The 72,089-nt window shown below is 35.1% G+C and overlaps 1 protein-coding gene across 6 annotated transcripts; it reads right to left on the bottom strand.

Annotated features, from left to right (window-relative positions):
- Window positions 1-26,610: 26,610 nt before the first annotated feature.
- Window positions 26,611-66,124, bottom strand: LOC107852992 (DNA mismatch repair protein MLH1). 6 transcript variants are annotated; one of them, XR_007055837.1, is made up of 6 exons: window positions 65,758-66,044; window positions 65,483-65,613; window positions 37,349-37,434; window positions 27,922-28,090; window positions 27,259-27,419; window positions 26,611-26,972 (listed from the first exon to the last, which is right to left on the bottom strand). XR_007055837.1 is itself a non-coding variant. In XM_016698023.2 (5 exons), exons 2-5 carry the CDS (start codon window positions 65,573-65,575, stop codon window positions 26,928-26,930), a joined length of 468 nt encoding a protein of 155 aa, XP_016553509.1. In that variant the 5' UTR covers window positions 65,576-65,613; window positions 65,758-66,124; the 3' UTR covers window positions 26,611-26,927. The 6 variants fall into 6 exon arrangements, 1 of the variants encoding a protein (XP_016553509.1); XR_007055838.1 differs by having other exon boundaries at window positions 37,373-37,434; XR_001669629.2 differs by having other exon boundaries at window positions 65,483-66,056.
- Between the last annotated feature and the right edge of the window lie 5,965 nt (window positions 66,125-72,089).

The following is a 72,089-nucleotide window of genomic DNA, read 5'->3' as shown; positions in this document are numbered from 1 at the left end:
CGTTTATGTGTATGATATCAAAGAGTACACACCTCTACAAAATTCACCAAATGAAGGTTGGGGTCTTCATAAACTTGCCCCCCAAAAAGTCCCTTTATTTGCAACATGTGCAACATGAAGCTTATGATATAAAAGACACTGTTCCCATGAGTTGGTGGGATCTGGATGGAACTTGAACAACCAATGTCATTGAGTTGCCCCTCATCATCAAGAGAGACGTCAAAAGACCCAGCTTGACTAGAATTATCATTCATGGTTCCCTATATGCAACGTAGATCACCTAATAAAAAGAAAAAACAATAACCAAAATAAATACACATCACTACGGGTATACCCTAAGTAAGAACCAACACCGCACAAATAAAAACTAAGTTTCGCTCTCTGGTAATGATGACATTTTGATTACACTCACATATACCATCTAAAGTGGTAGAGGACAGTCGTTGTAAATATCCCAACTTGCGTTAAGGTCAAATCCACAAGGAGTGGAAAATAGAGTTCTAGTTTTGTAGGTAATTAAGTCCTACTAAGATAATACCTGAAGTGTTAATAAAGTAAAAGACATAATTTAAATTTGGGGTGTTTCTTGGTCAAGGAAGAGTGTATATCGCTACTAACTTGATTTCACAAACTAAGTAACAAACTTTAGTTTAACTTTAATATTTGAAAAATCTTAGGATCATGTTTACTTAAGGGCAACTTAGGTGTGGGTGTGTGATACTTAATGCACATACTAGTAAACTTCTAATGTGGTAGGCTAGGTCTAAGGCCTTGAGGCTAATTCCTCAATAAAACATCAATGATTTCACTTGTTGACTCTTTCGAGTACCTAACAAATATGACAATCATATTCATACTGATAGCCTAAAGGATGGCTAAAACCGAAAATGGACACACAAGGAACAAAATACAGCAACTACAATAAAAGGAAAACACACAAAGAGGAAAGGAGATGAAGAAGATTTGCATAGAAATAAAAGGATAGGTAATGAGACTCTTACTCTCACTAAAGATTAGCATAAGAAAGTGTATAAAACCATCAAACACACCTCACCAATGGAAGTTCAAACCTCATTCTTAGGTGGACCAAAGGAACTCACACTCTTAATCGCACCTTTCTTGTCAAATGTTCAACACAAATGAAAATCCATTCCATTGCATTAAAACACTCAAGTTTTGATGTCTTTCCCAAGAGCTACACTAAGATGGATTTTCCAAGACCTACATTAAGGAAAGAAACTACACTAAGAATAATACTCAATTTCAATTCATCAAAGTCTATGAAAAATGGAAGCTAAAGGTCTATTTATACTATTACAAGACAATGTCTAAAATACCCTTAATGAAGGGTGCTCCTTTGGAGTGTAAAAAGGGAGTCTTAAAAGACCATAATATCCCTAATTTAAGGAGCCTTTGGGGTGTATTCAAGGCTGCCTTGGAGTGTATTCAAAGCTCTTCTTCATGTTTTAGCAAATACACTCCCTTGGTTAAAGGTATCATGCTATCATAAGCTCCCATTTACATGAACAAGGCTTGAAAAGGTTCAAAAAGGGTCTTCAATCCGAAACTTGAACCTTTGACAATACATTGTACTCTTTGTGCTCTTCATGCTTGGATCATCCTCTCCATCTTCAAAGGAATTTGTCCTTAAATTTCACACCTTGCAAAACCAAAGAGAGAAGAGCATACAATCCTCTTGGTAGGAGGTTTAGTATTAGTACCACACTCATATCATCAACCCATGGTTGGTCACACTTGAAATAAACCCACATATCCTTGGTATTCAACATGAAAAGCTTTATATAAAGGATATCAAAGAAGTGAATAGCATCAACATTACAAGAATATGAGAATGAACCGAAGCTACAACTCCCACACCCTGAATCGAAACTACAACTCCCACACCCCACAAGTACACCGGGATCAAATAAAAATAGTAGACTAGGGTCTAAACCGACAGAAGCCATTCCTTTCACTAGTCTATCAATCCAAGGGGGTACATATTTGAAATAAAACCAATAATCCTTTGTTATGATCATGAAACACCTACCACAAGCATCACAAAGGACACGGCTAAGGCAAGCATCAAGAGGTAAGGCAACTATAAAGGTCCACAAAAGCCATATAGCATTGTAACTCCAAGTGAACTAACAAATAAATGTCCTACACCTACATAAAACAAATCCAAGACTAGCATGGATATCATCATAAGCAAAGAGGTAGTATAGGAAGGCATCAAGTGTAAAGGCATCATCCAAGGTGCTATCATCTATAAGAATGCCAATTGATTCAATAGATTTAGCACATAAGGTTGGAATCAAGTCATTTAAACACATATGGCTTCCATCTTTAAAGTTAAACATCAACTTGGCATCCACAAGTTGGGATTCATGTAATTCAAGCACAAGTGTGTCAAGCAAGGATGCACATTTAGAAGCAATATCCCAAGACGAAAAATGACAAATTTGCCCTGGGGTTTTCAAGAATAATACTTTTCTTGTCATGTAGACCAAGCAACAAGTTGGGTGTGCCAGCATCATCATAACTATTTGGCACCAGGGTCTAGTGGAAAGAGTGGCCTTAGACATGAATCTAGGCAACATTCTTTTTCCCCATAGGCTTCGCCCAATCTAAAAAATATACTCTCTACAATATCATACACATTATCAAAGGAAATAGAGAGTAGAAAAAGGTGTCACACAAATCAACTTCAACTATGGTTCCCTTATATAAGTACTCACTAGTTCCAAGTTCATCACCACTAGGATGCTCAATATAGGAAACACACAAAGAAGAAATAGATAGAATTTCTAAGCATGCACCACTTTCTATTTTAAGAGAGTAATCCTCACTAGATATAAATCACCATGACCAGCAAAGTGATCACACACAAAAACATGTTCACAATGACAATCACAATTTGGGTTTCCTAAATAATCAAGAAATTCAAGGTCAACTCCACCTGATTGATCATTTTGCACACCCTCACTAATGGTTGGCAACTCACATACCAATGTAGACTCACCTTAGTTTTCACAAGGGTCAACTAGTGTGTAAATACTCTTGTCACTTGGTAATGGAACCTTATTCAAGTTATAAGTGCTAGCACTAGATGGACATAAATCATTCTTACGAAAAGAATTGATTTTGTCATCTAAAGAATCAACTAGTGCTAACATACTCACAACAAGAGTTTGGTCCTTATGCAACCTAACAACACCAAGAGTATCAGAAAAGGAAGATTCACACACTTCTTCACTAAGAAAATTTAAAACTACACCACTTTGGCCACTACTAGCCACATCACAACATTTAAGTTTCTAGAGGTGTATAAGATAACTTTATTACCTTATAGACAATGGGAAGTGTGTATTTCACTTGGTTTTGAATCAAGGCAGCCCTCATGATCCACATTACAAGGAAATATGTCAATGTTTCCCTTTGGACTCACTTCTTCTTTACTTATCCCAAAATTGTGATTTAGTGCCCTAAGCATTTGGCGTATATCTTCAATGAAGCTATCACAATGGGCATTGATGCGATCAAACGTGGCATTCAAATTATTGGCAGCCATGGTAACTAAAAGAAATAAACAAACCTATAAAACAAACAAACAATTTAATTCAAATAACCTCACCAACTTTCTCACTCTAAGATCTCACCTCACACTTGGTCTCACAAATGTTGGATACTTGGCAATATTTGGCAAGTGCCCAGAGTCAATTTTTGTTTGATATGACTCAAATAAAATGACGTATGGACTTGAACCAACAAACTACTACGAATTTAAAAATGTGAAAAGCACACAAAAACTGAATACATAAAACAAACGGACTCTAATATAATTACCAAACTAGTAGGTACTTACTAATTATTAATTAGGGATATAAAAAACAAAATTGAAACTAGAAACAACAATTAGAAATTAGGAAATCTACTTAGGAACTCAATTTGGCCGATTGGCTAGTTATCACGTGGCATTCAAAGATTGGACGTGGTTTTAAAAATTTCAATCCCAAATTTTCTTCAAGTCTAGGCCTACACCTTAGGGAAGAAGAGAAAAATGCTTTGGGAGGGAAAACAACAAGTTTGGATCTCTTTCAAAGCTCCAATTTGAATTCAAAAGATTGGTTCCCCCCCTCTCCATTTTGTACTTGGATTGTACTTGATTTGTACTTGATTGTCTCCTTTGTTTTCTTCCTTCATTTGGATGACAATGAATATGCCAAGAAATATTCTTCCACAAACACCAAGTACACTCTATTTCCTTTTATTTTTTAGATCAAAAACCTTCCTTGAACATTCTTCATCAACAAGATTGGATGAACATAGAAGAACAAGATAAATATTCAAGGGTTGACCAATGTTTGACCTTCACTCAAATGAACCCTAACCTTTAATTTTTTTATAGATCTTCCTTAGGCCAAGATGAAATCAAATATCACAAAATCAGCAACAACCACCGTCCAACACTACAACACCACACGGATCTATCTCCTTTAGAGCTTTAAGACGTTATATCCATGGTGGATCTAGCTCAAAATTACCCAAATCTTATTCCAAAAGCAGATCTAGACTCCTTAGGTGCTAGGGAGCAAGGATCTAGCACTTGAAACCAACAAAACACAATAAAATTTAGTAGATCTAAATGGTAACTCACGTATCTACTACAAGAAACAGGACAACACATAATTTTTTTGAGATTTTCAGATTTTTTGACTCGTTTTTGTTGAGATTTTCTTAATAAGGACACTAAAACCAAGATTTAGAGATGTAGGAACACCCCTAAAAAAGGCTTTGATACCAAATGATATCCTAAAGGATGGATAAAACCAAAAATGGACACACGCGGAACAAAAAACAGCAACTACAATTAAAGGAAAACACACAAAGAAGAAAGGAGATGAAGAAGATTTGCATAGAAATAAAAAGATAGGTAATGGGACCCTTACTATCACTAATGATTAGCATAAGAAAGTGTATAAAACCTTAAAAAGTACCTCACCAATGGTAGTTCAAACCTCACTCTTAGATGGACCAAAGGAACTCATACTCCTCAATCATACCTTTCTTGCCAAATGTTCAACACAAATGAAAATCCATTCAATTTTATTAAAATACTCAAGTTTTGATGTCTTTGTCAAGACCTACACTAAGATGGCTTTTACAAGCCCTACACTAAGGAAAGAAACTAAACTAAGAGTAATACCCAATTTCAATTCATCAAAGTCTATGAAAGATGGAAGTTAAAGGTCTATTTATACTATTACAAGACAATGTCTAAAATACCCTTAATGAAGGGTGCTCCTTTGGAGTGTAAAAAGGGAGTCTTAAAAGACCATAATATCCCTAATTTGAGGAGCCTTTGGAGTGTATTCAAAGCTCTTCTTCATGTTTTAGCAAATATACTTCCTTGGTTAAAGGCATCATGCTTTCATAAGCTCCCATTTGCATGAACAAGGCTTGAAAAGTCTCTAAAATAGTCTTCGATCCGAAACATGAACCTTTGACAATACCTTGTACTCTTTGTGCTCTTCATGCTTGTATCACACCCACTACCTCAATTAGGGCATCCCTATTTCTAGGATGATACCTAAGGTAAAATAAACAACAAAATCATCCTTATGTCTAAGATAGCGAAAATGAGTTGATTAAACCCAATAGTTACTATTGCCTTGGTTCCCACATCCCCTTTCAAGGATGATATGGGTACCTATAGTTCACCCAACCTCTCTTTCAAGGATGGTTTGGGCTTTCAAGAGCATGGAGTTTTCACTCACAAACTTATATAGGTATTTGGGGTTTGCACCCATAAATCCCGACCAATTTAATCAAGCAATAGTATAACCCATTATCATCTAACTAGCATGTACACAAATACATTAAAGCCTATAACTAATTTGCACCTTAGTTCAACATAATCCCATGACAAAAAGATCTATATCTACTCACGAAAAAAAAGAGACAAGCATATACCAAATAGGTTGTTCAAGGCATCCATTCTTCACAAATATCAAAATCAAAATCTCCAAATCAAATTTATAATTCTTGCCCAATTTAGGGTTTCAATTTCAAATTCAAAGTATTGCTAGTTTCTAGAATGCCCAAAATGGGAAAGGGTTTTAAGTTTTTAAAGGATTTGGGGTCGACTGCAAAAATTTACAAAATTGTCCCTAAGCTAAATTGCGTTTGACCACGATCACACCAAATTTGCCGTAATCGCGGCTTCCACAATTGTGTGTAGATTAATACAATTGCGGCTACTGACCATCTTGAATGGCCACGATCGTAGCGCTCAGGCTGTAACTGCGGTAACTCGGGCATGTTTCTACTCCAGGTCTTTTAGCTGCACTTTCTTTCTCTTTCTTTGATTCTTTTTATCTCAAGTCCATATTTTTCTATCTCATAACCTATATGCCAGTAAAGTATGGATATTAGTGCACTTAATCATACATAGGTCTTTTTTATTCATTTAAAATATGGTAATGTGCATAAATGTCAAGCATAAATGAGCGATAAATTCACTGCTCATCAATGATCAAAGATGGTAAGAGGATATCATTAAAAAAGAGAAGACATAAAGATAAGATAGATGAAGAAAAAGCATTGCAAAAAGTATTGAAACGTTAAAAAAAAATGAAGAACCAATGAAGAAGATAGTTGAAGATAAAGTTATTGATGTGCCTACTAGCTCAGCTTAAGTAGGTGGGAACAGGCCACCATTTTTACCAGTACCCACTCTAATTTATGAGGAGGTGGGTGATTTGAGCATCCCGATCACTATTGGGGTCACTATTTCTGCTATTGAGTCCAGTGGGGCTGCTCAATGACTCGACAGACTCCCAAGCCTTAGGGCTTTTCAAGTATTCCATTATCTTATACTTTATTAATTATGCATTGAGGACAACGCATTTTTAATGGTGGTAGGGTACTTGTACCTGTTAGGAAGTCTATCACCGTGGGGGTTTTCATTTTCTGCATTCTTTTCCCTCGGGTGTTATCTAAGAGAAACGATATGTTTAGGATGTTTATTTTATTTTGCCTTTTTTGTTGCTTTCATATGATTGTACATATCATCCTTATTGAAAGAAAATAATTGAATGAAATACAATTGGTGGTTGGAATGTGTGGTGCTGTGAAATAAGGACCACCTTAAGAATTTTAATCTTTTGCATAATCTTTAATGATCAACTGTTGTGGATCTATATTTATGTCATGACTCAATTTCTCATGTCATGATGGTGCCTACTATAACCCAAAAGTAGGCAATCCAGAATAGCTAGTAATGGACTACCCAAAGAAATCATAGGGAAGAATATGGAATAGATATAATAAGAGATCAAATACATAATATAGTCCCAAAACCTGGTGGTATCAGTATAAGAGCTTCTAATAAAGTAAGAGTACAAAAATGAAATACCAAGGGAATTACACTGATACAACTTTTCTCCAAATAAACATAGAGACTAGTTAGTACATAAGAGGGAGGTATGTAATACTTTAAAACTGGGGATCTCACTCTATGTATCTTGACCAAAGTTGCTCCGCATAATGCATACATCAACATCAATAACCCATACTATGATCTGCAGGCTGTAGAAGTATAGTATGAGTACAAACACGTGGTACTCAGTAGGAAACTACCAACTGAGCTCCAAATATGATGTAGATATATATAACATATAAACAGAATAGAAAACTACACCCAAATATCTAGTGACCACATAAGCAAATTAATGAGATAATAAGGATAAACTATCATATTCATGTCCAAAATACTAACATAATAAGGATAATAAAGTATCAAGGATGAGATATCCCATTCCATCCATACTCAGGAATCTCAACACTATACTGTATATCTGTAGTCAATATATGAATAAGGGCAAAATAAGGATATATAATGGTATACAAGGACAATAAATGAATATACAATCTAAATAAATGAAGGAAGGGATATACGGTAATACAATAGCTACATTAGCTAGATATACATATATACATATAAACATGGTCAACTCAGAGTATAGCTTACACCATCATACTAGCGTTTTAAGACCTCATAATTATTGTAGCAACTAGTGCTAAAATACTCAGGGTTTCTAATCCATATGTCTAATCATGAAGTAATCATGCATAATGGTGAAATCAAATGATAGAAAAGCCAGAATCATACCTCAAATCTCAACATCGAATCAATAACTAATAAGCCATAAACTAGCCATAACAATGATACTAATAATATCAATAACAACGTAAATAGCCAACTAGTTCGGATAACTAAATACCTAGCTGAGCTTATCACGTACCCCCACTGCCCCAAGCTCAGAAGGTTCAATCAATATACAACACATCATAAGGTATATTCATCACCTATACCTATGCAACCCCCCCCCCCCTCATATGGGCTAATAGATATTGGCGTATACTGGTGATAGGCAATGCGCATATAAGAATGAATCCAAAGTATATTATCAATATCACAATGTCATTATCATAACCATCTCCATAATAACCATCATAATTATAACCATTATCATCATAAACATCATCATTATAACCATCATCATCATAATCATACTCCGGCCTTACCAGGTATATAGTTGCCATACATAGGGCTAGCTGGACACTAATCAATAGATGTTAACATAGTCACATCAATATAATCATCCTTATACCTTTTCAAGTATCAATATCATCATCACAATATCCTATGGACTTGTCGGATATGTAAGCATATCATCAGTCATCCTCTGGATTTGATGAGTATATAATCAGTATCATCATAATCATAAACACACATATATATAACATCAATACTAATTATGTCATTAGGTTTTACCTAGAATTTATATCATTAATTCAACATCTTCCTCCGTCCTATAATGGAGAGATTTATATATAGATATAATAGGTGCACGGACTCAAGTCATGGCTAAAAAGAGTGCACATCCATAAATCCATTACCTAGAGTAAACTTCGAGATTAAATCATTATAAAAGTGCAAAAATGATCAAAATCTCTCACGTCTAAAGTAATTAGTAGTATCAAATCATAGACCAAAATTTATCTCGATCAAATCTCTGAAACGTTATTATTAACTCTTTTACATATAAGTTATTCATTAAGATAGGTACTCATTATTATGAAGAAATCTATTTTTAAGGTAGAAAATGGGATTTAAACCTTCTTTAGTAAAGATAGTAATAAGGTTATATTTTATCTAGAATTATATCATTCACTGATTAATGATCATGAATGTACCAAATCTATGCATGTCATAACCAGTATTCAAGAAATGGAACCATAAGCATCTATATATATATATATATATATATATATATATATTCATAAACTACAACCGTATCCTTTACAAGGATAAACACTTCTCGAATGTCCAACTGATATCATAACACAACCTTTGGCCCAATAATGTTTCCGAAATAATTACAACATCATAATCATGGCCTTAGGCCCACATACGTATTCAGAACTCATATCAATAATCATATTTGTATATTATGTCATATCTATAAGCCATACTATACTAGGAGGTAAAAAAATATATAAGCCATAAAGCATATTCATAATCATCTCTCATCCAGAAGACATAATATCAATGAGCATCTCACTTCTAGGAGGAACAATATCAATAAGCATCTCACATATATGAGGAATAATATATCACTAGGCCATAAATCAGAACTATGAGGCATATCACCTCTATAAAGCATCTCATATCCATAGGTCATATATCATAACTATGAGGAGTGTCATCTCTGATAGCACCCTAGTGCACACGCAAGTGTACGTGATCTACCAAGTAATATAGTTGCCTTCAAGAACGCCGAGTTATCGATCCTACAGAGACTTGATTTGGAAATAATTTAATTTTTAGTTTATAGTTTAGATTCAATTGATGTGAAAGTAACCAAAGATATTTTGAAAGTTATAATTGCAAGAAAAGTGAACAAAGCGAAAAGTAAAGATCTGAAGATAATCAGTAGGAGAAAACCCAGGGTTGAAGCACTCTGAACAATCATATTATGCTATTGGATTTCTATTGTTAACTTGATTATTGTGGTTGTTGATTTGTAGGGTTATTTGTACGATTATGGTTTCCCAACTTCTAATCTTTAACCTAAGTTGAACCTTACAACTATAGCGTTGAGCGGGGATGTAATAGTTCACTTAAGCTCTTAACAAATATCATTCTACATATTAATAAAGTAAGGTATCTAAGTATATCCATGTCCTAGATACTAATTCAAGTTTCTTATTTTATAAAGAATCAATAACCATACTCTGCTTATTCCCATGTTCCATCGCCCTATTCCCTCTCCCAAGTTCACAAGGTTGACAATAGATGTATTCTAAGGGTCGCGAATCCATAAAATAGTTATAATAAGAATAAAAAAACAACTAATATTGATAAAAAAAGTAAACAAACTTAATCCATAGCAATAATAATCATGTTCTTGGCTTTAACCCTGGAAAGAGGGCATTTAGCCACGCATAGTCATAATTGCAATCACAATATGGTAATTAGCGACTAAAAATATGTATACACTATGTAAAATTAATAAAAACCTAACTATCAAGTTGTATCAGCCCCTTTATCTCCAAAATATGTCAAATTATATGTAAAAATGTGATACAACATGTATATATAGCATACGGGTAAGCCAAGTCCATTTAGGAGTCAAATTAGGTTGAAATGCGCAGGTGTAGAGTGGAGCGTGTATTGAAACCTCTATTCCTATGGAATGAAGCATGCGTCCCACCTGTATTGTATAGGACTAGAGCATTCGATGCATGCTAAACGCATGATGCTACTAGAATTTGTCCTTCAAATTTTGGTTAAGTATTGGTCCTTCCTCCTTTCATCCCTTGTCTTGTGATGTCTTCCCCATGATTTCCAAGCCTCTTTAACATTAAAATATCATCATATTCATCTCCAAAATAATTCTACATCATCATACCACAAGAATTAGAAGCATAAACAACACAAAACTCATTACGATGAATCAAAAATAAGAGCTTAGATTAGGTTGAATTCCATGATCTTTCACTTCAAGTTCCCACTCTTTATTTAACTTATATGAACTTTGTAAACAACTAAAAACTTGTTACACATAACATAACACATTTAAAACCATAAGGAACACATAGAACTCAATAGAATCCAATAAGATAGACTAGAAAAGCAACTAGTTTAAGCTAGGAAGACTAGTTTTCTATATTGAACTCAACTTGACTCTTTCAAGTACAAACTTACTTGGACTTCACTTGGAACCTTATAATCACATGATTTGAAACTTTTATACATATTTATCTCATTATAAACGAATATAGTATAGAATCATCCTCAAAACAAGGCTAAAAGGGCTAGAATGGTGATGCTAGAATGCATAAATACACCCATCATCAATCTCTATAGGCCAATTACCACATCTATGATGAATATCATCTCTATAGGCCAAATATCACATCTATAACTATATCATGTCTATAAGCCATAAATCATTCTCTGGGGAAAATACCATCATCATTTGCCAAGTCGCGAAGTAACCTTACTCTAGAGGCTCACTAGTCTCAACTATGCCTAACATCTGTAATTAAGATCACATGGGCTAACATAGCTCTTAGCCTAACGTGGGCCAGAAGAACTCACTTCTAAACCTCGAATTCCATATTTAGTCAATTTATACCCTAGACTAGGCTAAGGTATCTAAATTAGTTTCTTGATGGTACATAAGCCATAATCAACTCTAAGATAAGTAAGCCACCTAGAAACATAAGCAATTAAGTCAACTCCATCTAAATTATGGTTTCAACATCACTATAATAATCCAAATAAGGTTATTCATACTAACCATGCTTCCAATGCTTAAACCACATCCCCAACCTAGCATTATATTTTATACTGATGAGTGGTGATTTTACCACTCACTCACACTAACTATTTATGCACACTACCATGTTTTGTAGAATTAAATGAGACATAATTGTCATTTAATGCACTAATATCCACATTGTGCAGGTATATAGTTAAAAAGGATGAAAAGATGTAGATTAGAGATAAAAGGAATCAAATAAAAGCAAAATAAATACTGTTGAAGAGCTAGAGCAGTTAGGCCTCAGTTACCGCAATCATAGTCCTCAGACCGCAGTCACAGTCAGTCACGATGGTCAAGAAAATATGATCGCAGAACATAACCATGGTCACATTAGCGCTGATCACGGATAATTTCACGCGATCCCAGCCAAGCGGGAGTATGACCCAGGGAAATTTTGTACTTTCTCTTAGACGAATCCCAAACTTTATATAGGAAAAAACCCTTTCTTCTTTAGGTATTCTTACCTTATAGATATTTTTTGAATTTGAAGCAAGAACCCTGATCGGGCAAGGTTGTAACTAATTTTGAAGAGCTAAATTCTTTGTGTTTTGTGAAGAATGAATGCTTTGGATAATCCTTATGGTATATCTCTCTTTACCTACTCCATGAGTAGCTAAGTAATTCATTCTTGGAATTATGTTGAACTAAAGTGTAATTATGTATGGGTGTTGTGGTGTTTGATGATATTTAGTTGTTGAGTACGGATTCCACAATTGTTTGGGTTTATTAGTTGGAATTTATGGGTGAAACCCTAAATCTCAAAATGGGTTTGATGGATGAAAACTCCAAACTATAGAAACCCTTATCATCCTTGAAAAAGGGATGAAAGTGAACATATGGTAACCCATAACATCCTTGAAGAGGGTTATAGAGGGACAAGGCAATAGTGTACAATTGAGCCTATGGTTTACTACTTTTTACAATCTTAGAAATAAGTGTAATTGGAGGATAAATCATGTCACGAGCATCATCCTATAAATAGGTATGATTGATTGAGGTTTTGGCTGATTACTAATTGCACACTTGTTAGGTGCTCGAAAGAGCCAATGGGTGAAATCCTTGTGGTTTTATTGAAAGACTAACCCCAAAGATCTTCGATATAGCATATCCTTTACTCAACAACTAAGTTGCATGTAAGACTCTCAACAACCCATGCACTCCTTACCTTTAGGTAGACATAATCCTAAGATTTTCACAAACCTTGATTTTAAATCAAAAGTGCTAAATTAGTGTGTTGGTAACCAAAGATTGTTGCAAACAAAGTTCAAACCAATCCCTCCCCCACACACACACACATTTTATTATACATGTGTGTTTGTTAGCATTTTGGGTAACATATTAGTAATTAGTACACCCATAAGATTTGAAATTTATAATCCGCTCCTTGTGGATTCGACCCCAATATGAGTTGGGTTATAGAAGAAGACTGCCTCATCCCTCAAGCATGGGAGTGAGTTGAGCATTATCAAAATGGCATCATTGCCAGGGAGTGAAATATTGATTTAGCTTGTGCAGTGTACTTTTTACTTGGGTATGTCCGGGATGGTGTGGTTCACGTTCATTGTTGTTTTTTCATTTTTAGGTGATCATCACATGAACGGAACTATGAGTGAAGGAACTAATTATGTGGATTCATTTGATGTTCCCCTTGATAGAGAAGGCCAACTAAATGATGTGGGTCAAACGGGTGTAATCTATATCCCACCAACTCATGGGAACGGGACCTTCCATGTGGCTAGCGCCATGCTATACTTATTGCAAATAAAGGGGCTATACAGGGATCAAGCTTACGAGGACCCATATTTTCACTTAAACAATTTTGGAAGGTGTGTACATCGTTCAACATTGCACACATCACTCAGGAATCCTTTTAACTTGGTCTTTTTCAATTCTCACTGATTGTCAAGGCGGTGTTGTGGCTCCATTCAATTTCTACGGGCTCAATCACTTTGTGGAAAGAGCTTACAATGGTGTTTGTTGATCATACTTCCCTCCCTCCAAGATGTGTCACATGAGAGATGAGATCATAAACTTTAGACAAAGTAGTGGGGAGCTGCTTCATGAAGTATGGGAGAGATTTAACAAAAAGTTAGCCAAATGCCCAAACCACGAGATTTTGGGGAAGATACTTCTTCAAGTATTCTATTGGGCACTAGATCCTTTGAACCAAACTATGGTAAATAATATGGCAAAAGGTTCTCTCTTGAACTTGCACTTCCACGCAGCTACAAAATTGTTGAGAGCGGTGACTGAACATAATCTGGAATGTTATACCCAAGATATCAAAGTCCCTAATAGCTATACCTCCATATCCATGGTTAATAAGGAACAAAGAAATGATTTTAACCCAACTTTAGCTCCTAACCAAGAATGTTATGGGTGCACCCACAAAAATGGTAAATGTCATAGCATCAAAATCCTATGATAAAGATGAGGAAGCTAAGAAGTTGGATTAAGAGATCCAATATTTGGCAAACTATTCGGGAGGTTCTCACCCAACGTATCGAAGGCAAGGTGAAAATCAAGGTTAGATGAATTGGGATGGTGGTCGAGTTTGGAGAGATTGGTAACATGATTATTATCACTTTGTGCCTTACCATGATTGGGATTATAAAAAAGGGTCAAGCTTCATTGACTCCGAAAAATTTAAAACAATGGATGTCCTTGCAAGAATCTTGAATAGAGTGAAAGGTACGGACAAAATGGTTTGTGAGTTAAAAGGTAACTTCTCCCAACTATCTCTAACCGTGATATCTCACTCCGCCTCAATCAAGAAATTGGAGACCAAATTGGGCAAATCTTCACATGATTAAATGCTAAACCTAAAGTGATATCCCTAGTGAAAAAATTGCCAATCCTAATAATACTACTCAAGTATCAGCAATAGTTACTAGGAGTGGGAAGACAATGGAAGAGCACTTGAAAAAGAAATTAGGTGGAAAGAATCCCAAAACTTGGACAAAGGAGAAGTTACCTCAAAGTCAAGAAGAAAAGGATAAGGTAAAGACAGAAGAAGTTGCCACAAAACGGATTGATCATAAAGAGGTTAATAAGAGGAGACTTACGGACCGCCTTGAGAATGGAAGAATTAAGACGTCGTTCCATGACAATAAATAAGGCTCTATGTGTGAGGTAACCCATAAATTTCACGAAATTGGTTCGTATCCTTTTCGTTATGTGTTTGTAGCATAGAAGTTAGTTTTCACATATGAATAACTCATGCATTTATGGCACTAAGGAGTGAATTGGATGAGCTTCAAAAGGGGGAAGTGTGCAAAAAATTTCATTAAAAATTGAACAGGGGAAAACAGGGGAGCAGAAATGCTCTCAATTACCACGATCGTGGTCCCTAGGCATAATTGTGGTCATCCATGTGTCTGCAACTGTATTCACTTGACCATGGTAGCAGTCACTTCAGCCATTTAAACACTAATTTCCCCTTATTTTTCTCACTCTCTCGTTCAAGTTTTTTCATGAAGAAATTGTCTGACCTTGAGGGGAATAATGATGATGCGGAATTGGAGAGAGATATCAGCCCTTGATGTGGTTTTAGAGAGTACCCTTATTTCTCTTATCCTTGATTATTTTATGCAGTGGGGACACTGCTATTTTTAGTTGGGGTGACTCCGTATTCATTTCATATGAGACTGTATTGATTCTTATTTTTATTGTGTTTTAATATTTGAGCACTATGATGGTGCCGCACTTGCATGGATTAGCTATTTTTCTCATAGTCTACTTCTTATTTTATATCTATTAGATGAGCTTTTTCCCTATGATAGACTGAGTAACGACATTCTTAAAGGGAAAGCATTATAATTATGTTTTAACCATACATGCAGGGAAAGTCTAAGTACCTGTGGCATCAAAGTCATAAATACAAGAAAAGTAAGAGTACCTGTAGAATTGATGATTTGGGATCACATTCATAACCATTGGAGAAGTCTGAGTAGCCATATAGGTGGTTCATCCGTACTATTGCTTGCAATGTGAGACTATAACTTAGGTTGTTTCCATGATTAGCAAATTATGTGATAACGCTCAACTTACACATCAATTTAGTGCAAGATGGTCGTCGTCAATAGATTTACCCAACTTTGGAGTCGGGGTCGAATCCACGAGGAATAATGTGAGTGGAGATTAAACCAATTTGAAACTATAGCTACAAGTTAAATTCAAACAAATGAGACGAAAAGATAAAATGAGGGTTTTCAAACAATTGTTAAAGTTTTAACTTGCTTCAGAGCTCAAAACTAAAATTTCAATGGTTCACATCAATGATAGAGAGGAACTAGGGTTATGATCACTATGATTACTAACCCCCATTAAATAATAACTGTAGTATTGGGTTCTCATGACTTGTGGGAAACACCAAATTATCAGTTTCGACAGTCCATCTAAGTGTTTCTCAACCTACTTAGATGTTGAACTCCCTAATTCTCTTGAACTTAGGAAATCATTCTATTCATACTGACTTTATCTCAAGTTGATCAATCTTGTTACAGTATTAATCATTAGATAGGAACTTAACCTTCCCAAATCCTCTTTGATGATTCACTACCTTTAGTTTATTTGTCAGATTGAGCAAATCAACATAAAGTGAGATCTATTGTTTGCAACCAACAGAAAATAATTAATACAAAAGAATTATCAAGATGTTCCCACAATCACTCAAACCTTAACAAACTACTAAATCCACGAAGGAATAATCATAGATCCCACAACCCTAGTTGTGGGTTTTAGTTCCACATGAGAAAAAAAGAGATAGCAACAATTGTAATCATCATTCAAAGTAATTAAACTTACAAAAGATGAAGTCTGAAGTTTATTCTCTTCTAAGTTTAAGAGAAAATTCCCAGAACCAAATCAAAGAGTTGAATATTGAATTCTAAGTTAAGAGAGCCAAAAAGAAAAGTAAACTCCCTTTTTTATAAGTTCAAGATGTTCAGCCCCCTTTTTTATAATTAGAAAACCCTAACATATGTTTTAAATACTTTATCCTAATTATGAAAACAAAATCATAGATCACAGTATTTTCTCGGACAGGCGACGACATGTGTGATGGCTTATCAGAAGTCTGATGACTTATCAGGAATGTCATCAGCTCCTCTTTACTTTTGACAATCTCTGCCTTAGGTTGACGATGAGACGTGATGGCTTATCAGACATGTGATGACTTATAAGAATTGTCGTCGCTTCTTTACTTCAAATCCTATTCCCTGCCTAAGCCTAACAACGAGCCTGACGGCTTATCACACTTTTGACGGCCTATCACAGATGTCTTCACGAATTCTAGCTGAAGCCCATTCTCTATCTAAGGCTGACGGCAACTCTGATAGCTTATCACAAGGCTGAAGACTTATTAGACAAGTCGTCAGCTATATTTCCCTCTCTATTTGCTCAGAAATCAACTCTTTTACTTCTATTATTGTTGGTTCTCTTGCATCTTGACTTTTACTGTAATATCAAATAGAAAACAATCAAAAACAATAAAAGTTGCTTAAGACTTTGCAAGTACTCTTAGTTAAAAGCCTCAAATGTATTAGCATCTGCTCATACATCAACAGCCTCAACTTAAAACAATTGCTTGTCCTCAAGCAACTAAAACACAACCAAGAGGATACAGAGTACATTTGGAGTCAACCATCCACATTATCTCAAAACATCTTCACCATCTCCAAGATCAATTAATTTAAAAAAAAACAACTGTGCATATTATTAAAGAACAACAATGCGACATACAAGAATCAATATATGTCATCAATTCAGCAACAACAACTATGCATGTACCAAGATTACACTATAAAAACAAGTTAGCAACTAGCAACGTAACCAGTGTGCCCTTACAATAAAGAGGTCCCTCCTCACTTAAATATGAACTCAAGCATGTCAATGTGAGGACGGTCAAGAGACACTCACTCTCAAAAAGAAGTTCCAGTCAATCCATGTTAAATACCATAAGCTTGCCCTTATTTTCATTACCGAAGCTTTCAAACAATTAAGTTAGGATCACTATAGGACTTTTCTTCAACTTGTAATGTAGGCTTGGGGCTGGTATGATATACAAGGTTATTAAAGTAACTAAGCCTCCTTGGCACTACACTATTTTTGGGGTCTCACTTATCAACCTTTACCTTATTTATCCCATTCTTGATTATAGCACATTCAAGCTGGGTGAAGTTTTTATTCATTCATTTTCTCTTTTTCACAACTTTTGTTCTCATTCTTTTTCTACCACACCCAGCCTTGTATTTTTTTACCCTTTTTCATACTTACTTTACATCACGCACCCTTATGATAGCCATTCTCAACTTAGGCTATTTGTCTAAGTCAAACTGCACAATGTCCAAGGAGGACCAGGGCCAAAACAAGTTCATTATGATACAAATGGGAAGGTGATAGGTATAATAAAAAGAATAGGTATTTAGGCTCAAAATTAGGATCAAGGGATATAATTCACACATGGAAGGTCATTTAGGCTAAAAGTGGGCTAATATCAACAACACCTATGATCTTCTCATAACTGTTATCCTACAATCAAGGCAAGACCAACCAGAAAAGTTTTGGATTTAACACACAACGGGAACTAGGTAGTATCTCACACACACATGATACAAAGGTATATCACAAGCTCCTACCCATTTGGTTCATGTAATTGTTTAGCAATGGTTATCATGTCACTATTACTAATGCCATAACAAGATGCACAGTGGTCACACATAAATGCATATCACACAGTTATAAAATAGACCACTGGAGAGATGTTCAAAAATCAACAAAAACATGTTAACTGCCTAAGGTACTTGTATTTCTCTTAGTCAACTACAACATTTTACAACAAATCACAATATGCCAAAACAAGTCGGCTCTACTAGGAACAAGACTCCGGGAAAAAGAGGAACAGCAACAAAAACCCCAAGAGGACATCAATACCCACAAGTTGCCCCACCCTCAACTTAAAATCATTCAATGTCCCTAATGCATCAAACCAAAATAGGAGAGTTGGAAACATACCTGTGGTACCATGGGTGCGAAGATCTGATGTCAATCACATAATATGAATACAAACAACAAAATACCTTAGGTTGCCTCCCAAGCAACGCCTGATTTAATGTCACAGCACGACTAGGTTATCTTGACTACTCAGAATTCATCAAGATACCTTAAAAGTGCTTCATCCTTTATCCCTTCACTTAGACGATTTGAATTGTCGACCCATCTTTCGATATTTACATCTTTTAGGTGCTTTGAGAAAATGTGAGAGAATGATAAGGAATGTTCTATCACACCACTTCGAAGACTTGAACCACTTGCCTAATTTTTCATCAAACTTTTGTGTGGGCTCATTTGGCAATGGTGGGAATCTTAAAAAGCCACTAAATGGACATCGATCTTTAAGATTCTTGGACTTCAAGATTGGGGTTGTATTATACCCTTTCGGAAAGACAAACTCCAAAATGTAGGAATTTTCCTCCTCATTTCCAAAATTCATCATTTGCTTGGGTGATTCGACTTTCATCACATCCACCAAGCATAATGTTGAAAAGTGATTTGAGTGAGGTTTTCTCCCTAATTTTAGAGTTGCATCCTTCTCGACCTCTTCACCCCGAATTAGGCTAGAGTCTTTATAAGAGATTGGTTTGGTTTCTTCTTTTGCCTCTACCACCATTTCCTTAATCTTGGCATTATCTCTCATGGTTGGTTCGGTTGGTTGGGAAATCATCGAGGATTTTTTATCATCAAGATCAATATCAATATAGGATTCTTGCTCTTCATATTCACACTCTTCTATTATTTTAAATGATTCCACAGATAAGATATCATCTAAACATAATATAGAAAAATGCTTTGAATGATTGACCTCTATATCCATCTCCTCATGAATGATTAGCTTCATGTCTTGACGCATATCACATATGATATCATACATTTCTTTCTGGAGATCCAACATTCATTGAAACATAGCTTTAATGCCACTCTTCCCGGTGATTCGTTCTTCCTTTTCTTGACCATAAGACCTATCAGACTCATAAGAAGAACTAGAATTTAGGTTAGCCCAATAGGGGGAGGGGGCATTTGGGAAATCACTCCAATGTCCATCTTGACCACCACATAAAGAACAATCATACTCCCGAAAGAATGGAGATGGTGCACACATCTCTCTTAGAGGAGCATATCTATAATCTTGCCAAAAATGAGGTCCATCATAATATAGACATGGATCATCAAGATAAGATTTCCAACCACCAAGCTCATGTTCATTCCACAATGCCATAGTAATAAGTGAACTAAAATAAAAATCTACCTAACATAAGAAATAAAAGAAAACTAAAAACAAATATTTACAAGTCTGAATTCAAGCAAGTAGGCTAAAATTCCAAACCAACTCAATATGCCAAATTATTCCCAAGCAACGCCACCATTTTTGATATCGCTCAACTTATACGTGAATTTAGTGCAAGAAAGTCATCGTCAATATATTTACCCAACTTTGGAGTCGGGGTCGAATCCATGAGGAACAATGTGAGTGATGATTAAATTAATTTGAAACTATAGCTACAAGTTAAATTCAAACAAATGAGACGAAAAGATAAAATGGGGGTTTTCAATGATCAAACAATTATTAAAGTTTTAACTTGCTTCAGAGCTCAAAACTAAAATTTCAATGGTTCAAATCAATGATAGAAAGGAACTAGGGTTATGATCACTATGATTATTAACCCCCATTAAATAATAACTGTAGTACTGGGTTCTCATGACTTGTGGAAAACACCAAATTAGTAGTTTCGATAGTCCATCTAAGTATTTCTCAACCTACTTAGATGTTGAACTCCCTAACTCTCTCAAACTTAGGAAATTATTCTATTCATACTGATTTTATCTTAAGTTGATCAATCTTGTTACAGCATTAATCATTAGATGGGAACTTAACCTTCCCATATCCTAGTTGATAATTCACTACCTTTAGTTTATTTCTTAGTTCAAGAAAATCAACATAAGGCGAGATCTATTGTTTGCAACCAACAGAAAATAATTAATACAAAAGAATTATCAAGATGTTCCCACAATCACTCGAACCCTAACAAACTACTAAATCCATGAAGGAATAATTATAGATCCCACAACCCTAGTTGTGGGTTTTAGTTCCACATGAGAAAGAAAGAGATAGCAACAATTATAAGCATCATTCAAAGTAATTAAACTTACAAAAGATGAAGTCTGAAGTTTATTCTCTTCTAAGTTCAAGAGAAAATTCCCACAACCAAATCAAAGATTTGAATATTGAATTTTAAGTTAAGGGAGCCAAAAAGAAAAGTAAATTCCCTTTTATATAAGTTCAAGATGTTCAGCCCCCCTTTTTATAATTAGAAAACCCTAACACATACTTTAAATATTTCATCCTATTTATGGAAATAAAAGCATAGATCACAGTGTTTTCTTGGACAGGTGACGACGTGTGTGATGGCTTATCAGGACTCTGATGACTTATCAGGAATGTCGTCAGCTCCTCTTCACTTTTGATAATATCTGCCTTAGGTTAACGATGAGACGAGATGGCTTATCAGACATGTGATGACTTATCAAAATTATTGTCACCTCTTTACTTCAAATCCCATTCCCTGTCTAAGCCTAACGACAAGCCTGATGGCTTATCATACTTCTAACCGCCTATCACAGATGTCGTCACAAATTCTAGCTAAATCCCATTCTCTATCTAAGGCTAATGATAACTTTGATAGCTTATCACAAGGATAACGACTTATCAGACAAGTCATCAGCTATACTTCTCTCTCTACTTTCTCAAAAATTAACTCTTTTACTTCTATTATTGTTGGTTATCTTGCATCTTGACTTTTACTGCAATATCAAATAGAAAACAATCAAAAACGACAAAAGTTTCTTAAGACTTTTGCAATTATTCTTAGTTAAAAGACTCAAATATATTAGCATTTGCTCACACATCATTATACATAGTGCGGATGCAAAAAAAACAACCACCTCCGTCCGAAACTTTTGCAAAATTTGAGGGAATGGACGTGAATAACTTTGTAACAAAACTTTTCCTCTTTTCATGACTCCAAAATTGACTTTGTAAAATTAGTTAATAATCAATTATGTCTCGAGTGGGAGAAGCAATTAAACCCTGTCGATGAGATTCGTGTTCCATGTGTGGGAGCTTATTTGTCTACATCTCATGTGGACTTATACCATCCAAAACTTTCCCCATTAATTTTTCAACGATAAATTTTGATTGTATTTGGTTGGTAAAATGATCGTAGGCTACCCTTGGACTTTAGAAGCCAAGGGTGTCAATACCATGCCACTGGCAAGGACAATCTGTGAGTAACCCTCATATAACATATAACTCTAGTGAGAACGGTTGGAACCCTCATATAACAGTTAAGCCACCTCATCTGCCCTCATATAACAGACTATGATGTCTCAACATACGTTGGCTACATAGTTTTGGAATGCAAGGATTGCTTCTAAGAATCACACCCTTATTTGACAGTATGTGTTCCCATCCTTGGGTTCACTCGGTGCTAATTCCTACTCCCATCTAAATAGATACTGAACATGGATTACTGAACTGAACTGGACTGAATTAACTGAGTTCCGTTGACTGACGGAATACTACTGAGATTACTGAATTTATGAGATTTCTGAGATTTTTGAGTTTACTGTTTTCCTGAGTCATAGGACTGACTGAATTTCTATGAACATGGCTCGACTGAGAGTATCTTGAAAATATGATGCTGATTCTAGGCACATAGCTAATTGTCGGCTACAAGTACCCCCGGACTCGATAGCATGAAACTGGCAAAGCATAACTTTCTTAAATACATGACCAACATCACAATCCATAATACAATAAGTTGGAGATTTCATGAAGTAGAAGTTCTAAAGCACCACAATGGCCACACATATATCCATAACTCATTGACTAAGACATTTCATCAAACACTTGACATGCATAAACTTGTACATAAATGGAGATTTCATATTATCATACTAGTATGGCACTTTTCCTTCCCATAGGCATTTAATTGAACGCATGGGGAGCATGTTTTGGTTATACAATCATCAACACATCTAATAATCATGGATACATCAATCAACGTATAAATTTAAGGGTTTATCATGATTATTATGCAAATCACCATATCCTAGGGTCAATCATTGGAATATATAATTTCAAACATGAATCAAAACCCCACAACATCATGAACATGAATTTCAATTCAATTTAAATCATGAGCATTCATAAATACACAAATTTTGAATTTTGAAAAGAGATTCTTGAGCTTCATTGGTGAAAGGGACCCATGAATCAACACATGACATACCTGGGTTGTGAGTTTCTTGAAGTTCTTGGACTTGAAGAACCTGAATATCTTAGTTTCTTGAAGAAGGATTTGGATCTTGTTCTTGGGGATTATCTTTGAGATGAAACCCTAATTTGATGTTGTGCATGAATAATGAACTTATGAGTCTTGGTCTGATATAATTTGGGGTTATAACGGGTGGAAAAAGACCTAAATACCCTTTAAAAACGACTTAAAATTTGTTGGACGGGACCTGCAACGGCTCGTGCGATGGTCCATCGCTGGCTCGACGGTCTGTCATTTTGATCGTCGTACATGGACCAAAAAAAAAACTCACTATCTTATAGCGACGGCTTGGGCGACGGTCCGTTGCAAGTTCGACGATCCGTTGCACCTTATCCAGAAGGTTGACTCACTGCCTGGGCTGGGACGGTCTAGGCGACGGTCCGTCACTAGATCGACGGTCCGTTAACCTAGCCGTCACACCTGGGCGATTCTGACAGCTCTGAGTAAAACGTCCATAACTTTTTACTCTGATACTGGATTTGGACGAAATTGGTATCGTTGGAAAGCTAATTCAATTTTCCACACGATAAAAAGTAAAAATCTTAAAAATTCCACGTTTACAAAAATGGATTCATATTTCAAAGTAAGTTTTTAACATTCTTGGGACGATTTCAAGCTAGATAGAAGTACGGGGTATTACACACCCCCACCCCCGCTCCTGGGAGCCCGCACCCCAACCCAGAATCCATTATAGTGTGAAGAAGCCCGCACCTTTCATTAAAAAGTCATTAAAAAACCCCAGCAATATAGTATGAAGAAAAAGAAAAAAAGGCAAAAAAAGAATCAAATCCACAAACTGAAAAGGAAAGAAAGAAGAAAAGATTTACATCATGGGATCCAAAAGCAAAAAAAAAAAAAAGCATTGCTCAATAAACAGTTGGAGCAACTTGGTTCAATTACTAATTCCCTTTCTGTAAAACTACTATCATCTTTAATTTCATTTTTCCCTTACAATATTTATGTTCATTCTATTAACACAAAGGGGTTAATTAACTCTTTTTCTTTCAGTTTTACTTTTTGGGGTTTTCTTTTTCATGGTTGATGAAAGAAGAAATATTTAATCCATTTTTGAGTAGCCAACTGGAATAATGGAGATGGTGGGTTTGAAGAAGGAGAAAGAGGATTGGATAAGGTGGGCAAGAATAAAAAAAAAAGGGTGCGGGGATGAGGGGTGAGGGGTGAAGGGTGGGTGGCATTGGAGAAGAATGAGTGTGATTTGGATATATAGGATAAGAAAGGGTGCAATTTGAATATATGGGAGAAGAAAGGGCGTGATTTGGATATATATATTATATAAAAGTGGGATTATTTTTAAAAAAAATGTCACGTCATTATTAAGGTTTAAATTAATTCACTTTAAAGATATTAAGGGGGTAAATAAATGAAAGATAAGTTTAAGTGCTAAAGTAAGTTGTCGGGAGAAGTTCGGGGGGTTTTGATGTATTCTCTCTTTATAAAATAAGAATTTCGAATTAGCATCTAAGATAGGGATATACCTAGAAGCCTTACTTGATTAAAACATAGGATGATAGCTTTAAGCACTTAATTGGATTATTACATCCCCGCACAAGGATGTAGTTGTAAGGTCCAACTTAGGTAAAGGATTAGAGGTCAGGAGACCATGATCATGCAATTAGCCCTATGAATCAATAACCAAGATAAGTAGTCTAACAAATGAAATTCAATAAAGTAGTATGATTGTTCGTAACCTTGGGTTTCTATCCATTGAGTGTCCTAAGTCAATACTTTTCTGCATTAGTTTAGTTCAATTGTAGTTCACAACTCTAAAACTTTATTTGCTACTCTCCTCAATTTGTTAAACTAGAATTGGATAGTTGGCGAAACCAAGTCCCTGTGGGATCGATATTCGACTTTCTTGAAGACCACTTTACTACTTATTGGACCACATATACTTGTGTGTGCGCTTTGGCGCTGTCAGTGCAGTTCTAATAAACTTCCATAAAGATATAATGAACTTTTATGTATGATATGCTAAAGGAAACCTGGAGGTGCAGTCCAATAAACCTCCAAAAAGACGTACTTTGCCTTGCGGAAATTACCTTTGATATGTCGCTAAAACTAATTGGCAGTAGATTTGGCGTAGCCTCTTTTATCTTGATCAGGAGTTAGGACAATAGCTATTCTCACTCTTCCATTATCTATTTTCAAGGTACATTACTTTGAATATTTGGTGTTATGTTGCAGATTATAGATAAACAACACAAAGAACTAGTTTGACAAGTGAACTGGCTTTGCAAATTGTAATACATAATAATTGGGCAAGTAGCCAAGTATTGTACTTGAAAAAGAAGTATATATCTTCAGTTGTGAAGAGGATTTGGTCCTCCAAGAACAACATGATCTACAACAACATGAATTGAAACAAAATTCTTGTTGCCTGTGAGTTTTTCAAACTGATAAGCTGCACTTAAATGTCTATAACTAAGTCTGCAATTGACATATGAAATGCTACAAGAATCAAAATCAAGAACAGAGGTAGAAGTAATGAACAAATCATATCACTCCTGCTTGCTTTCAACTTAGCAAGGTTAGCTTGAGCAGCAGCTTTTGCAATTGTTGTAGGCTGGATAGCACCTTTAGGATTGAGGGCTTTTCTCATCTTAAACACAGCCTAGACTGTCCCTTTTGCTACTGTGTATCCCTATTGGTTTATTTCTTTTATTTATGATATATAGTTAAAGTTGTTTGGGGTATTTCAAATATCTTTATGTTTCTATTAATTAGGTATCACCATGTCTCAACTTCGTGATCCTAATAATCAATCATAATCAGTATGAAAAAAACTTGAAGAAAATGATGATGTAGAGTGCAAAGCGAAGTGTCCATTGTGGGAATGTTTATAATTACCATCAACATATCGAAACTTGTTAACCATTGATTGGAGAGGATGGAGCATTGTGCTCGTATTATAAAATTTGAGTAGTTATTAGTATTAGTACTATGTTTGGAATTTGAACTTAATTTTCAAATTGTGTCTGTTAGTTTAAACTTATCCTAATCTATTTGTGCTAGACAGTTTTAAATTTGTGACCATCAGTTAAAATTTTTCATATTATTCTGTTTGTGCTTGCTTATGTGCTTACGGAATTCGAAAACATTACATTTTGGTGTGATTAGCACACATTGTTATATCAAATTATTTGCACTTGTGTGATTGCCAGCAAGGCATGTTTTACTCATAAGCAGCCAGCAGCAGTAGCGTTAACATCTTCTGAAGATATGAATTTGAAACCAATCTATTTTTCTCTAGATTAGTTATAGAAGTCTATGCAAAAGAATCATTAGTTTGATCAGTGTTTCTACTAAGAAGATCATGATTTTGACCTGATAGATTTTAAACCTGCCAATTATTTCATGTTTGTCCTAATTAAGATATTTGCTATTTAGGTACAGACTACACAGGATTTGCCCAGGCCTTTGGTCTGCAATGTTCACGGTGCCTCTTCCAGACAACTTCTTCCACTCTTTTAAAAAAAAAAAAAAAAAGAACTTGTTCCAGTCTCATTTTTTGGTTCTTGGGGGGTAGGGGCCTGAGAATTTTGTTCTCAAATCAGAAACTGTACATTTGTATATCCTTTAGCTTCAAGGAGGCCGCATCAAAATTCTCCTACGCTTAACATCTCTCAAAAAATCTGTAGAGCTTTTCCAGTGATGCAACCTAGAATAAGATTATAGATGATCAATGTCATAATGATGTGCAGCTCAGAATAACATCTACAAAAAGAACACTTGAAAGACAGGGAAGGAGGGAATGGGAGAGACCGAATATCTGCCAGGAAAAGACTACACCTGAGATTTATGTTTTTCTCTCTTTCTCATTTTTTGGTTTCCTATTCGTGCCCTTTGGAAATAATATCGGAAAGAGAGACTGACACTAAATCCTGATAGCGGAAATATAAAGTAAGAGATAGCAACAAAGAAGAGAAGTTTTACTTATCTGGTACCTCAACAAAAGTTCCATTTGTAGCCATGGAAGTAGGGGGATTGAAGAAGAGTCTGAGGAAGGGAAACAGAACATGCTGAATTGACCATTCACGTTGAGGCCAGGCATTTTCGGCCTCTAAAAGTAATTCCTCCTCAATTTCAGCCTCCATGGTATCATTCTCTTAGTAACAGAAAATTCGGGAGTTAGTCCTAGATAAGAGTCGGTCCACAAGACTAGTACAATAGAAACGCCTAGTAACATTTTGGGAAGCGGAAAAATTAGTGGTAATGCTCAATGTCATAAATCGCCATATAGAAGAAAAAGTTAGTCAGCACTGTTAAGACTAGCAAGTGTGCTATGATAGAGACAGGCAATCAAATGAAAGTACCCAGAACCCAAGAATAATTCTCTCTGAAATCATCCCAACAGAGCTAAGCATGTTATAAGTTGGTCTATCTTTTCATTTTTGTTTTCTTTAATCGCTTGTCATCAATTGGTCTATCTTCCTTTTGGCTTTCTACTTTTGGATTGCAGTTCAAGCAGCTTCTTAGCAATAGCTGATTAAAGCTAATTGCTATCTTAGAAAAATATAAGTTGCAAGTTTAAAGCACAAATGTCGCTGCATATGCCTAAATGTTATCCCTACTCATAATGGAATTTGTTTTTCAAAATAGTTGCTTACCGATGTTTTCAGTAGAAGTTCCTTCTGAACCACTTGAAAGCACTCTCTTTCTGTAGAATTTCAAGCCATCACCTGAGGGATTAGGCAATAATGGTGGATGCATGGCATAAAAATTTCCTAGAGCAGCAGCAATTGTCTGGAAACAAATTTTCTCATCCTCCCAGTCAACCTACAAATTAACAGAAGTAACACCAGACAATTGAGCAAGATGGAACAGAGGGAGTAACAATTTAGTCTTGTCCTGTCTACCAACATTTGTGGCTTTGGGATGTTAACAATAGCCCTCAAGTTTGATGAAAATAAAAATTTGTTCACCGAAAAGATAAATTTAACAAAACTTTGTGCCAATTTCACATGAAGCAACTCGGATCGTCCACACAATCTACATAGAAACCATAAACATATATCACCATATAAGGAAACTGTAACATCACATGCTTAATCATGCTTAGATTAAAATTCATCAAATCCTAATACATCCATGTACTTCCTATGGATTGATAATAGAGAAATGTAGCCTTTCATCTGGTTAGCAGGATTTGGTAGTGAGAGAAAAAGGAGGAGGAATCCAGAAGTCAGCTCTTTTAGCATTGCACACTGGCAAGGCAGCTATGGAAACTGTTTTTCAATATTTTCAACTTCTCTTTTGTCATGCCTTTCAGTTTGAAAGACCTTTTGACTATTTTGGACAAAAGTGGGATCAGGAAACCAGCAAGAAGTTTGAGGATTACATTGACAGGTTGTATCTGTAGGCTTCTGTGGACTGAAAGAGATGCTAGATGCTTTGAAGGGAAAGCTATCTTTGTACAAATGTTAAAAGTACAAATGTCATTGGTTTTTTGGTGCCATTTACCGGATGTGAAGGATAAAAATAGTTTGTTAGTTTCATCAATTCATTACAGGAATCGATTTTCGTACAGAAAGGCGACCCTCTTTTTGTTTTCGTGCAGGGGATTTTCTGATTTGTACCTAACACATTGAGCGCTTCGCAATCCTTAATGTGCACTTTAGTGTCGCCATCAAAGTTCAAAAGCATACATTTACTTGCCAATGAGCCTCTTCTGAAGAGTCGATACTTAACAATTGATATTTCACTTTATCATAATTTTTATCAAATATTTCACTTAACAATATTTGGGTTTTAATTTCCATCTTTTGCTTTTGCATTAATTGAATACTTGCTATTTATGAAATGGGTTTGTGTTTAACTAATTAATTCTTGTTCTTTAATCTAAGTTGCGTGGACTCTTCACTTTTGATGCCGTACCCGTATCAGATTCTCCAAAAATGCACTACTTTCGGAGAATCCGACATGCACTTGTTGACATTTTTGAAGTGTCCGAGCAACATAGGCTTTAATTGCTTTACAAAGGGAGTGATCAACCCTAGGACTTGCCTATTTACTTCAATTGAATCGAGAGAGAAAACTAAGGTTGGAAAAGGTCAATTAGCACATTAATGCTTTAAACCTCATCTAACGGATTCGATCTAGAGACAGTTGAATCCAAGTGCAGCCTATAATTGGAATATCTTCATCGTCACTTAGCTAGAATTCGAGCGAATCTAGTTAAGAAATGTTCCCTTTTGATCGAGAGACATTAGCGGATACTTGAGATTCCAAGGCTAAGTGCTTAACCCATGACTGATTAGTAGTAATTAATTACTTGCAATGGATCGTTTGATATAAATTGATTCCCCGCAATCAATTCCCTTGTTTACACTTACTTGTGAAGGATCACTTTATCCTTTTGAATTACTTCTTAGTATCTTTCCTAGTATGAAGAGCTCTTAGAAATAAACTCCCTACTAATGATAAGATCATTACTTTTGGTCAGAAGCCTGCAGCTTGTAGTTGCTGTATTACACCTTGTGTGGACACTAATGATCATATATTTGTGTCAGGCAGCATTGCAATTATATTTGGAAACTCTTCTACAACAGTTTGCTTATTAGTCATGTAATTATATATTTGCCTAATCTGCTGATGAAATGGTGGTGTGTCAAGCCTCATAATGAAGTACATAGACTGATTCTACAAGCTCTGCCTTTTTTTTTATGCTGGAATTTGTGGAAGAACAGATGTTCAAGCATATATGGAGGTAAAAAGTCTAGTGGTGTTAGAGTCAGACTTGCTGTTATGAGGACATCTACATGCTGCTTTCTTCTGCATTTCCATATATTGCCTGGTCACTAGATTGGAGAATATTGATTCAACAAATGAAGCAATGTCAGCATGAGGTGCAAATTCAGGTCTGTTGGACTAAAAGCTGGTACACTGGTTAAACTAATCACAGATGGTAGTGCCTTGACTAATCCAGGAAAGTATAGGGGCTGAAGGTATTCTTAGAGATCATGGGGGCAATCTAATATTTGCCTTTGCAGCTCTTTTGGGGATTGGCACAAATAATCAGGAAGAATTGCAGGCAGCCATTATTGGCATCACCTGTTGCATTCAGCATGGATATAGGAGGTGATATTGGAGGTTGATTCTGAGCTTTTAGTTAAATGGTTGAAAGCAAATATGCATCCTCGGAGAATTCATAAATACATTGTGGATCTGCAAGAACTAGTACTTTTACTTGGGTCTTTCCATTGTCAACACATCTATAGGGAAGCCAACTTTACTGCTGATGCGCGCTCTAAACGCAGTCATCATGTTACTCATACAACACTTTTACTCTGTTCAACACCTTCCTGAAGATGCTAAAGGATATTTCAGAATGGATAAGTTGGGAATGGCCAACTTCAGAAGTAGAAAAAGGAGAATAATTAAACTTCCACCATAGGATAAGCTACTGTAAGACAAGCAACTGATTTGTTGATGCTTAGGTCTCATTCACGTTTAAATACTGTACCATTTCTTATGCCTAGGTGGTTATGTACTAGGTACTGCTTAGTATGGGAAAGAGTTGATGTTCCTTAGTAGGATCACTAACTCTACCTTTTCTGTGTGATTAATAAAATCTATAATTTTGTTGACTCTCCCCAAAAAAAAATTACTTGTATCGACTGTTTGGATTAGAGCTAGCGGTTCGTAATTCCTTATTTCTTCAATCGCCCCTTACATTGTTCCCTGCAGAATCGACCTTCACTCTTTAGTTGGGTTATTATACTGCAAACAACCGTTTACATTTCTTTTCAAGAGGTGTATTTGGAAGTTATCAGTAATCCTGAATTTTTGTCTCTAGATCTCTATAATTAATTTGCAATGTATCCCATATTTGTTTAAGAGTGATACAGGAGGAAAATTTGTAAAGTTTATTAGGATCAATATCACATCCAGTTGGGCATCCTTATGCAGTCCTCCATCTCACCTTCCACCAGCTATAATGTTTGTCATTGAATCATGGTGGTCTTGTTGTTGATCGGCCTCTTGAACTCCAGGAGGTGCAGTCATCTTCAACCTTTCAAAGCGTTGGTCATTATTGAAAGATCTAGCTCTGATACCAATTGTTCGTTTGGTTGTCCCTTATGAACCCAAAGAACCTGATTATACAAAACATAAATTGCAAAATAAAGTAAATCACGCAAATATTTTAGCGTGGAGAACTCCTTGCTCAATGGAGGCAAAAATCACAACCCACCTCTGTAGGATTTACCAAACTCAAGCAATTTAAGGTTTACAACTTCCTTTGTAATACCTAAGAAACTGTTCCCAACAGGCACAACCTCTACTCCAACAGATACAAGATGGACGGAAGCTAAACTCATTGGCAAATCTAACTCATAATTAACCCCACTGATCCTCCTCGTAATTTGATAAAGGCTTATGCAATGAGGACTAAGCTTTCCTTTCTTTTTGAATCGCATAACTCCCTTCATAAGGGAGACTTTTAGAAATACCCAATCACCAATCTCAAACTCCAAATCTCCTCTTCTAACATCGACATAGGACTTTTGGCGACTTTGAGTTGTCTTAAGTTACTTTCTAATGACCTTCACTTTCTCCATCGCTTAATGAACAAGATCAGGCCCAAACAGGCGGGTTTCACCCACTTTATACCACCCAATCGGGGACCTACACCTTCTCCCATAAAGAGCCTCAAAAAGATCAATTTAGATTCTGGAATGGTAACTATTATTGTAGGCAAATTCTATCAACGGCAAGCAATCCACCCAACTACCCTTGAAGTCAATATGCAATCCCTCAATATATCTTCTAGGGTCTGAATGGTTCTTTCTGCTTGCCCATCCATTTAGGGACGGAAAGTGATACTAAGGTTTATTTTCGTACCTAAACCCCTCTGAAGAGACCACTAAAACTGAGATATAATAGACACCAGAGCTCCATGCAAATGAACTATCTCCTAAATGTACAGCTTAGCATAATCATCCCCCGAAAAATTGGTCTACATTAGAAGAAAATGAGCGGACTTGGTAATCCTATGCACAATCACCCAAATAGAGTCCTATTGGTTTCAAGATCTCAGAAGTCCTATAATAAAGTCCATATTGATCATCTCCCATTTCCACATAGGCAAAGCTATCTCTTTGGAAGTACCACCTGGTCTCAAATATTTTACCTTAACTTGAAGACAATTAAAACACTTAGACACAAAGTTAGCAACATCTCTCTTTATGTTATTCCACCAGTAAATCGCCTTAAGATCATGATACATTTAAGTAGAGCCTGGGTGAACAACATACCTGGAAGTGTGAGCTTCATTGACAATTCTCTCTTGCAACCCATCCACATTTAGCACACATAGTCTACCTTGTTACCTCAAAATACCATAACCTCCAATTTTAAAAGCCATTAACTTCTGTTGACAAACATCTTCCTTAATCTGCATCAAGATGACCAAACATCTTCCTTAATCTGCATCAAGATGAGGTCCTCTGCCATCTTCTTCTTAACTTCTACATAAAGGGATGATTTAGCTACCTCGTGAAAAAATAATCCTCTATCTTCGGAATCCAGGAGTCGAACCCCTAAATTTGCAAGCCGATGAATATACTTCACCATATTCCTTTTTCCTTCCGCCATATGAGAAAGACTACCTATCAACTATCTGCTAAGGGAGTCAGTCACCACATAGGCCTTTCCCGAATGATAATACAGGCTCATATCATAGTCCTTCAATAATTCAAACCACCGCCTCTACCTATGATTCAGTTCTTTCTGCGTGAAAACATACTACAAACTTTTGTGATCAGTAAATATATCAACATGTACCCCATAAAGATAATGACACCAAATCTTTAGTGCAAATACAATGGCCGCTAACTCTAAATCGTGGGTGGCATAGTTCTTCTCATACACCTCTAACTGTCTAGATGAATAAGACACCATCTTACCATGCTCTATAAGTACACATCCAAGTTTAACCCATGATGCATCAGAGTACACAACAAAACCCTCTGTACCCTCAGGAAGGGTCAAAACTAGTGCAGTAGTCAACTTGTCATTTAGTTTCTCAAAACTATTCTCACAAGAATCACACCACAAGAATTTCACCTTTTCCTGAGTTAATCTAGTAAGTGGAGCAACTATGGACGAAAAACTCTCCACAAATCTTCTGTAATACCCTGCCAAACCTAAGAAGCTCCAGATGTCAGTTGGAGTCGTGGGTCTAGACTATTTTTTCAATGCCTCAATCTTTTGGAGGTCAACTTTAATTCCCTCGCTAGAAACAATGTGCCCCAGGAAAGTAATGGCACTAAGCCAGAATTCACACTTGGAAAACTTTGCATACAACTCATAATCCTTAAGAGTATGAAGGATGATTCGAAGGTGATTTGCATGATCCTCCTCATTCTTAGAGTAAATCAAGATATCACCAATAAAGACTATAACGAACAAATCTAGAAACTGGAGAAACACCCTATTCATTAGGTCTATAAATGTTGCGGGGGCATTAGTCAGTCCGAAGGACATAACTAATAATTAATAGTGACCATACCGAGTTCGAAAAGCGATTTTGGGAATATCTGTCTCCCTAACCTTCAACTATTGATACCCTAAACGAAGGTCTATCTTAGAGAAGCATTTGGTACCTTGAAGTTGGTTAAAGAGATCATCAATTCTGGGAATAAGGTACTTATTTTTAACAATGACTTTGTTCAGTTGACGGTAATCTATACACATACGAAGGGAGCCGTCTTTCTTATGCACGAAGAGTGTCGAAGCACCCCGAGGAGAGACACTAGAAGGAATAAAGCCATTGTCAAGAGGGTCTTTTAACTGTTATTTCACTTCTTTCAATTCTTTAGGAGCCTTACTATATAGGAAAATAGAAATTGGTCGGGCATCCGGCATAAAGTCAATGCCAAAAGCTATCTCTCTATCTGATGGTATCCCGGGGAGGTCATTAGAAAGGATTTCCAGGAATTCATAAACTATAAGGAAAAACTAAAGGAAAGGACTCTCGGTGCTGGAATATTTGACCTGAACAAGATGATACAAATAACCCTTTGATATGAGCTTACGGGCTCTAAGATAAGATATGAATTTCTCTCTAGGTGTAAGGGGCTACCCCTCCCACTCTATTACGGGTTTATTTGAAAAGGAGAAAGTCACTTTTCTAGTCTACAGTCTACTGTAGCATAACATGAATGAAGCCAATCCATCCAAGTATATCATCAAAATCAATCATTTCCAGGTCAACAAGATTAACCATAGTATCCCGATGACAAATACATACCACATAATTTCTATAAACTCTCTTAGCCACAATAGAATCACCAATATGAGTGGAAATAGAAAAGGGTTCCAAAATATTTTAGGCTCAAAATCAAAACTTACTACCACATAAGGGGTCACATAAGACAAGGTAGACCCGGGATTAAGTAACACATACACATCATGGGAGAAAATCTGTAACATACTAGTAACCACACCTGTGAAACCTTTGAGTCCTGATGAGTAGACAGATCATACAACCTATTGTGGCCATTTCCAGCAGCTGAAGTATTACCCTTAGGTAGTAGAGTTGTAGACTTAGTCTAAGACTTAGCACCTCTAAAATTTCTTCTAGCTGAAGGGTAGTCTCTTTGGATATAACCTTCCTGGCAGCATCTATAGCATAAATTGCTTCCTAAATAGCATCTTCCCGAGTGATACTTTCTATAGGTGCCACAGCAGGGGTACCGCCTATTCGTCTGAGAAATACTTCTTCGAGATTGAGTGTCCTGAATCTTTGATCCACTGTTAAGCTAAGAAATTTGAAAATACTAATCAACCAACGGTCTGGGAAGCGGGGCACTAGCTGAAGAATAGGCATTGCTCCAGAATTTCTTCTTAGACAATCTATTACCCCATTTTCCACCTTAATGCTTACAGACATTCTGATTTGTAGACCTAGCTCTCTTAGTCTGCCTTTCTTTCTCCCTTACCTCAGATAAACTCTTCTTCTTCTCTTCTGCCTACTATATATGAACTGATAAACTGGAAAAATCCTTGTCCTTATTTAACATTGCCCCTTACATTCTAACACCAAATCATCTGAGAGACCATATGAAAACTTTCTCATACGAGCTCTTATATTACCACCAATTCTGGAGTATAATGGGATAGCTGGGTGAACTTCAATGCATATTCTTTAACACTCATCTTTCCTTGTTTCAGATTCACAAGTTCATCAGCTTTTGCTTCCCTTAGCTCCTAGGGGGGAAAGCAATCCAGGAAAGCCTCTACAACTCACCCCATTCAGAAGGCTCAGCATCTCTACCCTACAAATTCTCCCACTCATTGTACCACTGGTTAGCTACGTCCTTCAAATGATATGCTGCCAACTCGACCCCTTCCACTTCATTAGCAATCATGACTAAAAATTTTCTCCAATTCATCAATAATACCTTGGGGGTCCTCCTCAATCTTTGTTCCAGTAAATGTAAGTGGGTTCAGCCTCATGAATTGTCCAATCCAAGTAATTTCAGACGGACCAAACAAAGAGCCCATATCTTTAGACCGACGGGCTTGAGAATCCATAAGATAAGCAATCATATAGATAGACTGTCGGAACTCAACATTCAAGACTTTTCTCTAAGAAGGTTGGGTATGGTTAACACTGGACTGAGAAGTCCGAGGTGGACTAGTTTGGACTAGAGGAACTTCTGGGGTACCAATAAATTCTAGAGTATGAGCTCTATTATGGGTCCACATCCCATGAGTAGGATGGACATCCTGAGCATGGGGATTCTGCTCATTGGATCTACGGGGAGGCATGATCAAATTATGAAATATAGGATATTAAAAGTTAGGGGACATTTATACTCTATAGCATGAAACAAGACCTGAAGAAAAGAGAGACATTCCTAAATGCCTAGTAGTTTCCTCCTATTAAGTGTGGTCCGCCATGTTGTATGGAGCGGAGTGTTGGCCAGTGAAGAACTCCCACATTCAAAAGATGAGGGTGGCAGAAATGCGGATGTTGCGCTGGATGTGTGGGCTGACTAGAGGGGATAGAGTTCGGAATGAGAACATCCGGGAGAAGGTTGGTGTGACACCAGTGGAGTGCAAGATGCGGGAAGCCCGATTGAGATGGTTCGGACACGTGAAGAGGAGGGGCATGGATGCCCCGGTCCGTAGGTGTGAGAGGCTAGCGTTGAATGGGTTTAAGCGGGGTAGGGGTAGGCCGAAGAAGTACTGGGGTGAGGTGATTAGGCGAGACATGGAGCAGTTACAGCTCACCGAGGACATGACCCTAGATAGGAAGGTCTGGAGGACGCGAATCAGGGCAGAGGACTAGGGCCAGCCTGAGTCGCTAGTGTAGGGAACTACTTGGTGGGGGTTTATGCATGTTAGGAGCCCGTGTACCATGTTTTATTATGGATCTGTGTGTTTTCCTTTGTTTTAGATTACTTATGGGTGCCGTATTTATGTTATGTAATCTTGTAACCTTGTGCTGTGCTTTACTATGTGTTTGTGTGGTACCGCGTGTCTTGAGCCGGGGGTCTATCGGAAACAGCCTTTCTACTTCTTCAGAGGTAGAGGTATGGACTGCGTACATCCTACCCCCTCCAGACCCCACCAGGTGGGAATACACTGGGTTTGTTGTTGTTGTTGTTGTTGAAGTGTGGTGCGCTACACACCCATAAAAATGTCTCTACTCGATGCGACTTCATAGACACCATAGGACCATGAACCTGGCCCTAATACCAAGTTTGTTACGATCGAAACTAAGGCCTTTGTCATGATAGGTATCCCAAACCGTCAAGGCCCGAGAGACCCCTTAGCTTGTAATCATAAGCATAATTCGTCTATTACCATAATACAGAAGTAAACTGGAAACATGGTTATCTTATTATTTAAATTTAACAGTTGTGGAACATAGTTTTATAAGAAACCCAACAAAAAACACATCTATAACAAGTCTACGAAGTCTCTACTAAACAGAAAACAATAATCTGTCTGGAAAACTGAGACAAGGCCATCGGAGGACCATGAACTAAAATCAAAGGGAACCAATATATGTAAACAAGTCACCTTTCGAAAATAAGGGAGGCTCACCAACTCTGATTATATGCTAACGATCTACTACTTAGCGGGACCACGGGACTGGACCTCAGAACCTGAAATATAGGGATTAATACACAATGTACTGGCACGTAGAATAATCCAAAAATAACGTATCTTTTATGTAACATAGGTGAGAGCATTTCATAAATCAACTTCTAATAAAGTAACTAAAAATGCATGGGCATAATTTGATAATCTTTAAAACATTTTCTTGAATCCTATGGCTCACTCTTTGTATTACTCCCGAGCTAGATGGGTCACCCTACATACATAGAAATCTGTGGGCTAAATGGATCCGGCCCATAGCCCAGTGGCTAGGCCCCCAATTCGAGTTTGTTGCAGGAATAAGGGAAATCATACATGCTATATCACAGGGTCGTCGCCAGCATAAAATCCCTAGTTTGGGACGTAATAGACCCATATCGGCAAAACATAGTTTCAAGCTACGAGTCACTTGAACTCAAGTGACATGACCCAAATCTCGAGCCATGTCGTATGGGCACCTCAAGCTCACATAAACTTGAGGTTGACTCGATAACCTAACCTAAACACCTCATCATATTGAGTTGAAGGAACTCTAATTCACAAATTAAAATCATGAAATAATATTACAAGTCAACATTACATTTATAATAATAATTACGCCCAAGTTCACAGTTGTTCATAATACTTGTATACACAACCGAAGTCAATAAACATATATGTCGGGAAACACCCCCGACTATAGCCACAATAAGTCTAAAAGAGACTAAGTTTAAAGATAAGGACTAAGAGATGAAGGTCTTTCGGTTGTAAGAAAGCTCACCCCTTCAAGTCAATTAACGAATCATTTAATTGTCTAATCACTTCGTACGAAAAGAAGAAGATGCTCTGATGCCTACGTCGCATGGTATGTAGCATCCGGAGACGATTAGCGGTTGGAATGCTAGCATGTAACTCAAGGATAACTGATAAAATAACATCATCAATTAACAACAAATCCATATATCATATTTTATCACATTTATACACTTATCCATACATATATATATATATATACCATATACCAACCAAGATATTAAGGCTCATCAACATTCTCAAGCATTCATTCATTAGACGTAAAGTAGAGGACTACCACCTTCCGCACTTGTCGATTCACCATGCTTAATACACCAAGGACTTTATCCACATTCACCTTATCATTAGACCAGGGACTTCACCCATGTACTCTAATTCATTACACTAAGGACTTTATCCACACATACCATCATTCAAACAAGGGACTTTAACCATACACACATTCATCTAGATAAGGGACTCCAACCTCATGCCTGTGTGTTAGATAAGGGACTCTAGCCACATGCCATATTTGGACTTTACCACAAGCCTCTTCGTGAGGAGAGGTACTTTGACCTCAAGATCTCTTCTTAAGCAACGGACTTTACCTTCCATTCTCATTGGGCGAGAGACTTTAACTCCAAGCCATATCATAGGCAAGGGACTTTGACCTCAAGCCATAACATAAGGCAAAAGACTTTGACCTCAAGCTATCACAAGCATCATTAGTTGACAATTGAGACTTTACCTTCTTGTCTATGCATGAACACACACCCAATACCACATTTATGGACTTCAGCCATTTAGCCAATTCAATATTATACAAGACCTCATGGTCCTTACGGGAGCTTTCATTGCTCAACCATCTAAATAGGACAATGCCTACATTTAATTCGTCACACCATTCCTTTTAATGGTCCTCAAGACCTTCAAAAGACATTTTTATTTTAATATCGTTCTCATACCACACGCAGTCGTATCCTTGTGATAGGTTTTTAAGAGATTTAAGTGAGGGTATTCGAGATATTTCCCTACTTACCCTAACTAGGACCCACGACTTCTAATATAGTTAGGAGGTTATTTACCCTTTTATTCTATTCATTAACACTTAGAAACTATTCCAAAACATTCCATAATTCTCTTAAGAGCTTTTGGGGCTAGAAGGTTAGGGTTTCATCTTACGGATTACTTTGGGTCTTGTCTTAGTGATTTCGTTTCATCAATTCTTTGGTATAAGGCATGATTCTCTTCCCTTACTATAATTTCAACCAAAGGCATGGTTTATATGATTGATTTCATAGTTTTACTATTTCATGATTATGGTTTTCAACTATTATTTATGGGTTTTGATATTAAATGCTTGGTTATGATTTCCTATGATTTTAATTATGCTTTTATATGCACAAATGGTGGTTTTGGACAATTGGATTGCATGGTAATGGTTTAATAGTCTTTGGAATTAGTTATGGTTATATTATGCCCCTAAGGTATTTGATAAAATGCTTATAAATATATGTTCATTACATTGACTTCTAAGGGAACTCTTGCATGTTTTAAAATGGATAAATAATTTATGCATGGTTTAAATGGTTTGAAAAGGCTAAAGGATAAATGGCTATGCTTGTGGAGAACACGGAAGCCTCCCAAGTGGATTTAATATGGTATATAGAAAGGCATCTAAGGTCCCCTAACCTAAATGGTTTGTCTATGGATATTACTTGTAAGTAGGGGCAGGTATGATGATACCACCGATATTGGCCTTGAATAATAAATTGTAAATAGATTTTTGGATATGGTTTTAATTGGGCATTAATGGTGGGGTGTGCATTTAAGCCGTGGAAGGTGGTGGTCCTGGGGGAACCAAAACTGAAAACTCATATTTTCCAATATGAGGGGTCTTCGATGACTATGTACGTGTGTCACATTTTATATTGGGGGATGTACTAGTCATCCCATAGGATATTCCCTGATCGCACGGCTACACATATTGGGGCCCTTTCAGTAGGGGGAGCTTAACTCACATGGCCTATGGGTGATTAGGACGCCAAAGCTACATAGCCTTGGTAAAGGTTTTAAGTGCATGCTAAACCCGATCTCTTTTCCCGACACTTATATATGTATGGTTGTATGCATTATGGATGGTTTTACTTTATTTTATGACTAGCATTATTTTATCTTTATCTTGAGATTCATGCTAGAGGTCACTCGCTAATCCCGTCTACTGGCGGCCGTATACCCACGTTATGCAAGAACTGGCCATTCTACACCTCCTGTTTATCTTGCAAATTCGGTATCAGCATTTGGACTGAAGTGGTGAGGTTTATCCTTTTGGGAGGCATTATTTCATGTTATGGATTTCTTTTGACACTTTTTTTCATTTTGGATATTGGTTTTGGCCATGGTTGGAGGCATGTCCCAATCGGATTTGCTCACTCTTTTGAATAGAGGCTTTGTGATACTTCTAAAGGTTAGTATGGGAGGGATCGGTATTGGTGTCAGCCTTGGCATTGGAATAAGTTGGTGAGCTGACATTATTGGACGATATTAGTGGTTGTTCCATCATATTACGTTTTGGGATTGATATTCATATTATGTTTTGGTATCCCCTTTGGTTAATGGTCTATGGTCTAGTTTGGTATGGTTGGGAGGTAGGTACGGTACGGTTTGACTCAGTTGAGTCGGTCACGGTTATGACCCTATCCCAGAGTTTTAATGAGAACAACAACACCATCTTGTTATATGTTTGAAATTTAGCCTATCTAAGGTTGGATATAGGTGGTTGGGTGGGTAACAAGGGGTAGTCCACGGTCCTAGTTGGACTTGTTATTCCCATTATGAAAAGGCTCGAGGTCGGGTCATGTCAATAAAAGTGAGTCAATACACTGACAATAAGGATATTTTTGAGCTCAAAATCAAGCGAAGAGTATAATTGATCCATTTTTAATGATTTAGATTTAGGGATATTTTTGATCCCTTTCGCTTTACAAAATAATCAAGACACTTTTATATATTGATATTGCCAACTTCTTATGTCTAAAGCTTAAGGAACAAAAAGAAAAATCATGATAAACAACAAAATATGCATCAATTAAGAAGGGTAGAATTGAGAGGGTCAAAGGCACAAACCAACTTGCAAATTCTTTCACTTAAGCTTTTTCCAGAACCCCACATCTTCTCTATTTTTCTCCACTTCAAATTCATGACTTATTCTATTGATTTTCATGAATGTTTTCTAAATAAGATTTTATAATACTCATGAAAAGTAGTGATTTTACTTATTAGTGATTCTTAGTCTGCGTTTGGGATTGCTTTACAAGAATTTAAACTTATGAATTTAAAAGTTTCATTATGACTTTCGTTGAATTCTCATGTCTATATTCAATAAGTATAGTTATAAGAGGACACAATTTGATTGATGCTTCAAATCTAGAGTCTTGTTACTAAGCATGAGCATAGTTTCTTAATAGTATAATTTAGAATAGAAATTTAAGCAAAGACTCACAACATAATCTCGTTTACTTTACTTGATAAGACATGATCATATATTTATAGTTTTGATAGGAGTATTGATGTTGCCAAAATTACACCTCACAATTAAGTATAAAATGGTCATTGAATCAAATATAGAACCCAACTAGGTTGAGTCAATCTAACAACTAATATGACTAGAAATCTGATCAATTTGTTATTTAAGCTATTAGTTGATTATTTCCAAAAAAGGTGTTTGAAGTAACAAATAATAGTTTGCAAAACTTAAGTGAACAAGTCGTAAAATATCAAGAATGTTGTTTTAAATCCATTAGGGTGAGAATGGACTAGGACTGTGTTTCCTATGACTTCATATCTCAATAAACGTAGCATACTAGTGATTAATATAGGTGATATTCATGCAAAATTGGTAAGTTAGGTTCACCTAAACAACTTTTGGTGCCTATTAGATGAGTATCAATCAGGCACTGGTTAGGTTAATGAGTGTTTGGTTATGGACCCTTACCCTTAATCTCATATTAGCTTTCCTTAGTTAAGGCTCAAGCTATTGGATGAAGGTTGGTAGCTTCAAATCTCTGTTATTTATTACATTTCATGTTCATTACCTTTTAGTCAATAAAGTAAGAATTAAGGTGAGTTCTAACATTTTCAACCATTAAAAAGAAATTAATACAGAGAGAAGAACAATACATTCATGAACAACATTCAAGAATCACCAAGTCAATACATGCATGAACATCATTCAAGAGTCACTAAGTACTTTAACCTACTTTGTTAATTCAATATGGTTCCCACAATCCAAATTATGTGTGACGACCCAATTTCTCGAGTCATGATGACACCTACTTTACCCCACCAGTAGGTAAGCCCAACCATATCCCAAAACTATAAGTAATGGGCTAATTGGTGGAAAATGGCATACATACTGGAAATCTACCAGTAAATGAATTACATGCGATAAATCATAAGAATAATAACAAGACTAAAGAGAAATAAAAGAGGAGTAATATCATACCATGACCTATTAAGGTTAGTTCAAGAGCCTCTAATCCAAAATAATACGAGTACTATCAAAGTCAATATAAAAAAGTTTTGAAAATAGAAAGACTATCCAAAAACAAAAGATGAACAAAAGGTTAACTCCGGCTCCGAGAGCTCAACCTGTTTTTGTACTCTGACTAGCATAATCATAGCATCAACGACGGTAGCTAGTACTCAGATTTTCACCAAAAAGGTACAAAAGTGTAGTATGAATACCAAAGCCACGGGTACTTAGTAGGCATCATCGACCAGTTGAGCTAATTAATAATATACATATAACAAAATGCGAGATAAATAAGCAAAGTCAAGGGAAAAGGGTAAACCTAAAATATTGCTCTAATTACTAAAAGTAAACAACTAGAGTAATAATAATAAGCAAAACATAGCTACCTCAACATAAGTATGCCCTCATAAATCCATAAGACACAACAAAAGTAAACAATCCAATACACCCCCATAAGCCTGGTGGATGAAAACAAAAAGAAGTAATAAATTAATTACACAAACTATCTGTATCTCAAAACTGTACCCATGGGTCCTTCTATACCATAAACGCCAGACTCAAATTGATTACATAACCATCATAAATAACCTCTTGATGCAAAATTGAATCAAAATTAGTATCTCATGTGTTGGACTTGAACTGTAACTAATATCATAAATATCCGACTTGAATCAGAAGTAATATCATCAATAATGTCAAAATCAAATTAGTCTTAATATTGTACATTGATAAACTTAAACCGATCTTATCATCTCCCAAACACAATTCTAGAATGAACCATCATACGTCTAAAACCTTCTCGGGCTCAAGAATATAGTTAAAATAATGCTCTAGGCCTATTGAGTCTATAAAGAACTAATAACAATCTTGGCCTAGGATGGATCAGAGAGGCCCATTTCTAACACTGATAATCCGTTCTAAGTCAAGTCCTATACCGAGCTAAGCTAAGGTATCAAATTTTACTACAAGATACTAAATAAGCCTCATTGCATCCTAAGATAGCAATTCTACCTAAAAAAAGTGGTTAAGTCAATTACGCCTAATTATGGTCCCTTAATCGGCTAACTAGTCCAAACACACTAAATATACCTCCAAAACCTAATTCCCAATCCAAAACTAGCAAATATCATATTAGTACTATAATTAGGCCGAATTTAAGAGAAAGGTAAGCCTAGCCTACTTGGATACCAAAGAAAGCCAATAAAGTTTGCTAAATCGATAATTTCCCCTTCCGAGAAGCTATCACACGATATCACACTATTAGAATAGTAATCTATGCATAAATATGAGAACAGCAGTACCCATATTGAATTTTATGCTTTGGGTATAAAATCAAGTCAAAATCCTGTGTGGGGCTCATTTGTGGAATCACATTTTTGAAACCATCAACACGTCCCTTTATGTTCAGGGATCATTTACCTCAAGAATGGGTGAATTTCGAGCTCAAAAGATACTAAAATAAACCCAATAAGAATCTAGGAATTTGGGATAAATTGAAGAATTAAACCATGAATTAAACAAAAAATTACAAGGATTTTGACGAGGAAATGACTAATTCGAGCTCACAAACACCCCTTTTTGTCCCAATTATTGGTCTCCCAATTTCCCATAATTGGTCTCCTAATTTCCCACATTCTCTAGGATTTTTAGCTCTTGAGACTTGTAAAGAAATGAGAGAAAATATAGTAAAAAGTGAAATTTAATGCCCTTCAGGTGCCGCTTAAGCATCCACTTGACTGCTTAAGCTGTCACCGCTAAAGCAACATAGTATTAATAAAGCGGTACCTAATTGTACTCGGCCTTCCGCTAAAGCAGAATAGGCTATTGCTTAAGCAGCATCCGCTTTAGCGGATACGCTTTTACTTAAATGACCAGGCTGGGGCCTTGATCGCTAAAACGACTGGCTGGCTGCTAAGTAACCGGATGGACGCTAAAGCGACCAAAGGTCTGCTATGTGGATGCACTAGTTGAGTTGCATCAGCTGAAACTTTGAGAAATTCCATGTTTCCACTGACCCCTTGGGATTCATCAAAAATCCCATGAATGCAAACTAACTATGCCACCTTATCAAATTTGATATTTTGGACTCAATGGCACTATCGAAGTTTCTATTTGGGGTTGTTTTGATGAAATATGGGCCCCATAACCATGGGCAATTTTATCAACTTTTGACTAATAGCCCAAAATGTGTTTGGAGGCCTTGGGACCCAAACCAAAGGTCCCCTAACCTAAAATCGATGTTCTAGAGCTGCTAGAAATATCAAAGTTACAATACAAGGTCATTAAACTAAAGTTTACACCCAATAGCCAATCCTTACTAGTGAAGACTTCAAAATATAAAATTGGCTCTACAAATTGAATGAACTATCAGATAACTAAACTGTCAGTTCTAGAAAGCCACAAGTGACTTGGGGCAGCTACAGAAAAGCTCTAAATGGAAAAAATGTATGGAAATACAAAAAAATGACCTAGAGTGTCATAACAATATCCATTACTAGAAGGACTTTTGTCCACAAAAGTAAAAGGGTTAGGAGGTACTTGAATACTCGAATAGGTGAGGATACTGGGCCCGCATCTCACTCTCGAACTCCCAAGTATCCTTTTTTACTGTGTGGTGTCTCCATTGAATCTGAACTACTAGAATATCCCTAGAGTACAATTGTATGACATCTTTGGCTAATTGATATGCCCAAATTCCAACTCCCCGAGAAGAGTATAAGCGTTCATTGTTAAATATATAATCCAACAAAGGTTGGGGTCGAATCCCACATGGAATAAGGTGCTAATTAAGTTGTATATAGATTAATAGACTTTTAATCACAAGTTTTCTTTGAGTAGGGGGTTATGGTTTAAATATTAATTGAGTAATTTCAGTTTGGTAATGACCAATGTCTTGTTTATAATATGTCAACATTTGAGAGATGGTAAACTAGGGTTACATTCACCAAGGTGTCGCGATTCTTTTAGGCCTATTAGTTGTATGAGCTCATGTTAACACTTGTGTTTATAGAGAACATAAATTTTGCATCCAAGTATTTCCCAATCATCAAAGATAGATTCACTTTAATTTCTTCCAACTTAAAGTGATAACAATATATTGCAACAAATTCTCCAAGAGATTAATTCGGTTAAGGCATCAATCTATAAATTAGAGGGTAAGAACTCCAATAACTTATAACTATTCTCTTTTCCCAATAATAACTTCTTTGCTTAAGCAATTTATGTTTTAGGGTACACTCTCAAGTTTGCAACCATGATAAGTCATTAAAATAAAGAGTGTGATATAATCACAATGACAATATAAACTTAGCAGTCCAAAACATAGAATTGATATTTCACCAAGGCTCCTATAACCCTAGTTATAGAGCTTTAGCCACAGATGATTAAAAGATAAATGAGAAGATTAATTTTATGAAATTACAAGTTTAACTTATAATGGAAAGAAATCAGAATTCCCAATCCAAATTCAAACATTAAGGAATGTTTTCTTTAGCTCTAAACTTATTTCTCAACCAAACTTATGTTACAATTTTCACAATAGTCAAAAGAGGCCTATTCTAACCCTAAGCTGGGTATTTATAGGCTCTAGCAAAGTTGGGTTTTGAAAATTCAAAATGGAGATGCCACATCATAGTTGACGGTTTGCCAAACGGTCCGCCAGAAGCGCAATGGTTCGTCAGATAAGCTATTATTGACTATCTAGAGATGATTTTCCCATTGGAGTTCCCACAGATGATTTTCCCATTGGAGTTCCTACACTGTGGAAATGGTCCGTTACTGGTATAGTGGACGTCAACCTTCTCGTCAAATATGACATAATTTTTCCTTGGTTTTGGTTGGTTTGGATAGCTTGGACGATTACCCGTCGAGTCTCGATAACCTATTAATCAGTCCATCACTATGTACCAGTTTGATCCAATTTTTGACTTATGGAAATGACTATTTTGGCAATCCATCAAGGTGTCGGCGATTAGCAAGTGTATATGTCGCAAGCTGTTGTAACTTGAATTTCTAAGATTTCATGCTATTTCATTCAATTCTTAAGAATAAGCACAAAACATATCAAATAACATTAACAATCGCTAAAAAATAAATAATTATCCCTCGTAGAAGATGAGGCGTACTGTCAGAAGCTGGTACATCGATACCCTCAACTTAAGACGATTGCTAGTCCTCAAACAACTTAACATTATATCTTATATGCGTCCAGATCATGAAAGAATGAGTAGCTGTTGGAGTTAGCAAGGACTAACACTTTAACATGTAAACAAGTTCTATAATCCTAACTCATAGGGATCCATGCTTGGCATCACACTCTAGCTAAGTTACATGTATACACATAAAACACCACATTCGAGAATCAATAACCATAAGTACAGTTTACATGCTCTGACCTCAAAAGAAGTCCTTCTCACATTGATCGATTTAATTCAAAGAATTTTATTCAAATCTCTCACTCTCACAATAAATTTCAAACAGAGTATACACAAAGCTATAGGATTTTCCTTAACATTCTATTAAATGCTATAGTTGGTTAGCAAGGATCACAGGACTAAATTAGGCTTATAATGAGGGCTCTGATGAAGGAAAGATATCTTTTTAGAATATTGACTCAACCCTCCTTGCCATAGTTGCTACTTATTAACTTTAATTTCTTCTCTGTGCTTCCCTCTTAGTGTCCAAAGGCTTCCAAAGGCCCTTTTTTATAAATATTTTTGTACATCTCCTTATTATATAATTTTGTCCACTTGATCCCACTTATTCATTAAACTTTTCACACTAGCCACCCTTAACTTAAGCTAATGCCATAAGTTGAGGTGCACAATATCCACATGGGACCAGGGATGAAATATAGGTATCGTTATGCTCATATTGATGAGTAGATTACAATTTTGATAGAGTGACAACATTTTGGGATCGTGAGGTAAAGATGGACATTTATGAATGATTAAAGGATTTACGGTTCGACTTCAAGGTAGGATTCTGTCTACTCTTCTTTGTAAGATGATACATGTTATATATTCCATGTGGAGGTGAATGTTAAGATTGATATAGGGTAGAATGACTTGGTCTTGATTATTGAAGTTTGGGGATTAAATGAGGGTTTTTAACATATAAGGTAAAATCCTTATTACATTTGTAAGATCCTATTACCTTCTCCATAGATTGAACCAATTCATAAAATATATATGATAATGCTCAAATCACTCCCTTCTTGAGGGGTGAGGCGGTCATTTTCAATAACACAACTCGTGTTGGGGTCGAATCCACAGTGAGCAAATTATAAATTTCAAATCCTATGGGTGTACTAATTACTAATAGTTTACCCAGAATGCTAACAAACACGATATGTATAATAAAGTGGGGGGATTGGTTTGAACTTTGTTTGCAATAATATTTGGTTTCCAACACACTAATTTAGCACTTTGATTTAAAATCAACATTTGAGAAAATCTTGGGATTATGTCTACCTAAAGGAAAGTAGTGCATGGGTTGTTGAGAGTCTAACATGAAACTTAGTAGTTGAGTAAAGGATAGGCTAGGTCGAAGGTCTTTAGGGTTAGTCTTTCAACAAAACCACAAGGATTTCACCTGTTGTCTCTTTCGAGCACCTAACAAGTGTGCAATTCGTAATCTCCCAAAACCTCAATCAAGAATCCCTATTTATATGATGATGCTCGTGATATGATTTACCCTCTAATTACACTTATTTCTATGATTTCAAAAGGTAGTAAACCATAGGCTCAATTGTCCACTATTGCCTTGTCACCCTATAAACCTCTTTCAAGGATGTTATGGGTTACCATATATTCACTTTCATCCTTCTTTCAAGGATGATGAAGGGTTTCTAGAGTTTGGGGTTTTCACCTATCAAACCCATTTGGAGATTTGGGGTTTTCACCCACAAATTCTAACTAATAAACCCAAACAATGGTGGATTCCGCACTCAACAACTAAACACCATGAAAACACCACAACACCTATACACAATTACATTTAGTTCAACATAATCCCAAGATTAAATTACATAGATACTCATAAAGAAGGTAAAGAGAGATATACCATAAGGATTATCCAAAGTATTCATTCTTCACAAAACACTAAGAATTTAGCTCTTCAAAATTAGTTACAACCTTGCCTGATTAGGGTTTTTGCTTCAAATTCAAAAAATGTCTATGAGGTAAGCAATACCCAAAGAAGAAAGGGTTTTGCATATATAAGGTTTGGGATTTTTCTAAGAGAAATTACAAAACTACCTTGGATCATACTCCCACTTGGCTGTGATCGCGTGAGGTTGTCCGCTATCGTGGACAATGCGACTGCAGGTATGTTCCACGATTGCATTTTCTTGACCATCATAACTCACTGCTATTACGGTAACTGAGGACAAACTGCTCTAGGTCTTCAGGTTCACTTTTTTTTCTTTCATTTGATTCCTTTTAACTCCAATCCATATCTTTTCATCTTTTTAACTATGTACCCGTACAATGTGGATATTAGTGCATTAAATCACAATTATATCTCATTTAATTCTACAAAATATGGTAGCGCGTGTAAATAGTTAGTGTGAATGAGTGGTAAAATCACCACTCATCAACACCCCCAACTTAAAATCTTGCCTTTACTATGAGACAACTTCCCATGTATGCCCAAATTTTAGTTCCAAATGATCATGATGAATCCAAATTGATTACTACCATAAAAAACTTTTCACACGTAGGCAAAAGGATTATGACGTCTCCTCTTAACTTAAAATGGATAAAGGATGCAATAGACCTTGAGGAGCAACCATGCTACAACTACTAGACACTCTAGAGATGACTCACTTTTTGACCTCAACCATATCACACTTCCATATATCTCATTGTGCGAAAGATGAAAAAATTACCCACCTCAACTTATTTGCATACCTCCTTACAAGAAAGAAAATATCACACACCTAGTCACTAATCATGCAACAAGGAGTTTAAGTACAAACTTGTAAATACCTTGAGCCTTCCACCAAAATTGCAAAGTCAGTTTTCTACTATTGTTGATGCACCATAGCATGCTCAGAATCCATTCCACGTCAAATGCACCTCAATACTACCACCACTCTTTCTTTAGCTCCTCAGTATAAGTCTACCACATTCACAGCACCACATACCGCCTGTGCTTTTGTTGCTCAACCTTCTACTAAGGCTTCCACTTTGGCTATCAATCCAATGATTGTGTTTCCCCAGTCCACTAGTGAATCCACGTTCAATACTCTTGATGTTCATTGTTATACTCTTGATCCTACAATTAAGTTAAAGTGAACTGCCAAAATTTCTTACTAAGAAGCCTAGCATGCTAGAATAGCCAGAGAAAATGGTTGGGAAAGTTAAGAGTATAGAAAATGATATGAAAAGTTCCTTGGGACTTGTGGGATATGAAGATGTTTCATATAAAAATTGGGGTATGTTTTCAAGTGTCAACCTTCTTCCAAGCTTTGAGACATCAAAATTTGAGGAGCTTGGTGGACAGAATGATCCTGTGAAACATTTCGGACGATATTGCAATCGATCAAGGGAAATTGAAGGAAATAAGAAGGAAAACGCACCTATTGCCGTGCCAGGGCTAAAAGTAGAGTTTGAGAGGTCCAACTCAACAATATTGTCGACCTCAATCCCGAGTTTACATATCAAATCCACTTACTCATCTGCAGTAAGGTTCCTCTTTTCAAAATCCAAGGAGTTTCATTCCACTTCCTCTAGGTCCTTTGAACAATGCACAATTGTGTACCCATCCATCTTCTTATCCACAATGGCATGCACCTGTCCCTCAACATCATCCTCGACCCCACAAATTTACCAAGAAACCTCTAAATCCAAGTTTCATCCGAGGCCAGAGTTTGCAAAGAGGAGGAAGGAAAAGGATAATTTCACTCCAACTGGGGAATCCTATGCCAGTTTGTTCCAGAGATTGAGACAGTAGGGCATGATCACTCCTCTCTTTGGGCACACTCTTGATCAATGTTTAAGAAATTTTGATCCTAATGCACAATGTGCATATCATTCTGATGTTTAGGGTCACAGTATTGAAGATTATCGAGATTTGAAAAGAGAAATTGAAAAAATGATTCAAGATGGATCAATTATGGTGCAGAACATTGATAGTAAGGGAAGCTCCAGTCATGTTGATATGCGAACCAGTGGCTAAGTTGTCAGGCTGAGTAATTGAGAAGTCATCCCTCTCCCTACTAGGAAGAGGTCTGGTAGTTTGTTTTGTTTTCTTTTTAATTTTTCGAAGTATTTCAGGGTTGTAGTTCGAGATCTATCTTATTTTTTCCTTTGGTCATTTGTGTTCAAACCCTTATATCATTATTTTCAACTAAATAAAGTGTCCTTTTCCCTTTATGTTTTAACTATGTGTTGTTTGTTTGTTTTCTTTATACAGTACATTTTATGTTGACTCTAGTGATATGACATGCTTGCGGAATTTTTAGACTGATCATAAAATCCAATTTAACCATAAAACATTGAATCAGAGGGCTAAGGTTGGAAGAAACATCTGAGAAAATAGATAGAGTGCCGAAACATTTGGTGACAAGTTGAAGCCTTTTCTGAAAATTAAGGCAATTATTTTAGGAATCACAAGAATAACTCGTCCATCAACTGAAAGACATGTCTCAATTAGGTCGAATAGTGGCTGCGTGATCCTATATCAAGAGGAACAAAAGAAATCATCTCCACAAAAACATGAATCATTCGATGTGAGAGATGCATAACAAAGGTGGAGTTGTATACTGGACAAGTATAGAAGAAGAAGTGACGCACATGTTCAGTTTAAATTAGTGTTGTTAAAATGTCACACATGATCTTTATCTCCCATTTTCCAATTGCATGTTATATACTTGCATTCTCAAGGATTGATATGATGAAGGGATTTCATTTTGCTATCCAAACATTGTGTCATCTTTGTTTACCCCGTTTGAGACTTAGTGTTATTTTCTTTCATACCCCTCTTTTGGAATCAAGATAGAGTCAACAAAGTTCAAGAAAAAGTGTCGAGTGAAAAAATAGAGTCAGAAAAATTTCAGAAAAAAGAGGAGAAGAAAAGGAAGAAAATATGATAAAAAAGAAAGTAAATAAAGGAGTGTTAAGAAAAATAGAGTTAGAAAGTTTCAAAGAGAAAAAGAGTCAATAAAAGAGAAAAAAAAGAAGTCAGATTCAAGCAAAAGAACAAGCTGCCAGAACTACGTGTGACCTGATTCTCGTCTTTCGTGGGTGAGATACGTAGGCTACCCTACTCTGGGCAGGGTATGTGACACCCCACAAGTTGACTAGTGCTGAGCCAGGAGATTTTCCTTTGGATCGTTCGGTCTAACCAAATAAATATATTAGAATTTCCCAGTTAAAAGAAATTGGGGCATGATTTAATCCTCATTGTTTGAGTTGATTCTAAAAGTTGTAAGTCCTACCCTACTTCAAGTGTCGTTTGGGCCCCATGCGATCTTTTTTTCTAACCCTATCCAAAAGTCAAGTTACAACCAAAGAAAAACCTTTAGATCAATCTTTGAGGATGTTAAGTCTAAGCATGCAAGGGATATGATGATGCATTTGGAAACTACTTGGCAAGAAATAAAATGAGTGTCTTATTGGTGAAAACTTTTACGGACATCGTAAGATGATGGTAAGTTGAGAGAGATAAAAATGAGTCTTATCGGTGAAAAACCTCACGGGCACCGTAAGACGACTGTGAGTCGAGAGAAATTAAGATAAGAGAGTCTCATTAGTGAAAAATCCTTACAGACACCATAAGGCAATGGTGAGCTGAGGAAAAGAAAATGAGAGAGGTTTGTTGGCGAATACCCTTCAAGGTGCCACTAGCCGAATGAGGTCAAAATGCAATTAACCTGAGAGAACTCAGTTTCAAGACCATTAACTTAACAACAATTGGTAGAAATTTTGGATGAAAAGATCAAACTGCTTAATCAAAAATACATGGCATATTCATTAGAGTTGACTGTCATTTTAGATGAATTTTTCATTTTTTTGTTTTAAAGGGGGACATTCATTGTCTTTTCTTTCTTATCACTGTCATTTTTCTCTTGTCTTCGAGTCAAGTCCATGTCAAAACAAGTGAGAAAAGATTTCAAAATTGGCTACCAGCTTCTTCAATTGCACAAAGCAAGACAAAAGAGCCAGCACATGAAAAATACATGATTGTGAGCCGAAATAAGGCATACAAAATTTTTGTTAACAGACAAGTCAGGGAACTCATGAAAATACCAAGGTTCAAAGGGTTTATTTGAGAAGCATGGCAAAGCAGAGATCCTGTGTTTGTTTCAGAGTCACAGTTAATAATCTGAGTTTGGATCAATGATGCAGCAAGTTAATGACATATGCTAATGGTTGGAAGCAAGGTTCACTGTGACGGGGGCAAGAGCGATTGTCGTGAACACCATGTTTTTAAACTCACAAGTTTTCTTTGTATGAAATAGGAACACATGTTACCTTCAAATCAAGGATTTCAAAGCCTAAACATCAAAGGCCGTAATTTCTCAGATCTACATTTGTAAGGAGACACACTTCCTTGTTTGGGTAATTCATGTGACATTTGTAAGGAGACACACTTTCTTGTTTGGGTAATTCAAGAGACATTTGTTTGGAGACGCACTTCCTTGTTTTGGTCATTCAAGCAACATTTGTAAGAAAATGCACTTCCTTGTTTGGTAATTCAAGCGGTATTTGTAAGGAGACACACTTCCTTGTTTTGGTAATTCAAGTGGCCTTGGTAAGGTGATGTACTTTCGTGTTTTGGTAAATCAAGCAAAATTTGTAAGGAGACACACTTCCTTATTTTGGTAATTCAAGCAACATTTGTAAGGAGACGCACTTCCTTGTTTGGTTAATTCATGAGACATTTGTAAGGAGACGCACTTCCTTGTTTGGGTAATTCAAGATACAAATGTAAGGAGACACACTTCCTTGTTTTGTTAATTCAAGCAGTATTGATAAAGAGACACACTTCCTTATTTTGGTAATTCAAGCGACATTGGTAAGGAGACATTTTCTTGTTTGGGTAATTCAAGCGACATTTGTAAGGAGATGCACTTCTTTGTTTTGATAATTCAAGCGACATTGGTAAGGAGACGCACTTCCTTGATTGGGTAATTCAAATTTTTCTTTTTAGGTAATGCACTTCCTAACTTAATTCTTGATTCCTAGTAGATGTACCTCTTAGTTGAGTCAGTCCCCTTAATTCCTAGTAGATGTACTTTCTAGTTGAATCAGTCCCCTTGATTCCTAGTAGATGTACTTCCTAGTTGAGTCAGTCCCCTTGATTCCTAGTAGATGTACCTCCTAGTCGAGTCAGGCCACTTGATTTCTAGAAAATGCACTTTCTAGTCGAGTCATTGCACTCAACTCTTAGGAGACGCACTTCCTTGCTAGTTTTCATTTGTCAGGTGGCACAATTTTTTTAACTTAAATTTATATCTCTAGAAGACGCACTTTCTAGTCAGAATTCCTCATTTTAATTCTTAAGAGACGCACTTCCTAGTCTTGGTCATTCAATTTTACTCTCAAGAGATGTATTTCTTGGTCAGAGTCTTGATTCATCATTGCAACATACAAGTATGTATGATGTGAATTTCCCAAAAGTCTTCTGATAATAAACTGGGGCTAAAATTTAATTTCTGTTTTTGGAACTTTTCTTTTCTGGAAAACGAGATTTCTCTTTACAATAATTTTTATTTGGGATAATTTTCTTTCTAGTTTTGATGTGATTTCAGGAGCCTGCCTGAAGAACAGGGCAAATAAATGAAAAGTCAAGCAACATGGTGAAGAAGTTGAAAATCAAGCAACAAGGTGAAAAGTTGAAAGTCAAGCAACAAGACGAAGAAATTGAAAGTCAACAGATTGAAAAATAGCAAGTCAGGAACCCGCCGGAAGAACAAGGAGTAGAACTTGAAAGTCAATAAATTGAAAAATAGCAAGGCATTAGCCCGCCTGAAGAATAGGGTGATGAAACTCAAGTAAAAAAAAAAGCTGCATAGATAGGATTTTGTAATTTCATTTATGTTTTAACTTGTAATTTTTATTTCTGATGTAATAACAGAGCCGCAGATCGGAACCTTGACGGGACCTCACTCGACTCTCCAACTCAGTATAGTTCATCTTCTTCCAATCCTTTGAGATACGTGTCAATTGATTCCTTCATAACTTGGGTAGGTAGGATATCCTAAGTTAAGACTCGGTTGCTCTTCTTCCTTCTGTTTCTTTCCTTGAATAATGGTCGGGTCAAAATTTGGTCTCGCTGTCTACTTCTTTGTATGAAAACACTTTGTGTTTATATTCAAAGGGGGCATGATGTAGACACCTAATTTTGTCCCTTCCGAAAACCCAAGTTATCCGTTTTTACCCCATATTATGTACCCTACCCCGTGTGATAATCCCACAAAAATACAAAAAAATAGAACCCTTAACAAAATTCCTAACAAATCTTATCCTAACCAACTCACCCTACCCAACCTACCCTTTACCCTACCCCTACTACCCCATCCATGTGACCCCCTCACATTTTTTCTTTACAAAGAAAGAGAATACATATACACACAGGAGAGGATATAGAGGGGGGCTCCATTTTTTTCTTTTCTATGGAAAACACGGTACACACACCAGACACAATTTCCATTTTTCTTTCCTTCTAAAACAGCAGAATACATATACACACGCACCACCATATTCACATACCCGCACACAGTAGCACATACAACCACCTTCATCGATTCACATTGGAAAATGGGACACCGGAGAAACACACACTCACTTATACACAAGAAACCAACAACAATCCACACCAGAAACAAGAGAGAGATAAGTAAAGAGAGGTCGACGGAGAGTTGAAAATTCCCATGGTTTGATCTTAACGGTGACTGGTTTCCCATCGAAAAACTCAATTCAACCGACCGAAACTAGTAAAATCGATCCCTAATCGATTGAAATTGACAGTTTGCGATCTGATTTCGGTGAAATTCGACGAAAACGGGTGAAATTGGGTATGAGTTTGTCATTTCTGGTTTGGTTTTCGCGAGAAACAACAGAAGGTATTACCGAAGTTGTTGTTTTTCATTGAGGTTTGTTCCGGGTATTTCGCTGGCGGCATCGAACAACTTGGGATTGAAATATAGTCGAGGTCCATTTCTCCATCTCATCCTCTATTCTCATCTTGAATTTTAATTGTTGTTATCTTGAATTTAATTGCTTTCATGGGTGTGAATGATTCGTGTGCTTGACATGTTCGAATATTTATTATGCGTATGTATTTGGTGTTGGTTTCAGTTTTTGAAAAGTTGAATTGATAAGTGAATGAACTTAGATATGAATAATTAAATGTTCCATTGTTGAAATTGATTGTTTGGGGGTGAGAATTGAAGATTGATAAAAAGCAAAGGTTAGTTATTTTTGATTCATTGATGTCATTGAATGTGATAATGCCATGATAGATCGATCTCGGGTAGGCAAATAGTAGGCTCGGGGAAGCAAGTTTAGAACTTTTGGATTGATGGAATGTTTGAAATATGTATGTTGGATGGTTTTGGTTTTGCCGCACTTGGATCTATTGTACTATTTGGCTGGGGAATGCCCCGAGGTACTTGTATTGATTTATTTGGGGAATGCCCCGAGAAGTATCATGTACTTGAACACGGCGCATGGTCAATGCCTAGAATATCGGGTGGAGTTTAGTTTAAGAATAGCTTACGATTAGTTTAGAATAGAGTAGGTTTACATTCTCGCATTTTTCATTTTTCAGGACTGTATAAGTGGACTAGACACTAAATTTTAGATTGTTTTGTTTGTTTGCTTGATCGATCATTTTATGTGCTTTGTGTGGTTTATACACTCGTAGTGTCAAATTAGTCGATACGCTCTACCAAGAGACCGTGGTCGAACCACGAGATCGAAGGGTACCTAACACCTTCCCCTCGGTCAATAGAATTCCTTAGCCGGAATCTCTATTCGTGGATCAGTTTAAAAGAGTCAAAATTGTTTTGAAAAGAATATTTCAAAGGTGACTTGGCACACCGGATTATGCCAAGTGGCGACTCTGAGTTTTGAAATGTAAAAAATAATCCTTTTTCGAAACAAATTTTCAATCTTCATTTTGTCACTTTAATAATAAAAACCTTTCAAACTTAAAATCCGAATCTTTTTGGAGTGAAAAGGGGGTGTAACAATATTGAATCACAATTTGATAAAAATTATCAATCGATCTAATTTTGAGCTTCTTGGCTTAATAAAATCAAATAAATATTTTTCAAATAAATTGTTTTTAACAAATTATTTTTAAATCAAGATTTGTCCTATTTGAATTAATTTTCAATATGAATTTTGATTGAAAGCTGATTAGACAAAACAATTCATATATATGAACACAAAAACGTAAAATAGTCATTTAGTTGACAAAATTGACCCAAATAAATATTTTAGAAATTTTTATCTGCATAATAAAAATATTTAAATTTTATTTAAAATCAAAGAAACTCAAAACTAAACTTAGTCAGGGAGGGCAAAAATTAGGTGTCAACAGTAGGCTAGATAAGATTCTGCCCAGACTGATCTCTCATAGCCAATCAGAATTTTTAAAAGAAAGAAGCATCATTGAAAATGTGTTGTTAACACAAGAATTTATTATTGATATTGGTAATATAGTAATCCTAATAATGTAAATGTAGTTCTAGATATATCTATTAGAGTTATCATCAGAATTTACCTATAAATTATTAAATTAATTATGAGAAGACCATTTAAAAATAGAGAAGCTTTTTTAGAAAAATTAAAGAATCTTTAATTAGTAATTATTCAGAATATTTAAGTCTAAATAAAACAAAAGAAAATCCACAAAGATTAGCCTAACTAATTACCTTAATATCGAGTATTGAAGCGAAATTAATAATCCATTTAAAATCTAGAAGAATGAGACACATACCACCTAATTATAATAAAATTAGATTTAGATACCTACCAAGATATTATAAATAAGGCTTAAATGAATAAAGTGCAGAAATACAAAGAATTAAAACAAATTATTTCTGAAAAACGTAAAGAATTAAAAATAAGAATAGAAAGACTACATTATAATATATTTGCCGGAGTTAGTAAAAACTCAATAGATACACAAAAAGATGAAATATCAAAATTAGAATCACAAATAGATAGTTTAGAATATATATATCAACATGAACTATTCACAATAAAATGAATAGTTCCCGATTTTTCTATTATATCTGTAAACTGTTCTAATAATTTTAAATGTTCTTCTTTAGTTTTTGTATATAATAATATATCATCTATGTATACTATACAATTAGATAATTGTTTGAAATAACTATCCATAAAATGTTGATATCTACCTGATGCATTTTTATATCCAAATGGTAATACGTTCCATTCATAAAACCCTTGTGGTACCGTAAATGCGGTTAATTCTTTAGATTCTTCTTCTAACTTTAGATGATAAAATCCTGATTTACAATCGAATTTGCTAAAATAATTATATCCTTGTATTTGCCTTATTTTTAATATCTTATTTGGTATTGGATAATTATATATTATAGTTTTTACATTTAAATTTCTGTAGTCAATAATCATCCTACTTTTTCCTCTTTTTTGTTCACTATGTTTATTTACTATAAATGCTGGACTATTATGTTTACTATTACTTTTTTGTATATATTGTTTTTCTAATAATTCATCTATATGCATTTTAAATTCTTTTAAATCGTCAAAATTATATGTTAATGGTTTTTGTGTTATTATGCTATTTTTATTTATTCATTCAATTTTTATAATAGTTTTATGTTTTTCCCATCCTTTTAATGGATCTTCACTCTATAATTGTTCTAATTTTTTCTTAATTATTTCTATTTTATTTATTGAAAATATAGTTATTTCTGTTTTATTTATCGAAAATACTACTAGTTCTATTGTATCTTCAGTATTTTTTATATTTTCTAACTTTTGTGTAATTTTTTCACTTCCTTTTATCCAATCAGTTTGCTTTCTTATTTTATTATTAACTCTTTTTGCTCTTACTTTCTGTTTACATGGTGTTGTAAACCACCAGTCTGTTCTAGTTATTATATGTGGGTATAATTTATCTAAGAATGGCATTCCTAGAAGTATATCTTTTGATGTTAGTTCATAATTATAAATTTCTTCTATTGTTAATATCTTATCCCATACTTGTATTTTTACATTCCTAGCTTTATAAGTAATTAAGCTTCCTTCATTATTAAATCCTTTAACTATTATTGGTGTTTTTAATTTATCCCATTTACTTTCTGGTAAGCAATTATATCTACATAAATTAGCTTCTGCTCCTGTATCTATCATAGACGTATAATATCTACTATAATATCCTTCTACTACTATTTTCATTAAAACATGTATTTTCATTTTATGTTAAGGCTCTTCTTAAGAATAACTTCTCTTTGTTATATGTTAAGGTTAATTGTGTATGTTCTATATTATATGGTTTTACTTGTTCTAACCATTTTATTCCTAATATTATATCTGTTTTTTGCATTTCTTCCTTTACTTCGAATTCTATTTTTATTTTTCTAACTCATATTATTATTTCTTTTTCTGCTATATTTTTACTATTTATTAAACTTCTTGGTAGATCTGAGCACATATCATTATCAGTTTTTATTTCTTCATTTTTTACTAGATATTTTGCTATATAATTTTCTTCTTGTCCCGTATTCAAAAGTATTAGATATTCTTTTTCATTTATTTTTCCTGTTATGTAATATTGGTTTAAATTACTTATTGAATTTGTTTCATAACTTGTTCTTTTTGATGAGCTTGATGATTCTGGTTTTTCATCAGCTATTCTTTTCGTTGTACTTATTCTATCATTTACTATTTCTAAATTTTCTTCTATATCTATGTCTCTATAGCTATAATCATTATAATCTATTGTTTTTACAATTTGTTCGAATGGGCTTTCTATTCGTATTTTGTTAATCTTATTTTTTCCTGTTATTTTATGTTTTGTTGTTAATACATATAGATTTTTGCATCTTGCTGTAAATATTTTACTTCCTGGGGTTAATTCTATTCCTAATATTTTTCAATATAATACGAGTGATTTATCTATATTTTTATCTGTTACCGCTACTGAATAATTTGCACTTATTATAAATTTAAATTTTTGGTATATTAGATTTCCTTTTACGGCAGTTATTATGCTTTTTTTCTATAGGTTTTATAATTCTATCATCTGCTAAATATAATTCTATTGGTGTATCTATTCTTTCTCTAAAACATGCTTTTATTAATATCTCTGTACCTCCTAGGTGTACATATTTTATTGGATATCCTTTACTTTTTATATCATTTATCTCTTTATTAATTATTCTTTTTGTTACTAATGGTATACTAGCTTTGCCTTTTGCATATCTGCAGTCTATTACATGTTCTTTTTGGCATACTACATAATATTCGTCCTTTTTCCTAGTAAACATATTTTTTATTATTGGTATTTTAAATATTTTTTCTACACTTAAATCTAATTCTTTTCCTTTTATTTCATCAAATATGTTACTGTCAAATATTATTTTTTGTTCCGTTCCTTCATCATTTAAATATTCTTCCTTTGTTATTATTTTTATATCTTCTTCAGTCATTTGATTCACCTATTTCACTATCTATTTCATTATCTGTTTTGTTTTCTGAAATTTCATATATACTATCCTCACTTTCTAATTCATAATCTATATAATCTATCTGCATATATTCTGTATTATCTATTTTTATTTCTGATATTTGTTTATTTTTCGGATTTTTAGGTAATTTACAATCTCTAGCTAAATGGCCTATCTTTCCACAATTATAACAAGTACATTCTTTTATAGATTTCTTCTTTCTATATGGTCTTTTGTATTTATAATTTTTTACATAATATCTTTTTCTCGGTTTCTTATATTTATATTTTGATTTTTTATATTTCTTATATTTCTTATGTCTTTTTCTTTTCTTATAATATCTTTCTTCACATCCAAATTGTTTATTTTTGCAACATGCTAAATTTCTTATTAATGTTTTTTCCAATTTTTAATTCTTCTCTATATTTTTCACATAAGTTTCTATACCATTGTTGTAAAAATTTTATTCTTGCTCCTAACGTATCTACTATTTTTGCTTCTTCCCAACTTTTTATTATTTTTGAACTAAATGGCTCAGGTAATTTATTAAAATATAATTTTCTTATCTCTTTACTTTCTTCTATACTATATGCTCCTTTATAATAATATTCTTTAAATGCGCAAGTATATTCATCTATATAACACATATTACATATTGTTAATTTTAACATTAAATTCCTATTTGTATCTTTTTCTTCATCTTGTTCTTCTTCGATTGTTGTCGTACTACCAAATTCATCTTTTATAGCTGTTTCATATTTTTTTAATAGTTCTATAGGTGTTAGTTTAGTTGTTGTCGATGATGTTCCTTCTATAGGTTTATTAGTTCTTAATACTTTCTTGCTATTTTCAGTTAAATTTGAAAACCATAGTTTTACTGATCCTATTAGTGTTCTTTCTATATATTCCGGTGCATCTGTTATGTTTATATTATTATCTAATAATTGTTTTGTCATATATCCTATCCATAATTGTATTGTTTTTTCTGTATCTATTACACAGTCTAGGTCTAAAAAGTTATAATTTTTATTAACTATTTGTTTTGGTGTCCATTTGTCATATTCATTATATTTTTTAAACTTACTCTTATAATATATAGGTTTTCTTATTTCTGCTGTTTTAGGTATTATATTTTCATCTTCTTTTTTATCAGAGGTAGAGGTATGGACTGCGTACATCTTACCCCCCAGACCCCACTAAGTGGGAATACACTGGGTTTGTTGTTGTTGTTGGGTACTTTCTAAGTTTTCCTCATTAATTTCTTTTTGTTTTTCATTGATTTCTAAATTTTTTGTATTTGTTAATATTTCTATATATGTTTCACTATCTTCTGAATCATAATTATCTGTCTCTTCAACTTCTATATTATTTATTTCTAATTCTTTGTTTTTTATTTCCAATTTTTCCTTAAATTGATTTATCTCATTCAGTAATTTTTGTTCTCTATCTTTTTCTTCTTTTTCTTTTTGTTTTTGTTCATACAGATCTTTTAACATTTGTAGTTCTTTTTCTAATTCAGCAATCCTACTATTTTTAGTCTCTTCTATTTTTCGTATTTCTTCCGTAGTTTGTTGTTTTATTTTTTCTATTTCCTTTTTCCTATCTATTTCTTCATTTTCTCTTTCTATTCTTACCATTGCTGTTAATTTATCTTCTAATTTTAATTCTTCTTTTTCTAACATTAGATATAAATGTTCACCTATTTTCTTATATCTTCTTCCTAGATTAGAAAATACTATTTTTATTTTTAATCCTTCGTGGTTTTCATATATTTTTTCATGTATTATAAATTCTTCTTTGTTCATTTTATTGTGAATAGTTCATGTTGATATATATATTCTAAACTATCTATTTGTGATTCTAATTTTGATATTTCATCTTTTTGTGTATCTATTGAGTTTTTACTAACTCCGACAAATATATTATAATGTAGTCTTTCTATTCTTATTTTTAATTCTTTACGTTTTTCAGAAATAATTTGTTTTAATTCTTTGTATTTCTGCACTTTATTCATTTAAACCTTATTTATAATATCTTGGTAGGTATCTAAATCTAATTTTATCATAATTAGGTGGTATGTGTCTCATTCTTCTAGATTTTAAATGGATTATTAATTTCGCTTCAATACTAGATATTAAGGTAATTAGGTAGGCTAATCTTTGTGGATTTTCTTTTGTTTTATTTAGACTTAAATATTCTGAATAATTACTAATTAAAGATTCTTTAATTGTTCTAAAAGCTTCTCTATTTTTAAATGGTCTTCTCATAATTAATTTAATAATTTATAGGTAAATTCTGATGATAACTCTAATAGACATATCTCACATATCTCACTTAACATATATCTCACTTCTGTATTTTTTAAATTACTGGGCTCTGATACCATTTGTAGGGGGGTGCGGATATCTGACGTATAAAATAGATTTATTAGGTATCTAGTGAATCTATTTTTCTTTGTGCGTGAATATTTCTTAAATTTTGTTTCAATATCTTTTAATGATTTATTCTTTTAGTAAGATATATTCATTAATTTATTTGGTTTATTATTTTATCCTGTAGTAATTGCAGAGTTACAAATTTCTGTATAATAATTTATCCTAACTGTACTATAATGTATATCTAATTCTAGATTTTCAATGTTATTTATTATCTTGTGTTGTTTTTTAAGTATTTTGTGATAAAAGCTTTAAGAAAAATAGGGTTCTCTAACAAAAATGGTGGATGTGATGGAGATTGATTTCAAATAACTACTACTCATTTTTTTTAAATGGCTAGGATATTGGTTTCTTTCATTCAACTAAAGGAGTGAAGCAGGGGGATCCACTATCCCCAACTTGGTTTATCTTGTCTGTCGAGGTTTTGACTAGGGCATTCATCCATCTATTTGATGACCCATCTTATGTTGGATATGGGATGCCAAAGTGTAGTTCTAATCTCAATCACTTGTCATATACAGATGATACTATTATATTTGCTTTCTCTAATGATTACTCCCTTAAGATGATAGTGCAGGTATTGCAGGTTTATGAGCAAAGTCAAGGAAAAAAGGTGAATAAGAATAATTTTTTTCCTATATGAAACAAAACATTGGAAATAAAGTGGTACGTCAGGTGGAACATATCAGAGGGATGTCCGAAGGTGCTTTTCCTATTAAATACCTAGGGTGCCCCATCTCTCATACAAAGAAAAACAAAGAGGACTCTATAGATTTTCTTGATAAAGTTAGGGGTAAACTAAAAGCATGGAAGGGCAAAATGTTATCATATGGAGGGAAAGAGGTAGTGTTGACAAGTGTTCTGTAGAGTGTTCCTATGTATGTTCTATCTATAATTATTCCTCCAAAATGTGTCATTAAGGAGCTTCATAGGATACTTGCAAAGTTCTTTTTTGAACAACAAAGAAGATGTATGAAGCAACCATTGGCCTGCTTTGTTAAAAGTATGTTTACCTAAGAAATAAGGTCTCTATAAAATATTTCTCAGGTAATGTATTCAAGGTTATAGTGGAGGTTTAGGAAACAACGAAAATTGTGGACTAATTTTTTGTGAAATAAATACTACAAATAGCAAATTCCAACATTGGTTGAATGAAAGAGGCTATCAAGTGTGGAAAGAAATATTCAAAAATAGGTTGAAATTAAAAAAATTCTTCTGGTGGAAACCTAAGAGTGGAACTTCAACATTTTTGTATGATAACGGGTCAAATATTAGCCATTTGTATTTAAAACATTCATATGTTAAGACTTGTCACTCTTTGTGGGATGTAGGGTGCTTTATCAATGAGGAGGAATGGGATTTTGAAAAATTGGACGAAACTGTTCCTCAAAATATGGTTGATCATGTAAAAACTAATATGAATTGTGTGAAGACTGAGAATAAGGCTGATAAACCATGGTATATAAAAATCAACAATGGAAAATTCACTATCAAGAGTGCTTGGAAGATACCAAGACAAAGAACTGATGAAATAAAAGATAGACGGTTATCTGGTGTAAAGAAATCCTTTCAAGATATCTTTTCTTAGATGAAGATCTGGTTTAGGAGGATCCTATTTTAGTTTTTATGAATTAGTGGCATCATAATATATCTCAAGATTGGGTTTGCTATACTATTCCACTGAGGGAAATAATTGATCATCTACTCCTTAAAGGAGAGATCGTAGAGAAGGTTTGGCAGCACTACTGTACTTCAACTGGTATCATTGATCAGAAGTTGAATTTAAATCAAACTATAATAATGTGGATTACAAAAGATGGAAACTCAATGGTCAAAGTTGTTTATCAAACGATTCATAGTCTATTTCATGGTTTATATGAAAGAGAAGAAATAAGACAATTCATAGAGTTTCATATCACTATAAATAGATCTTGTGGGAAGTAAATAATAGAATTGAAAAATTTATTAAATTAAGGTTCAAATGGAGGTTACAGGAAATTGTCCTAACATTATGGATGCTTTAAATGGATACAGAGTGACCTATGTGACTAGGGTGGTAAGATGGTGTCCACTCTTGAGAATTGGTTAAAAACAAACACTAATGGGGCCTAGAAGGACAACCCTAGCCCCAATTCAAGTGATTTTTGTATAAGGGATGCTGGTGGAAAATTTTTTGTGATTGAGGATTCCAGATAATACAGTGTTGATTTCGGAGGCCAATACTATCAAGAAATATCTGATGTACTATAACATTAATAGACTGCAACAGTTAGTGATTGAAACTAAATCTTGGAGTATGTTTTATATTATTTGGAGACACCTTGGAGTGTTTCAATGGAAGTACAGTTCATCAAGGAGTTTATAACACTCACATCAACAAGAGTAGTACATTCCCTTAGGGAAGGTAACACTTTTGTTGGATTTTTCACTATCTAGCTTTTGATTTTACAGGTGGCTATTAATTTAATAATCTAGAGAAGGTGCCAACAAGAGGAAGAATCATAATCAAATTGGAAAAGCATGGACCAACATACAACAGTAGAAATATTCAACCAAACTAATCACATATCTACTAATAAGAAGCCAAACTAAGCTGGTGGTGAAATACATAAGAGGAAAAAAAATCCAAAGGAAATTACCTTTGTGTGAAATAATTTTAACGTATATGGGCATCTACACCTGGTGAGAGCTTGTGGTGGCATTGGATGCAAACATTCGCACAGGGGTAACATGAATGGGGTTTTCACACCTTCTTTTTAAAACCGGGCATCTACATCAAGGAAATAGATGAACTATGAAATTAGGGTTCTTGAATTCCAATTTATCAGATCTAATAATGGTACCAACTTTATAGAAAGTACATGACATCGATTTGAGGAAAAAGAATAAGATAATGCACAGTAAAGGTTTTAACTTAGCTTGGAGTAAATCAGAGTATAAATAAGCATCACAGGTCAACTGGAATCAAGCTTCACCCATGGAGCTAGAATCAAGATGAAAATATAAGAACATCATCCCAGATTTTTAGCGATAGATAGAAAAAAGACTTAGATTCTTGAACTTTTCTAATTTGAGGAATATGATTTGATTTTTGTTTTGTTTCTTATACATATCAAGTTTTTCATTAATGGATCTGTCAATTTTTGGGCCTGATTGTACAAAGATAAAGTTTTTGTTCTATTAAATAGGCCAATCTCAGGTTTCAGTTAAAAAGAAACAAATACTCTCATCACCTATTGTCTAAAAATACCCCTAACCTATTTTTCTGGTTAATATTTTTTCAACTTCAAAAAGTCATGTGCCTTATTATGATTGGTCACATATAATCTTTATAATAAAAATTAATGTTGACCCATTTTTGAAACCCACCCACTTTCTAATTTTATGTTTTTAATTCATATTTTTTTTTTCTCTCAATGAAATTATCATTGAATTTACTAAAGGCAAAAGGGTCAAAAGTACCCCTCAATCATTGAAATTTGATCAATTTTACCCTTTTTTTTTATTTTAAGCTCAAAATTACCCTTAATGTCAGGGTGTTGGCTCACTTTTACCCCTCAAAGCTAACAAGAATTATGTTACATTAACTAGAGGTGGGCGTTTAGTATTTTGGTTCGATTTTGGTTTTTTCTGGTTTTTTTTTTATGTTTAGTGTTGAAGTTATGCGTACCAAAAATGGAACCAAATTAGTTCGGTTTGATTCAGTTTATGTTAATTCGGTTTTCTTAGGTATCGGTAATATAATTATGATTTTTCGGTTTTGGGTCTAGGCTAAATTCTAATTATAAATTGGACTATTTTTTAAGATTAAAAATTTTGTTCATCAACTTAAACCAAATATTGTCCAAAAACACAGTCTCCATGCTACTCATTAGACGTCAGCACAAACCAAAATCAAGAAGCAAAAAATGAAATACCTAAACAATACAACTATCGAGAAGAAATACCATGAATCAATTGGTTTTCTTCTTTGTCTATACTTGGTGTTGATAAAAAATTTGTGCATGAATATTAATATTACTACGACCAGTAGTTTACTAATAGGGCCATAGAGGAACAAAGAAAATTCCAAAACCCTTACTTTTAATAATGTAAATAATCATGTACTTTCATGAAATAGAGATATTAAGTTTAAGGGTAGAGTCACATGCGTGATATATCAAGTTTCACGTAGAGAATTTAACTCTCGACCCCTTGGATGGCCAACTTGATGACACCATAGCTTGACTTGCTTGAGGGAATTTAGAGAGACTTTTTAGAGTGTCTGAAAAGTTACTTAGATTTGTTTCTAAGTGCAAATGACACCCTAAAGGTGTTATAAGATGTGACTTTTCAATTTGGGTAAGAGGGGAAATGTCCATGATGCCATTAACTTAAAAGCTGAAAAAGTATTGCCATTGTCTGTGGGTCAACTATTGAATCATAACCAATCCTTATGACTAGTCAACATGATTCGTGACCAAGACAAAACCACCAAGACACCTTACACTGTTGACCTTACGACTCAGTGACATGACTCGTAATAGGACCCTACGACACTTAGGTCTAGTCATAGTCAACACAGAACCTAAATTGGGGTATACACTGAACACCCTACGATTTACACCTAACAAATCGTAACATATCCTTACGGCTCTTAGTGATCCACTAGTACTCAGAGTAGAATCTAGCCACAAACTTACTAATTTGGTTACGACTTATCCCAATAACCCGTCAGGACACTCTATGACTCTTAGGACAACTCGTAACCATGATAGTGAGTGAAAAATTCTAGGAATTTTCAAGGACCAAAAACTCGCGGAGTTACATACTCCCTCATTGGGATCATTCATCCTCGAATGATAGGACATTGTATTTACTAGCATGATTTGACTCCACATACCACTACTCTAACCTTTAAGAAATAAAACAAAGACACCAAGGAATTTATAATTTTTTTTCTTTAACAAAGATAGAAAACAAAATGTTAAGGAATTACACATTCCTCAAGCATGATTATTAGGAATGGGGAACAAGAATAGATACTTGGACTTCATGTCCTCCTCGAATTCCTAAGTAGCTTTCTCAATCTTTTGGTTCCGCCAAAGAAATATTATCGAAGCCACTTCCTTAGTCCGTAATCGATGGACTTATTGATCCAAGATTTTCACCGAAACTTTTTCATAGGACAAAAAATCTGAAATACCTACCTTTTTTAAAGGAACAACCATCAAAGGATCACCCACACAATATCTCAATATCAAAACATGAAACACTGGGTGAACGCAGTTCAAACTAAAAGGTAACTCTAATTCATAAGCAACTTTATCAACCCTCTTCAAAACTAAGTACCGACCAACATAATGGGGACTGAGCTTCCCCTTCTTCTAAAACTGCATCATTCCTTTCATGGGAGACACCTTTAGTAAAACCTAATATCCTACCTCAAATTCCATTTTTCTAAGCCTCACATCTGTATAGGACTTTTTTGATTTTAGGAAGTCTAAAGACTATACTGAACCACCTTTCCCTTTTCAATCCTTGATGAACCAAATCCAGGCCAAATATCTTAGCCTCACCAACTTTAAACTATCTGATTGGAAATCTATATCTCCTACCATACAAGGCCTCAAAAAGAGCCATACCCATGCTAGAGTGATAACTGTGTTGTAAGAAAACTCTATGAGTAGTAAATGGTCAACCCAGCTACCACTATAGTCAATTATACAAGCCCAAAGTACATCTTCCAAAACCTGACTCATACTTTTTGCTTGCCAATCTGTCTGCTGGTGGAAAGCTGTGCTAAGGGTTACCTTAGTCTCCAAACCTCTCTAAAACAGCCTCCAAAAATGAGAGGAGAACTGAGTACCTCGATCATATATGATGGAAAATGGAGCACTGTGCAACTTCATGGTCTCATTATTGAACAACCTAGCATAATCCTCAGAAGAGAAATTTGTCGCTACTGGCAAGAAGTAAGTAGACTTAGTCATCCTAACTATGATGAGCCAGATCAAATCAAACTACTGGCAAGACCGTGGAATACCGATGATAAAATCCATATTAATTATCTCCTATTTCCATACCGACAGCTCAATCTCTTAAGATAGTCCTCCGAGCCTCAAGTATTCCACCTTTACTTGATGGTATACCATGCACTTAGCAACAAAATTGGCCACCCTTTTCATATTATTCTATTAATAAATCTCCTTAAGATCATGATACATCTTTGTTGACCAAGGATAAACCATATATCATGACTCATGGGCCTCTGCCAAAATCCTACCTCGCAACCCATCAATGTCTGGAACACACAACCTCTCTTGGTACCTTAAGATGCCATTACCACCAATCTAAAAAACCATTACATTCTGCTTTCCTATATCATTTTTGATTTTCATAAAGATGAGATCCAACACTTGCTTCTCTTTTACTTTCGTACTAAGAGATGACTGCACCACCTTTTGCACAAATAGACCACCATTCTTAGAGTCCAAGATACAAACTCCAAGGTTAGCGAAGTGGTTAATTTCCTTCACTAAATCAAACTTGTCCTCATCCACGTGATATAATCTTCCCATAGAAAACTTGCTAAGAGCATCAACAACCACGTTAGCTTTAACTAGATGGTAGTGAAGACCCATGTAATAATCCTTGAGTAGCTCAAGCCACCTCATTTGTCTTAAATTTTGCTCTTTCTAAGTGAACATATACTACAAACTCTTATGCTATGAATTAATATCAACATGAACCCCATACAAATAATTTCATGAGATCTTTAATGCAAACACCACTGCTAACAGCTCTAAGTCATGAGTTAGATAATTATTCTAATGAACATTCAATTATCTAGAAGAATAAGCAACCACCTTTCCATGCTACATCAATACACAACCAAGTCCCTCTCGAGACGTATCACAAAAGACCACAAAACTATTTGTACCCTCGAGCAGGGTCAAGCCAGAGCCAAAGTCAACTTATCCTTTAACTTTTCAAAACTACCCTCACGAGCATTCAACCGTAAGAACTTCAACTTCTTCTGAGTCTATTTGGACAAAGGGGCAGTAATAGAAGATAATCTCTCCATAAGCCTTCTATAATAACTGGCTTGAAATGCCTCAAGTTTTGGCCCTTGAAAATTTCTTGAGCTTCGAGCTTACTTTCTTGCATAAAACTCATAATATGAGTTGTAGGGTGTCGTTATGGGTCCTAGGGACCCAAGTCATAACAAAAAAATAGAGTGTAATTAGCTTAGTTCTTCTCGGAGTATGAGTGGATCTTAACTAGTTATTAAGACATCTTACGGGTTATAAGGACCAAGTTATAAGGTATCCTTTAAGTTTGTTCTAAGTCACTTCCTTTATTATGACTTGAGGCAACGAGTCCTAAAGACTCATGATGAGTCATTAGGTATAAATCACAGGATGTCCACTATTTAACCCATTTAGGTTCTCTATTGGCTATTACTGGACACTACGATTTGTAGGGTCTCATTACGAGTGGGTTGGTCGAGTCGTAAGGTCTACAGTTTATGGGAGTCCTAGTCACTATCCTGTTTATGAATCGTGAGATGTAGTTATGATTCAACGATTGACTTGTGAATGGGAGTCCTGGTCACTATCTTGTTTATGAATTTTGGTTTTGGCTATGGTCGGGGGTATGTCCCAACTGCATATTCTTTAGTTTTGATTCGAGGCTTTATTGGACTACTGTGGACATAGGCGATATTGGTTGGTTTTGGTTATAAACTTATTATATTGTCTTTAAATTGATATTCTCTTATCTTGTTATATGTTTGAAATTAATCCGGCATAAGGTATTAGGGCCTTAGGACACGAGCACCAACTCAATCTCTCTTTCTTTCCTCACTTGAGGGACCAACTCCTTTGCCTTTAAGTTATCTTCCAAATATGGTACATGTCCAAAATAATACAAAAAATCTTCATCAATTTATGGAAAGCAAAGCTAGCAATTACTAAGTGTGGTAGACTTTAGGTACCATCCCACACTTACTTTCTAACATGGGTATACTAGTTTCAAAGTGAGGGTGCTCATACTTTCCCTCCTTATGAGTATCAACTCTAGTTCCATTACAAAGGGGTAAACTCAACCAAATTTTATCAATTCAAAGACTACAAAAGTATAGAACAACTTTTGAAATATCATATTATCATTACTAGTTAAGTTCAAAGTTAATCATTCATATGGATGGCTATGATTATTGTAATGACCCTCCAGGATATTTTTATCTTTTCTATATTTCTAATTATATAGAGTTGCCCCATAGCTGAACCAAGTCATTTGTGACTTTTTGGAGATGATGGTTCAATTAGAGGGTAGTTGATTTGGTTTTTAGGGTCAATTTCTTATTTTGAAATCTTTCTTGCTGAGGATTAGCTATGAGACAAAAAATTTATGCCAATTTTGATAGTTCCATCAGCTCTAGAATGCCAATTTTAGGCAGGGGGCTTTTGGTTTGGGTCCTAAGTCTTCCAAACTCATTTGGGTCTATTGGTCAGAATTTTGTGAAAATGGTCGTTGAGTGTGGGGCTCATATTTCATCAAAATGACCTCAGATGGAAATTTCAATGATGCTATTGAGTCCAGAATGTCAAATTTTATAGGGTATAATATATTGTTTGCATTCACAAGATTCTAAATAAATCTCTAGGGGTTGGCAAAAAATTGAAAAATTCTAGGTTTTAGCTGAGCATCTGCTAAAATGAACATTTTGCTGCTTTCGCGGAGGCGACTTTAGCGGCCATGTGATCACTTTAGCAGTCGTGTCTAATCCAAGTTGGATTGCTTTGGAAAGACCCTGAATGCTAATGTGGGTGTCTCTTATGCTACACCTTGCATTCTTTAGTGAAGGGCGACCAAACCGAGTACCTCTTTAGCGGTCGTCTGCCTCTTTAGAGGTGACCGCTTAAGTGGTCAAGTGGCCGCATAAGTGGCACCTGGGAGGGCATTAAATTCAGAACTTTTCCTGATTTTCTCCTATTTTTCACAAGTCTAAAGAACAGAATTCTCGAGAGAGAGTGGAAATTGGGAGAGTGTCTTTAGGTGATTATGGGGTGTTGGAGTGCTCGAAATAACCATTTCATTGTCAAAATCCTTGTAAGTTTTCATATAATTCTTTGTTAAATTCCCAAGTTTAGTCATAAATCCTTATATTCTTGATGATTTTATAGTTATATTGTTTGAGCTTAGATTTTGCCTATTCTTGAGGGTAAATGGTCCTTGGGCATAAAGGGATATGTAGACAAT

This window comes from Capsicum annuum, chromosome 5 (assembly GCF_002878395.1).
Source record: "Capsicum annuum cultivar UCD-10X-F1 chromosome 5, UCD10Xv1.1, whole genome shotgun sequence".
Lineage (NCBI taxonomy): Eukaryota > Viridiplantae > Streptophyta > Magnoliopsida > Solanales > Solanaceae > Capsicum > Capsicum annuum.
The sequence above is the reverse complement of the archived record's forward strand: the minus strand, read 5'-3'. Positions and strand labels throughout refer to the sequence as shown.

Excerpts from the sequence above, each read along its gene's own strand:
- LOC107852992 (XM_016698023.2), bottom strand. The coding sequence starts at position 65,575 with ATGTTACCCCTGTGCGAATGTTTGCATCCAATGCCACCACAAGCTCTC. Across the intron at positions 28,091-65,482 it reads TAAAATTATTTCACACAAAG|GTTGACTGGGAGGATGAGAA; the intron begins GTAATTTCCTTT and ends GTTAATTTGTAG. Across the intron at positions 26,973-27,258 it reads CAAATGGAACTTTTGTTGAG|GTTGCATCACTGGAAAAGCT; the intron begins GTACCAGATAAG and ends ATCTTATTCTAG.